Consider the following 60,183-nt stretch of genomic DNA (forward strand, 5'->3'; position numbering starts at 1 on the left):
TAACAGTGAATAGAGCCCAAGACTGTTAGTCTGAAGCACGGTCTGGTCCAATGGCTCTGGGTAAGTTACTTTCTCTCTCGCTTGGGAGATTCCGTGTCCTCCTCTAAGACACGACGCAGAGTACACATCCGCTTACGGATTTAACTGACGGGTATTAATCTTCACGGACTGCAAAGCCACAAAGATATGAGCGTACAAATCAAAAAGCGTGTAAGTCAAATCCTCGAACTTAATGAACGCGGAAGAATGACCACGCAACCCAAAAACCACCTCGCCGTACAACCGGCACCAACCAGCCATCCGCATCCCAGCAGCCTTTGCGAAACCAGCCCGCAGCCCCCAGAGCCCCGAGGCCAGGGGCGGGGCCGGGAACGCGCGCCACGTCCCCTTCTGCCCAAGCCCCTAGCCCCCTTCCGCCCGGACTCTGCGTAAGTACCACCCGCCTTACGCAGTCTCGAAATGGCTCCGGGTGGTGGACTAAGGCGACAAGCCTCCGCGGTTCGACCTCTCACCTGCTCGGCACAGGCCTCCGCCTCCAGCTAGTCCCGCCTCCTCCTGACACTCTGCCGGCCGCGAATGGAGGGCCCGGGGAAAGGGCCAGGTTGTGGCAGGAGAGAGAGTGTGTTTACATCTCACCTCACCCCGAGCGGGCTGGTTTCAGCCCCGCCTCCTCCTCTCCGCCGTTTAAAGCGGTGGGTCGCCCTCCTCCTCACTCAGAGAAGCGGCCCCACGGTTGGTGTCTCCGGCGTTGGTTTGGCTGGGTGACTTCGCATCAGCCTGCTGTCCACTGCGAGAGGGCCTCGAACTTCAGGTGGAAGATGTCGGAAAGTAACTTGGCAGAAAGCAGCGACGGACGCGAGACGCTGGTGTCTGGTGCTAAAGTCGTCGCCCAGGCCCTGAAAACACAGGTGTGCTGGACCTTCCTGATTGAAAGGCTCCTACGGCAGCCGACGGGGCCGAGGCGTTGTCTTGGAAACGGGAGAGCGGCGGGGGAGGGCAGGGGGGAGCTTTGCTGGAGGTTTTCCTTTTAGCGGCCTCATTTCTCTGTTCTTGGCCCCCAGGATGTGAATTACATGTTTGGCATCGTAGGCATCCCGGTGACCGAAATCGCCCTTGCTGCCCAGGAGGTGGGCATCAGATACATCGGGATGAGGAACGAGCAGGCGGTAAGTATGGACTTGGAGAGCCGAATGCAAGATTGGGGATGAGTAATAATAATGGCAAATTTTCACTGCGGACAGTCGCCGCTTATCTCGCCTCTAATACTTTACACGTATCAATCACAACAATCCTAGGAGGCAAGAACCATTGTTAATCCTAGTTACAAATGAGAAAAGTGAGACCCAGAGGGGTTAAGAAACTTGCTCAAGGAGGCAGCTGGTATTGGCAGAGCCAGGATTTGAACTTAGGTATTCTGGGTCTGGAGTCCATGCTCTTACAGTATACAGTATTGTACTCTGCCCAGTCTAGAGTGTCAGAATTGGAAGGGACATTTACCTGGTCTGAATCCTGTCCCCTGACCTTCACTCTGTAACTATTATTATGTGTCTGTGTATTATTTGTCCGGTCTGACTTCCCTAGTAGGCTCTGAGCTTCAGGGGGTCACGGATATTATTTTTTCTTGACACATCTGTATCCCCAGTGCGTAGGTAGAGCCTGCACTTGATAGGAGGTCCGGTAGTACCTGCAAGGTGAATGGGTGAAGGCCAAGTCTCATGTTGTATAGTAGGTGGCTCTGCAAAGTGACAGGTATCACAAATGGTAAAGCCGTGATTGGACTCCAGAGGTGTCCTAAGCCCCAGTCCAGTGCTCATTCCACCTCATTACCTTGCCACCCTTCTTGGAGGCTTATTTGGAAGCACAAGAAAGGAAGTTAGGACATTTTGCCAACCCAGTCTCATTTCTTCCTAAAGGGCATTTAGCATTTTTCCAGATTATCTTGTATTTAATTTAGCACCTTCCTTGTCTTCCTATAGTGAGCTGAAGTGCAGTTTAAAAATAAAAACTAACCATATGAAGGCCATGAAGGAAATTTCAACAAATCTCCAAGGATTGGAAACAAACAGTATATGTGACCTGACCATATGGAAATAAACTGGAATTCAATTACAGAAAGATAGAAAATCCCCAAACATTTGGAAATTCAGTACATTTGAATCCTTTATAAATATTTGAAAAGATTAATAAAATCAATAACCTTCACGGCAGACTGATTAAGAATAAAAGAGAAAAAATACAAATTACCAGTGTCAGGGGTGAAAAAGGGGATGTCACCATGGACCCTAAATAACCAGTGGGGTGAAGAAGAAATCACAATGGAAAATGGAAAACATTTTGAATTGAATGATGATGAGAAGATGAGATCTCAAACATGTAAGCTATAGCTAAAGCAGTTCTAAGAGGAAATAGTTTTAAATGAATCTATACTTAGTAAAGAAGATCAAAAAAAATCAATGCTCTAAGCGTACATATTAAGAAGCTAGAAAAAGACAACCAAGGTAAACCCAAACTGAAAATAATAAGTACAAACAAGTAAAATAATAAGTACAAAAGCAGGAATTGGGCTTCCCTGGTGGCACAGTGGTTAAGAATCTGCCTGCCAATGCAAGGGACACGGGTTTGAGCCCTGGCCCAGGAAGATCCCACATGCCGCAGAGCAAGTAAGCCCATGTGCCACAACTACTGAGCCTGAGCTCTAGAGCCCGCAAGCCACAGCTACTGAGCCCACGTGACACAACTACTGAAGCCTGTGTGCCTACAGCCCGTGCTCCGCAACAAGAGAAGCCACGACAATGAGAAGCCCACGCACTGCAAGGAAGAGTAGCCCCCGCTCACCGCAACTAGAGAAAGCCCACGCATGGCAATGAAGACCCAACACAGCCAAAAATAAATAAATTTATTTTTTTAAAAAAAGCAGAAATCAATGGAAGAGAAAACAAAGAAACAATAGAGAAAAATCAACAAATCTAAATATTGGTTCTTTGAAAAGATTAATAAATTTGGTAAATCCCTAGCAAGACTGATGAAGAATAAAAGAGAAAAAATACAAATTATCAATGTTAGGAATAAAAAAGAGGACATTCCTATTGATCCTGCAGACGTTTAAGCAATTATAAGATGATATTATGAATAACTAGATGATATGGACAAATTTCTTGAAAAACTAAAAATTAGATGCTTAAACCATTATTTAAAATTTACAGGTAGAACATTACTCGTTAGAATGAAAAATGTTCCAATTCCCCCTTACTTGAGAATGAATTATTATATACATACTTTATACATGTATAATACTTAATAATACTTATTACTTAATACAATTTAATACTATAAGAGTCCCAAAATGCTTAAGTCCCAGTGTTTTTTCTTTGTAGGCTTGTTATGCTGCCTCTGCAGTTGGATATCTGACCGGCAGGTAAACTCAAGTCTATGTTTTATCTCAACTTCTTTTTTTAAACTGAGTTATAATTAACATACAGTATTATATTAGTTTTAGGTGTACAGCATAGTGATTCAGTATTTTTATACATTATGAAATGGTCACCACCATAAGACCAGTTCCCATCTATCACCATATAAAGTTGTTAAAATATTATTAACTGTGTTCCTATGCTGTACATTTCATCCCGATGACTTACGTATTTTATAGCTGGCAGTCTGTACCTCTTAATCCCCTTCACCTATTTTATCCATTCCTCCACACACCTCCCATCTGGCAACCACCAGTTTTTTCTCTGTCTCTGAGTTTATTTTCTGTTCATTGTTTTGTTTTTAAGAGTCCACATATAAGTGAAATCATATGGTATTTGGTTTTCTCTATCTAATTTATTTCACTAAGCATAATATCCTCCGAGTCCATCCACGTCGACACAGATGGCAAGATTTCATTCATTTTTATGACTGAGTAATATTTCAGTGTGTGTGTGTATCAATCACATCTTCTCTATCCATTCATCCATGGATGGGCACTGAGGTTGCTTCCATATCTTGGCTGTTGTAAATAGTGCTGCATGAACATAGGGGTACATATATCTTTCGGAATTAGTGTTTTTGTTTTCCACCACCCAGAGTGGAATTGCTGGATTGTATGGTAGTTCTATTTTTAGTTTTTTGAGGAACCTCCATATTGTTTTTCACAGTGGCTGCACCAATTTAAAGGCTGTCTTAAATAGAGGTTCTTAAGAAATTACTGTATAAATTGAAAATGGCAAGTTGAATTATATGGAGATACCTTTTTTTCGGTGCTTTAAGCTTAGAAATTCATCTAGGGTAAAGCTTTCAAGTTCAATTTAAAAAATTGGGGAAGAGCACTACATTTCAGAATTACTTCCTGGCAAAGACCAATTTACATTATATATTTGTTAAGAAAATTTTTAAAAACACTTTTTTTCCATATAGAAATGTACTCAGTAGTCAAAAATTTGCTTCTGTATGCAGTCAACTTGATTTAGCCCAAATATAATAGGAGCAAAGTATAAAGAGGTTAGTGAAATAACAGTGTGAGGATGGTAGGTACCTTATTTCTTACAGGAAGACTGATATAACCTTTTTTATTCTAATTAAAAAAATATTCTAATAATAGTTTTACAATTGTAGTAAAGATCTATATATCCTGCCTTTGAAGTTCAAGAAGGTGACATTTCACCCTAAAGTGATATGAATCAAGTGTTGCATTTGACCTGCTTTTAATAAAATTAATTCTGTTTTGCTTTTAGGCCGGGAGTTTGCCTTGTTGTTTCTGGCCCAGGTCTCATCCATGCTTTGGGTGGTATGGCAAATGCAAACATGAACTGTTGGTAATTACTTAAAACATTTTCTTAAAAATCTCAATGCATGATTTTACCTAGTGGAGCAACCACTGATATGTGGTGGGAAGACCAGGGGTCAGGTGCTTAAGGAAATGGCTTAGTGAAAAATTAAGAGAGTTAGGAAGAAAATAAGAAAAAAAAATCAACAGCTCTTTTACCTAGAAAAAAAGACTATTAATATTTTGGAATAAATATGTGTATATTCCATATCTATCTATCTATCTATATATATGTGTGAATGTGTGTATAAGTCTCTTTAAGTGAAGAACTGTTTATCAAAGATCCCAGTTCAGTATGCAAGAATGTATTTAATTTTTCACCTTGTCTTGCATAACTAGCAGGACAATTGAAATCTTATATTTATTGAGTTGGCTTTATAAGCAGATTAGTTGCTCTTGCCCTTAATCCCATCTCTGGTTCTTTACTCATAAGATCATGTTAAAGGGGGATATGTTTTGATCAGTTCATAAAATGTTTAAATTTCCTGTGGGAAGGACATTGTTTTCTTTCTTGCCATGTGTTTCCTACTTTTTAGGGTTTGACTTCTTTTCTTTCGTTCTTCCTACACTTTCTCTTTCTTATCTACTTTAGTATCTGATAATTTTTGAGTAACTTTAACTTTGCTGTATCTTTTTTTTTTTCTCCCCAAAGCATAAGAATTTTATTGCTGAGGAATTTTTTTCATTCTGCCATTTCCAAATAGACTCATTTAGGAAAGTGTGACAAAAGTTTTTTTCTTCTCTTAATTTCAAGAATAATAGGAAGGGCATAACAATTCATTTTACATCATCACACCCAGAGGTTTAGAATCAGTATCCAAAAGAAGCAGGGGAGAGAGGGGCATGGAGGAAAAATATTTACCGCAAATTACAGATTTTTCCAAAATTGAGGAAGTGTTCTCTCACACCAAGTTGTTTCCTAAATCTTTCTAAATTGGCAGTTTTTAAGGGAAAATGTAATTCTCTCTCTTTCTCTCTTTTTTAACATTCATTGAGTGTTTATTATTTATTGGGTACTTGCTGAGTACTTTACATGTTGATCTCATTTGTAATTCTCTTTTAAAAAAATTAATATTTCAGGCCCTTGATTGTGATTGGTGGTTCCTCTGAAAGAAGTCAGGAAACAATGGGGGCCTTCCAGGAGTTTCCTCAGGTACCCAACTCTAAGATCTTCCCTCTATCATTTTAGTAACGTAAGTATACTCCATTAAGATTTATGGAGAAGAAATTAAAACTCCTGTCTGCAAAATAAACAATTAAAATAAAAGTACCTGAGATATTTTAAAGGTAATTTTCCTCAACTACAAGAAACTCTCAGTGTGGTTATTAAGAAAGCTTAGGCTCTGTTTAGGAGCAATCTTCCAAGAAATACACCTTTTTGACAGAAATTTAAACTCTGAAAATAATCTCTTCAAAGAGTCAAGAAAATGCAGGAATAAAAATGGCTTGGGACTATCAGACTTTGAGGAAGAGAAAAGTTGAGAGGAAAACTCCTACTCATACCTGTGGGACTAAGACTACCAACTGTTAAGTAGATTTTATATCAAAAAGTATTAAGAGAAACAGTTTCTATTGAATATACAATGCTTCAAAGTACATTAAACAGTGAAAAATTAACACTACTGAATTTATGTCAAACAGCATAACAACAAAATATATAACAGGAAAACTGGCAGAAATGTAAAAATAGATTATTATTGTAATGAGATATAATAGATGAAGTTGTGTATTCCTGGCTTTAGAATTTCTGGGTCCAAGGATATACTTACTTACATTTTTAGGAGACATTGTCAGCTTCCCTTCCTATTTATATTCTCACCAGAGTTTATGGGAGTGCCTGTTTTCTTGTATTATGATAGATGCTGGGTATTATCTAACTTTTTTATTTTTGCCAATCTAAGAAATGAAAATTGTGTCTTGTTTTGATTTTCTTCCTGAATCACACCAAGGCAGAGATTTGGTTGTACTTTGAACAGGCTTTTTTTTTTTTTAAGAAGATGTTGGGGGTAGGAGTTTATTAATTTATTTATTTATTTTTGGCTGTGTTGGGTCTTCGTTTCTGTGCAAGGGCTTTCTCTAGTTGTGGTGAGCGGGGGCCACTTTTCATCGCGGTGCGTGGGCCTCTCACTATCGCGGCCTCTCTTGTTGCGGAGCACAGGCTCCAGACGCGCAGGCTCAGTAGTTGTGGCTCACAGGCCTAGATGCTCTGCGGCATGTGGGATCCTCCCAGATTAGGATTCGAACCCGTGTCCCCTGCATTAGCAGGCAGATTCTCAACCACTGCACCACCAGGGAAGCCCCTGAATAGGCTTTTAAGAAGCAATCTAGGTAATGCATTTTTCTCCATCTTGCCTCTAAACATAATAGAAAGTAATGGCTTAACATTTTGTCATCTTTCAGAAGAGTAATATGATACATGAGCTGAATTTTAAGTGATTTTCTTTTCGCATATAGGTTGAAGCTTGTAGATTATATAGCAAGTTCTCTGCCCGGCCAAGTAGCATAGAAGCTATTCCCTCTATTATCGAAAAGGTACAGTATTTAATTACAAGCTCTCCAAGTCAGCTGGTTTTTCTTAATTGCTTATTACCTGTGTTACTTTTATTCTCCATAGAATGAGTAGCAATTTGGAATATATTCAGGCAATTAGCAATGATATTGATAAATAGCTATGTACATTTTAATATTCACTGTCATTAACTTAATTAAAGAAACCGATAAAATAAATTATTTTGGAAAAAATTTCCCCTCTACTTTAGTTTTTAAAATTTTTTTAAACTATGGAAAAATAAAAAGAAGGATATAATGAAACCCTGGGTACCCTTTCTCTTATACTTTTGCAAGATTATTTTTGAAAATAATACTTATATTATTAAGTATTATTACTTAAATTTTTGAAAATTAGTACTTATTACTTAAATTATTTAAGTATTATTACTTAAATTTACTTTAAGTTTTTGAAAATTAGTACTTCTATTAGTATTAATGTAAGACCATCTCTTAGTTGATTAAACAACGTATTATAAGTTAGTTTTATATGTGAAGTTATATTTAAGCTGTTTCAAAAACCATGTGTTACAGAAACCATTTGATACATGTTACAACATCAGTTTCTGAAACCTTTGCTAAATCATTAGCATTAGGAAGCAGGTGAAAGTAATGTTATAAAGTAAAGACTTGGAAGGCAGAACCTAGTAGATAATTTCTAGGACTAAAGTGTAATAGAAAATGAATTTTAAAGCCCTAAGTGTGTATTTTTTTCTTATCTCTCCCCTTTTAAACAAAAATATCTTTTAAAATATATAGAATCAATAGAGGGCATTTCAATGTAATTAAAATTGGTTACTTCTAAGGATGTTGCATCAACTAGGGATGTTGAGAAAAATCAAAATAGTGTTCATTTCACAATTTTAAATTATCTTTGAGTGGAATGTGATAATAAGGATTGAGATTTTTAAAATATTTTCTTCCATTTGTAATGAACTTAGGCAGTGAGAAGCAGTATTTATGGTCGTCCAGGTGCTTGCTATGTTGACATACCTGCAGATTTTGTGAACCTCCAGGTGAATGTGAACTCTATAAGGTGAGTAATAGTTAACTGGAGTTCTTTCTTAATTGTGTTACCATAATGCTTACCTTTTAAAAAGAATTTACCTAGCAGTTTATAAGTTAATCTTCAATTTGTCTTAACTTTTGAAGATTTAGTAATTAAACTGAATCCTGGCCAAAGGGCTTAATTCTCTTAATTAAAATGGCATTATTTAGGAATTATTTTGGGGTTTAATTACTAAATCAAATACGTGGGGCTTCACAAACTCCTCATTTGAAATTATTCTTTCAGTAACCATAAAAAACTAATCCTCATGTAGTATGGTTACTTAGAGTCTTCATGGTATAAACCAAGAGATGAAGTGACTATTGAAAAATAGTAATTTTCAAATAGTTCTAGTAAGAACTCAGCATAAAAAATTTCAGTCTGTCTCTGTGATTTAAAAATATTTCAACACCAGATGTTACTATGATTTGCCAAGTTCCCCTATTCCATAAATAAACACTGAGTGAACAATAAGTACAACAAACTGGTATCTAAGTCACTCCTGGTAAGGATGGGTACTTGGGTTACTGCATCACCCTGAGTACCATTTAGCGCATTCCTGCTGTCATGGACCTAGTGACTACAGAGAGACAGTGGGCATTTCTGTTCACTCAGGATACCAAGTAGAGGTTTCCATTTGGGAGAGTCAGACAAAAAGGACATCTATTCTTCATAATACCTGAACATGACAATCAAAATAATATTATTGGGGTTGGGGGGAGATGTGCCTTAGGTAAGTTAACTCTGTAAGCCTTCTTTAAAATTTTTGTAAAGATTTGGATGTCCTTTTTTGGTATTATATGCCCAAGTTTTGTACAGTATGATGTTTATTAATTAGGATAAATGAACTAAAACACTGAGGAGTTGGTGTCTAGAAATACTTAACTATGACAGTTTTAATATTTCTTTCACTAATGCATATTGTGATACTAAAATATTGACTTACTCAATGAGTGGAAATATAGTGAGGTAGTTAAAAGCATGGACTTTGGAGACAGAAAAACCGATTTCAATCCAGTCTTTGCCACATGCCATCTGGGGACCCCAGGCAAGTTACCTACTTTTTGAGGTTTTTTTTTTCACAGTAGTGAAACAGAGATAATGGTAATACCTAATCTCATTATTTTGAAAATTAAATAAGGATAAATGGTACATAGTAGGTATGAAACATTAACTTTTAGTATTTTTTTTATTATTACTACAACAACAACTACTACCACAGTGTGAAGCCATTAATTCAGATTTCCTGTCAGTGAATTGCTCCTTTGGTTGTTAAATGATCTTAGGGAATAAATATTAATTTACCAGGTATGATAAGGATATTATGGTTATATGGGAGAAAGTCCTTATCTTTTAATTTTTAAGTCTTGCTGTGGTAATCTACTGTCAAATGGTTTAGAAAGAAATGTGTATGTATATTTATGCATGTATGTGTGAGGCAAATGTGGTAAAATATTAGTAGTTGAATTTACAGGGTGGGCATATGGAGTTTATTATAGTATTTTTTCTACCTTTTTCTGTATTTGATATTTTCACAATAAAAAAGTTAAAAAGTTGGCCTCCTAATTAACAGAGCTCTTTATTTCCAGGTACATGGAGTGCTGCATGCCACCTCCTGTTAGTATGGCAGAAAGCTCTGCTGTATGTATGGCAGCATCTGTTATTAGGAATGCCAAACAGCCCCTTCTTATCATCGGGAAAGGTAGCATTGAATGGAACTCTAAATCTTGCTAGGCTTTCAAAAGAATGCTGATTCTGTTTAGAAGTTGTCTTCATTATTTATTAGCATTGGCTCTAATGTTTGAAATTGGAATAAAAATTCTCTTTATTCATTTAGCATTATTTATTAGTTTTGAAATCAGAATTATTCTAGAATGCCTGGAATATCACCTATTACATTTCTTTCTTTTTTTGTAAATTTATTTAGTTTATTTATTTTTGGCTGCGTTGGGTCTTCGTTGCTGAATGTGGGCTTTCTCTAGTTGTGTCGAGCGGGGGCTACTCTTCGTTGTGGTGTACAGGCTTCTCATTGTGGTGGCTTCTCTAGTTGCAGATCATGGGCTCTTGGTGCATGGGCTTCAGTAGTTCTGGCACATGGGCTCAGTAGTTGTGGCTCGTGGGCTCTAGGCACACAGGCTTAAGTGGTTGTGGCACACGGGCTTAGTTGCTCCTTGGCATGTGGGATCTTCCCAGACCAGGGATCGAACCCGTGTCCCCTGCATTGGCAGGCGGATTCTTAACCACTGCACCACCAGGGAAGTCCCTATTACATTTCTTATGAATAAAATGTGTTTCTTTCCATTATGAAGATTACACATGAATATTATTAAAAATTTGGAAAATCCAGTAGATTAGAAAGAAGAAATCCCTTCATCCAAAGAAGATCATTTTAACATGTAGTACTTTTGTATTCCTTTTTGCATGTATATTTTATACCTTGTGATCATACTGTATAGACAGTTTTTTATTTATTTTTTTTTTGTGGTATACGGGCCTCTCACTGTTGTGGGCTCTCCCGTTGTGGAGCACAGGCTCCGGACGCGCAGGCTCAGCGGCCATGGCTCACAGGCCTAGCCGCTCCGCGGCATGTGGGATCTTCCTGGACCGGGACACGAACCCGTGTCCCCTGCATCGGCAGATGGACTCTCAACCACTGTGCCACCAGGGAAGCCCTAGACAGTTTTTTTTAAGTATACAATCTAATATCTTTTGGTATATTTACAAAGTTGTGCATCCATCACCACAATCAATTTTAGAATATCGTTATTACCCTCTCCCAAATCCCACATCCCTTAGCTGTCACCCCAAACCTCCTTAGCCCTCTGCCCCAGGCGACCATGAATCTATTTTCTGTCTCTATAGATTTGCCTATTTGGACACTTCTTTTAAATAGAATCATATAATGTATGGTCCTTTGTGACTGACGTTTTTGATTTAGCGTAATGTTTTCAAGGTTCATCCACGTTGTAGCATGTATCAGTACATCATTTCTTTTTATTGCTGAATAATAATGATAATATATTTACTATAATTATATATAATATAATAAATATAATTCATAGTTACTATTGTTATTATTCCATTGTATGGACATGCCACATTTAATTTAATCCATTCATAGTTGATGGACATTCGGGATGTTTCCACTTTTGAACTACTGTGAAAAATGTTGCTATGAACATTCATGTACAAATGTTTGTGTGGATGTATGTTTTCAGTTCTCTTCAGTACGTACCTAGGAGTGGGATTGCTGGGTCAAATGGCCACTCTATTAGACAGTTTCGTATTATAGTTAATTCATTTAATGTTAGAATAACATGTTCTCATGGTGTTACATTTTCTTCCCAAATATAATTTTTAATGTCCATTCATGTATATACTAATACTTTGCTGGCAAATATTTAAATCTTTGCCAGTTTTTGTTTGTGTTTAGAATAGCTGCAACAGACTCGTTTGTACTTAAAGCTTTTTCCATATTTAGGATATAAGATAGATTCCCAGAAAGAAAATTAATTAAATTAAAATGTATTCATATTTTAAGGCCTTTGGAACATATTGTCCAATTGCTTTCTCCCAAGGTATTGTACCAGTTTATACACATGTCAGCAATTTATTATAGTATCCATTATATGTTCTAGACCTAAAGGGGCTATGAATCTTCTATGACCATGCTAGTCATTTATCAACTACAGGAGGTAACTACATAGAAATTAAAAACAGTTTTAGTAAAAATGGTGGACAACAGAAAAAAATTGAAGTCAGAGCTGAGTTTTGTACAGCTATGTGATATATTAGCTCTGTGACCTTGGCAAAAACTGCTTTGAGTCTCAGTTACCTCACTTGTAAAATAGAGATTAGCTACCTCAACAGTACTGTTAAAATTAAACAACAAAATAATAGAAAGAGCTCAGTGGATGCTAGTTTTTGTACTTCCTTCAACCACCATTTAATGAGTCCTTATGATAAGGCAGGGATTATAGAAAACATTTGTGGGATATATAGAGAAATAATGGTTCCTACTTATAAGTAGACAGACCTGGTCACAAATAAGTGGGGTGTGTGTAGAGAGCTGAGGTGGATTCCCAGGGGAAGCAGCAACAATGTTCTTGTGTAGGTGGTGTGGAAAGACCGTTCAGAAGAGATGATGCTGTAGCCACCCCTTGAAATAATGGGTGACCGGTCACTGATTGGACACAGAGAACCCACGCATTCCAGGAAGAGGGAACTGAATGGACAAATATTGAGGCAAGAAGGAGAATATAAGGAAACTTTCTGGATTAAAAAAAAGGGATTATTTTTCATCCTACATGGGTGACAAAAGATTCTAAGGTAGTTTTATAGTGGGGAGCATTAAATTGAATCTGAACATACTATACTATTTACTGAGACTCAGTAGAGAATTATAACTTCTGGATATGGAGTAATATTCTACTAACCCTGAGAAAGAGGATAAAGTTAAATAGCTAAAACGATGGCCTTGATGACATTAGAAATGAAATCATTTCTTTTTTTTAAAACATATTTATTGGAGTATAATTGCTTTACAATGGTGTGTTAGTTTCTGCTTTATAACAAAGTGAATCAGTTATACATATACATATGTTCCCATATCTCTTCCCTCTTGCATCTCCCTCGAAATCATTTCTATATTCAAACAGTAAGTTGTTTTCAGTGCCATTGAGGGCATAAAGCATGTGGTTATTCTGCAGGCACACAACTGTAAAAACAAATGATGTGACCCATTCGAGTTAGTCCAGTTGTGATCACAGGATTATAGAGCCTATGAAGCGATCTACAGAGCTTTAGAAACGTAGACCCCCTTGTTAGAATTTCCATACACAGACTAGATGACGGTGCAGTCCTGGTTAGCTGGTGGTGGGGAGCAAAGTGTGAGGTTGCTCTTCCCTGTCAGGGCAGAGTCCTTCCTCTCCTACCTGCACCTACCAGTAGATGTGTGTCCAGGGAATTGTGAGTAATAATCCAGTAGGAAGGTAGCATAGAACTGACAATTAAGAGCAGCAAGAGAAGTGAAGTGCAACTTTTGTTTAGGGGTAGACATCTTTCAGAATAATTGATAATATCACTTGGGGGGGAAATTAGAACTATTGCCTTCTTAAACGTTTTAAAATACCAAAGATAAAAACCATAGTCACAGGACTTCCCTGGTGGTCCAGTGGTTAAGACTCTGTGCTTCCACTGCAGGGGCACAGGTTTGATCCCTGGTCGGGGAACTAAGATCCCACATGCCGTGCGGCATGGCCAAAAAACAAACAAAAACCATAGTCACGATTTGTTTTGAGTTTAAGCCCTGAGCAGGAGAATGTTTGAGAAGTTCTAAAAGCAATTTCACATGAACTACTTTAAGGGTCACAGTGTCTGGAGCTTAACTGACTTGTCCAATACATTTCAATTTCTTGTAGGTGCTGCTTATGCCCGTGCAGAGGAGAGTATCAGGAAGTTGGTGGAGCAATGTAAATTGCCATTTCTGCCCACTCCCATGGGAAAGGGTGTTATCCCTGACAACCATCCAAACTGTGTAGGTGCTGCCAGATCCAGGTACGTGGCGCTCGAGATTTTAAATACAATGGCTTGGCAGATTCCAGGCTAATTTAAATTGTTTTGTGACTTTAATGAATCTAGGAGAAGTTCTGAAAGAATCACGTAATTTTAAGCACATCTGTTTCTTTTCAGACTTTTCAACACTTTAAAGATGTTGTCCTCTATCTCCTGACTCTCATGGTTTCAGATGAGAAATCTGTAGTCATGAGAATCTCTGTCCACCGATGTAGTTGTCTTTCTGTGGCTCCTTCCAGAATTTTTTTTTATCTTTGTTTCTCAGCAGTTTGATTATGATGTGTCTGGACACGGTTTACTTTTAGTTTATCCTGTTTGGGATTCTCTAATCTTCTTGAATCTGTACATTGATACCTTTCACCAAATTTGGAAAGTTTCTGGCCATTATTTCTTCAAATATTTTTTTCTACACCAATCTCTTTCTCCTTTCTGGAGTAACACAAATATTAGGCATGTTGATATTCTCCCATAGGTCCTTGAATAACTGTTTAATTCTTTTTACTCCTTTTGTCTACTTTATATGTTCTATTTCTCTGCTGAGAACGTTTATCTTCCCATTTATTTCAAGAGTATTTTTGTTTACCTTATGGAACATAGTTATAATAGCTGATTTAAAGTATGTGTTTACTGATTCTAACATCTGGGTCATCAGTACAATTGGCATCTATTCATTATATTCTCTTTTGAAATTAGAATTTTTCTGGTTCTTTGTGTTTTGAGTAGTTTTGGATTGTATCCTAGAATTTTGAATACTGTGTTGTGAGATTCTAGGTCATACCAAAATCCTCTGTAGAATGCTGATTTTGTTTGTTTGTTTTAAGCAAACAGTTAGCTTGGTTAGATTCAGAGTGCAGGTTCTGACTCACTCACTGTGAGCATGGTTCCAGGGTCAGTTGATTTCCAAAGCCTTTGCTATGCTCCTTTGGGTCTGTCCACACATGCCCAGCCCAGGGGTGAGCCCCAGCCCCAGTTCTGGATACAAACATGCTGGTTCATATCCAGAACTAGGGATTCCTTTTCTCTCTTAAGACATAGCCCACCCATTTCCCAGAGTCCCTTTTCCTGGCCCTTGCTGCTACCTTATCGTACCACACAACAGGTGCTGCCTTTGACGCAAAGTGGCAGGAAAAAAAAGAAAGATGAAAGATAAGGGAGATGCCCCCATACTCTCCAGACCACAGGGGCCCCTTTTCCCAGTTCCTCTTGCCTGAAAAATGAAGTTTCTCTTGGGATTTTAGCTGCTTAGGACTTACCACAATGCCGCTGTGCTGCCCTCAGAGCACAGCTGTGAGAGAGAAATAGAGAAAAAGAAAATTTTGGAGCTTTCCCCCCATGCTCTCAGGCGTGTGATCTTCTGGCCAAAAAGACACGGTTTCTCTCCAAGTTTTTGCTTTCCTTTAGTTCTGCAACTAGGACTGCTCTGAATCAAAGCGAAGAGATAAAAGAGGGGAAAACCTTAAAAACTCACCGCCTACATGGGTCACTTCTTTGATCTCTTCCCAGTCCACCTACTGTTGTTTACTTTTCAGAAGCCTCAGGTAGTTGCTTTTTATACTTGGTTCAGAGTTTCCACTGTATCAGTGGGAGAGCTCGGCTGGAGTGGGATTACCCAGCCTTGGCTGGCACTGGAAGTCTCTTCTTAGATTTTTTTTTTTCTAATTGACTTCACCTCATTCTTTTTACTGTTTTTTTTTTTTTTTTGCCCTGCCACATGCGGCATCTTAGTCCCCAGGCAGGGATCAAACCCACACCCCCTGCAGTGGGAGCTTGGAGTCTTATCCACTGGACTGCCAGGGAAGCCCCTCTTCTTTTTAAATTTTTAAAACACACTTTCTGATAAACCATGTATTTTTTTCTTTTAATTTCTTTATTATGAAATATTATAAATATACAAACGAGAGAGTAATTCAATGAGCACTATGTAACCACCACTCAACTTTCTCAAATATAATATTAAGTAGTATGTTGTTACTTTAAGGTTTTTTTTTAAGAAACAAAAAATTACAGATATGTTTTTAGTCCCTGCATACCTTACCTGATCCCACTTCCTCCCTCCCTCTCCACAGTTTACCACTGTTCTACATTTGGTAATTTTCATGTTGTCATGCACACACTAAATTAATTTTGAAGGGTTTTTAAATGTCATGTTTGCTGTTCAATCTTTAATGTTGCTCATTTAATGCTATTTTAATAAGATTATATGTTTACTTTTTTCATATTAGTATACATTGTACAGTAGCTAAATTATTACACTGTTTTTTTCTTTTAATATACTTTAACTTGGGTTGAGCTGAAGTTTATCTTCATTCCTATTGAATTTTAAGAAGATAATATTGATGACATTAATAATATAAAAAAGGTTGTAAGGGGCTGTAAATAATTGTATCAACAATTTCAAGGGTTTTGGAATATCTATAAGCAAATCTGTCCTTCCATTTTCAGGGTTTTTTTGTTTTTTTGGTTTTTTTTTTGTGGTACGCGGGCCTCTCACTGTTGTGGCCTCTCCCGTTGCGGAGCACAGGCTCCAGATGCACAGGCTCAGTGGCCATGGCTCACGGGCCCAGCCGCTCCGCAGCATGTAGGATCTTCCCAGACCAGGGCACGAACCCATGTCCCCTGCATTGGCAGGCGGACTCTCAACCACTGCCACCAGGGAAGCCCCCATTTTCAGTTTTTATCTGTTAGTTAAATTGGGTCCCACAGGACCAAAACAGTATATGAGGATAGCTTTTTTGACTATATAGTTGAAATAATAACTGAATTTCTCTGAAAAATAGCATAAACCACTGCAGAAGATAAAAGCAAAAAAAAAAAAAAAAAACCAAAACAGATCCTCTTTGGGCAAAAGATAAGAAAAATGGGAAATAGCCAAGAAGTAGAAAAAAGAAAACCCACGGCAGTTATTATAATAAAAATTATCCTGGAAAAAGGCATGACATTTCAATTGGATCAATAATAATGACAGTTGTATGCATCATTAGAGCCACATCTGAAACAAAATGATACAGTGTAAAAGCAAGCAAAGATGTATGAGGTAAACAAAAGGAAAGCAAGGGTTATTAATATCAGAGTAGATATCAAAGTAAATATCAAAAAATTGAAGTTATATTGACAAAAATACTAAGATATATAAAACTGTTAGAAATATACTTGGTGTAATATTTTTTTAAAGCAGTTGGGGAAAGTGAATCAATCATCATAAAAATACCTGCTTCAAGGAATCAATGTGAAGTATATATTAAGATTCAAATAAAGATGTGCAACCCAGTACTGTTAATAACAAAGAAAAATATCCAGCATTTGAGGAGAGGTGAAATAAATTTGTGTTCAACAAAATGTGTAGCCTTTAAAATTTGTATTTAAGAAGAACTTAATGATAAAGGAAAACATTTATGATAAGCAAAAGCGCATGAGACATTTAGTGTATAAGCTCAACTATATAAAAATACACATGCATAGAAAAAAAGACTAGATGAAATTATGCCAGGATATTAATAATAGTTTATAAGTTGATAGTATTATTGGGAAATTTTGGCTTTTTCTTTATACTTTTCTGCTTTTTCCAGATTATCTACAGTATACTTATATTAATTTTTCTAATGATAAAAAAGTAATAAATGCTATAGAGTATAGATAAAGTCTTATGGTAGTATTTTCTACTTATTTCATCTTTTGGATTACAATTTAAATAGAATGGCTTCATAAATTATTTCAGTTTGAAAGATCAAATTTACCGTATAAGCTGATTCTCAAGAACAGTGCAAGATCCAAATTATTTAGACTTTTCCAAATACTTTAGAATAATTCAAATAAGAATGTAGATATCCCTTTTGTTATATCAGATTTTTCTTTTTAATAGGGCTTTGCAATTTGCTGATGTAATTGTGTTACTTGGTGCCAGATTAAATTGGATTTTACATTTTGGACTGCCTCCAAGATATCAGCCAGATGTGAAGTTTATCCAGGTACTCAGAGGAGAGATTAATTGATTGATTGATTGATTTTTGGCTGCGTTGGGTCTTCATTGCTGCACTTGGGCTTTCTCTAGTTGCGGTGAGCAGGGGCTACTCTTCATTGCGGTGTGCGGGCTTCTCATTGCAGTGGCTTCTCTTGTCGTGGAGCACAGGTTCTAGGCGCACAGGCTTCAGGAGTTGTTGTACACAGCCTCAGTAGTTGTGGCTCGCAGGCTCTAGAGCTCAGGCTCATTAGTTGTGGCACATGGGCTTAGTTGCTCCTTGGCATGTGGGATCTTCCCGGACCAGGGCTCAAACCCACGTCCCCTGTATTGGCAGGCGGATTCTTAACCACTGTGCCACCAGGGAAGTCCTAAGAGGAGAGATTTAAAATCAGAGCTATGTGTAGTTTATTGTTCTCTCAGCCATTATCAGCTCCACTTTCTTCTCGGCTTTTGTAAAGAACTGTTTCTCTTTTTACAAAAGTAGAATTTTATAAATTGTCTGGCATAATTACAGGTACCAAAGTAAGCTGCCTTTTCAGGCCTATGAAACATAATATACCACTTTACTGCTAACCAGAAAACCTTTCAAAATCAAGTTTTCAATAGTTTGAAAAGCATAATTTGGCTCTTCTTTATAGTTCAAGTATATTTAAAGGTAGACAAAAGAGGTTCAAGTAGGAGGTAGATTAGAACAAAACATTCAGCATTGTTAGGGATCAAGTTATTCTTTTAGATTCCAAAACCGTCAAACACCCTTTGGATGGAAATATCTAAACAATGGTGCTAAAACTATGTGTTTGGAATAAGCTCTTGTATCTTTATGACCCCTCTTTATAAACCAGTTTCCTTACTGATGTGAAAGGTACTTCCCAGAAACCTGTTTGCCCTACACAGATTGTGTAAAGGTATTTTAATGGCCTCACTGCAATTGCTGTCTTCTCCCTGCTTACCTTTTACTTCCTAAGTCAACTTCTAATAGGGGCCATTGAAAACTAAAACCACAAACAAGCAAGACCTGGATTGTACTGGAAGATGCTGCCTCTTGATTACAGAATGAAGTGCATCCCCTTTGGGGTGCCTAAATTACTTTTCCTCAAGAAGCTGTTTTCACTTGCCCATGGCCATCCAGAAATGGAGCTTCTGAGTAAATAGGATGAAATCATGCCGTTCCCTGGGAGTGGGTCTCAAAATGTGGTTCCTGGACCAGCAGCATCAGCACCTCCTGGGAAACCTGTTAGAAATGTATATTTTTGGGCCCCACCCCAGACCTCTTGAGGTCAGAAACTCTGAGGTGGATTCTTGCAGTCTGTGGCTTAACAGGCCTACCGGGAGGTTCTGATATATGCTGAAATTTGAGAACTCCTGCTCTGAATAAGAATTCCAGGGTAATTAAGTAGAACCTTATTATTCATTACATTCAAAACTGTAATTGATCAAGTCAAATGCATTCCTGTGAGTATAGTGGAACAATAGTAAAGTTCTACAGAGTAGATTTTTTTTTTAATTTTTATTTATTTATTTTTGGCTGTGTTGGGTCTTCGTTGCTGCACACGGGCTTTCTCTAGTTGCGGCAAGTGGGGGCTACTCTTCGTTGCGGTGTGCGGGCTTCTCACTGCGGTGGCTTCTCATTGCAGAGCACGGGCTCTAGGCGCGCGGGCTTCAGTAGGTGTGGCACACAGGCTCAGTAGTTGTGGCACATGGGCTCAGTAGTTGTGCCCCACAGGCTTAGTTGCTCCTTGGCATGTGGGATCTTCCCAGACCAGGGCTCGAACCCACATCCCCCTGCATTGGCAGGTGGATTCTTAACCACTGCGCCACCAGGAAAGTCCCCGGAGTAGATTTTAAAATGAAGGAAGATAGTGAGGTTTCTTTTTTTTTAATGAACAATTACACGAGGTTTAATAAAATTTTAAATGTTCAAGCCTAACTGACACAGCAATTTTACTTCTTGAAGTGATGATAGTGAGGTTTCTATACTAGCTATGATACTCATATAGTTCCACGGATTTATACTTTTATCAAGGAACTTCTTGAATATCAAATCTTAATCATATGCTTATGTGTAACATGCACAGTCCATTTACTGTCTTAATTCTTAAAGATTTTTAAGAATAAACAGTTTGTTCTTTAGCCTTGCCTCTTTTTTAGGTTGATATCTGTGCAGAAGAGTTGGGGAATAATGTAAGACCTGCTGTGACCTTGCTAGGAGACATAAATGCTGTCACTAAACAGGTGAGAGCTTTTGCCTGGGTTTTAGTTTATGTGGCTTGGTCTTTAGGGAAGTCAGTTCTTGAAAATGTTTAAATCTTGATTCACTTGGTGACAGGTCTATTAATATCTATTTTAAATAAAATTTATGATGTAAAGCTATTCTTAAATATAACTATGGAACTTGGTAAATCCAATTCCTTATGTATAGATAATTTGTATGTGGGTAAGTTAAGCATTTTTGAAAGGTGATCGAAAATTTAAAGGCATTCAGTCGGCAAACTGATTTCAGCTATCTGAAAGATTATAATACAGCTCCCAGAGGAACTGAACTTACAGCCAAGAAATGGCTTTATGTACTGGAAAAAATCTAACTTAGTATTTCTTAAGGCAATAAAGAGATTTTTTACTCTTCAAACTGTAATCAGTGACTTATCCAGATTCTTATTATTTGTATATAATTTATACATTTCACTGTGACAGATAAAATATAGGCACATTTGTTACATGACTTTGGATACAAATTGGTATGATTGTCATGATTATACAAAATTAGGATGTAATCCCCAATATTAAAACACTCTGGAGCATTTGGTCTGTATCATGAGAATCCCTAGGTATTGGGGCTATGAGTCTTCTTGCAGGGGTTCTTTGGCAGGGTGATTTTCCTTCTGTTGTCAGAGGCAGAGGAAGGCTTACAAGCCCCCTTGCCTGTGAAGTATGGAGGGGGTTACAGTTCTGCTTTGTCTTGTGGGATCCCAATTTCTGGTAGAAGTCGTCACTGAACCAAGCAGAAGCTTTCCATGGTACCTATTTATCTTCTATCAGTTGTTTACTGCCCAGAGGAAAAACAGAGTATGAGTGATGTGAAAGGTAGGATACTGTAGCTGTGTTGTCTTTTTTAGAAGAGATTTTTATGCTAATATGATTTATTTTCAAAAAGGAAAGAAAAAGTTTCTGCTTTTTAGCTTTTAGAACAATTTGATAAAACACCATGGCAGTATCCTCCTGAGAGCAAGTGGTGGAAAATTCTGAGAGAAAAAATGAAGAGCAATGAAGCTTTATCCAAGGTAATATGGGACCCACTGAAACTCAAGAATACTTCAGGGCCATGGTTCAGTTAGTTCTGTCATAGCATGACATTTGCATTCCTAAAATCATAACGTGTAAGATACACACACACACATTCATATATGTATTACAATAAATATGGCACCTGAAGTTTCTTGTGGAAGTGGGCATTGGAAAGGTTATAGCTCGTGAGTTACCGTGAAGCAGTGGAAAGAGGGGATCTGACATTGGACAGAGAGTCGTAAGAGCCAATGTGGATGGGTGTGGCTCCTTGTCCTCAGTTTGACCTTGGCACCAAATCACAAGAGATCTTTTGGAACTTTAAATCCTGGGGCATGTTGGGGCATGTTTGTCCTGTAAGATATAAGTCCACCAAGGCATGCATTTATAATAGATGTTTCATCAAAACTGAAAATTTGATCTAATGGATACCACCTTTTTCATTTTTTTTTAATTTCCACTTTATTGAGGTATAATTTTTTAAATTTATTTATTTATTTATTTTTGGCCACGTTGGGTCTTTGTTGCTGTGCGTGGGGTTTCTCTAGTTGCGGTGAGTGGGGGCTACTCTTCGTTGTGGTGCACGGGCTTCTCATTGTGGTGGCTTCTCTTTGTTGCGGAGCAAGGGCTCTAGGTGCTTGGGCTTCAGTAGTTGTAGCACGTGGGCTCAGTAGTTGTGGCTCACGGACTCTAGAGCGCAGGCTCAGTAGTTGTGATGCACGGTCTTAGTTGCTCTGCGACATGTGGGATCTTCCCGGACCAGGGCTCAGAGCCGTGTTACCTGCATTGGCAGGCAGATTCTTAAGCACTGAGCCACCAGGGAAGTCCTTGTGGAGGTGTAATTGATGTATAAAATTGTAAGATATTTAAAGGTACATCATGGTGTTGACAAACACACTGTGAAAGAGTTCTCCCCATCTAGTTAATTAACACATCCATCCCCTCACATTTATTTCATTTCATTTAATTTCATTTTATGTTAGTGAGACCATTTGTAGCTTTCTTTTTCAATTAACTTTTGTATCACTGCTGGAAATTCTTTTGCAACTTCCTTATCTGCACTCATGGCTCTGCCTGATAGCTGAAGGCTTTGAAATTTATAGTAATGTATGAAACTACCAAACCATCCACTGTTAGCACTAAAATGAGCCACTTCTGCAGGATTTGGCAATTTTTGTTTAAAGTCTTTGTATATGGATAGTGTTTTCTCTTTGATTGTGAGAAAGTTGTTCCTGATTTTTTTTTTAACATCTTTATTGGAGTATAATTGCTTTACAGTGGTGTGTTAGTTTCTTCTTTATAACAAAGTGAATCAATTATACATATACATATATCTCTGTATCTCTTCCCTCTTGTGTCTCCCTCCCTCCCACCCTCCCTATCTCACCCCTCTAGGTGGTCACAAAGCACCGAGCTGATCTCCCCGTGCTATGCGGCTGCTTCCCACTAGCAATCTATTTTACGTTTGGTAGTATATATATGTCCATGCCACTCTCTCACTTTGTCCCAGCTTAACCTTCCCCCTCCTGTATCCTCAAGTCCATTCTTTAGTAGGTTTGTGTCTTTATTCCCGTCTTGCCCCTAGGTTCTTCATGACCATTTTTTTTTTTCTTTTTTAGATTCCATGTCTATGTGTTAGCATACGGTATTTGTCTTTCTCTTTCTGACTTACTTCACTCTCTATGACAGACTCTAGGTCCAACCACCTCACTACAAATAACTCAATTTCGTTTCTTTTTATGGCTGAGTAATATTCCATTGTATATATGTGCCACATCTTCTTTATCCCTTCATCTGTTGATGGACGCTTAGGTTACTTCCATGTCATGGCTATTGTAAATAGAGCTGCAATGAACATTGTGGTACATGACTCTTTTTGAATTATGGTTTTCTCAGGGTATATGCCCAGTAGTGGATTGCTGGGTTGTATGGTAGTTCTATTTTTAGTTTTTTAAGGAACCTCCATACTGTTCTCCATAGTGGCTGCACCAATTTACATTCCCACCAACAGTGCAAGAGGGTTCCCTTTTCTCCACACCCTCTCCAGCATTTATTGTTTCTAGATTTTTGGATGGTGGCTATTCTGACCGGTGTGAGATGATATCTCACTGTAGTTTTGATTTGCATTTCTCTAATAATTCATGATGTTGAGCATTCTTTCATGTGTTTGTTGGCAATCTGTGTATCTTCTTTGGAGAAATGTCTGTTTAGGTCTTCTGCCCATTTTTGGATTGGGTTGTTTGTCTTTTTCATATTGAGCTGCATGAGCTGCTTGTAAATTTTGGAGATTAATCCTTTGTCAGTTGCTTCATATGCAAATATTTTCTCCCATTCTGAAGGTTGTCTTTTCATTCTTGTTTATGGTTTCCTTTGCTGTGCAAAAGCTTTTAAGTTTCATTAGGTCCCATTTGTTTATTTTTGCTTTTATTTCCGTTTCTTTAGGAGGTGGGTCAAAAAGGATCGTGCTGTGATTTATGTCATAGAGTGTTCTGCCTATGTTTTCCTCTAAGAGTTTGATAGTGTCTGGCATTACATTTCGGTCTTTAATCCATTTTGAGCTTATTTTTGTGTATGGTGTTAGGGAGTGTTCTAATTTCATTCTTTTACATGTAGCTGTCCAATTTTCCCAGCACCACTTATTGAAGAGGCTGTCTTTTCTCCACTGTACATTCCTGCCTCCTTTATCAAAGATAAGGTGACCATATGTGTGTGGGTTTATCTTTGGGCTTTCTATCCTGTTCCATTGATCTATATTTCTGTTATTGTGCCAGTACCATACTGTCTTGATTACTGTAGCTTTGTAGTATAGTCTGAAGTCAGGGAGCCTGATTCCTCCAGCTCCGTTTTTCATTCTCAAGATTGCTTTGGCTATTCGGGGTCTTTTGTGTTTCCATACAAATTGTGAAATTTTTTGTTCTAGTTCTGTGAAAAATGCCAGTGGTAGTTTGATAGGGATTGCACTGAATCTGTAGTTTGCTTTGGGTAATATAGTCATTTTCACAATGTTGATTCTTCCAATCCAAGAATGTGGTATATCTCTCCATCTCTTTGTATCATATTTAATTTATTTAATCAGTGTCTTATGATTTTCTGCATACAGATCTTTTGTCTCCTTAGGTAGGTTTATTCCTAGATATTTTATTCTTTTTGTTGCAATGGTAAATGGGAGTGTTTTCTTAATTTCACTTTCAGATTTTTCATCATTAGTGTATAGGAATGCCAGAGATTTCTGTGCATTAATTTTGTATCCTGCTACTTTGCCAAATTCATTGATTAGCTGTAGTAGTTTTCTGGTAGCATCTGTAGGATTCTCTATGTATAGTATCATTTCATCTGCAGACAGTGACAGCTTTACTTCTTCTTTTCTGATTTGGATTCCTTTTGTTTCTTTTTCTTCTCTGATTGCTGTGGCTAAAACTTCCAAAATATGTTGAATAATAGTGGTGAGAGTGGGCAACCTTGTCTTGTTCCTGATCTTAGTGGAAATGCTTTCAGTTTTTCACCGTTGAGGATGATGTTGGCTGTGGGTTTGTCATATATGGCCTTTATTATGTTGAGGAAAGTTCCCTCTATGCCTGCTTTCTGAAGGGTTTTTATCATAAATGGGCGTTGAATTTTGTCACAAGCTTTTTCTGCATCTATTGAGATGATCATATGTTTTTTCTCCTTCAATTTGTTAATATGGTGTATCACATTGATTGATTTGCATATATTGAAGAATCCTGGGATAAACCCCACTTGATCATGGTGTATGATCCTTTTAATGTGCTGTTGGATTCTGTTTGCTAGTATTTTGTTGAGGATTTTGCATCTATGTTCATCAGTGATATTGGCCTGTAGTTTTCTTTATTTGTGAAATCTTTGTCTGGTTTTGATATCAAGGTGATGGTGGCCTCGTAGAATGAGTTTGGGAGTGTTCCTCCCTCTGCTATATTTGGAAGAGTTTGAGAAGAATAGGTGTTAGCTCTTCTCTAAATGTCTGATAGAATTCGCCTGTGAAGCCTTCTGGTCCTGGGCTTTTGTTTGTTGGAAGATTTTTAATCACAGTTTCAATTTCAGTGCTTGTGACTGGTCTGCTCATATTTTCTATTTCTTCCTGGTTCAGTCTCCACAGGTTGTGCATTTCTAAGAATTTGTCCATTTCTTGCAGTTTGTGCATTTTATTGGCATAGAGTTGCTTGTAGTAATCTCTCATGATCCTTTGTATTTCTGCAGTGTCCGTTGTTTCTTCCCCTTTTTCATTTCTAATTCTGTCGATTTGAGTCTTCTCCCTTTTTTTCTTCATGAGTCTGGCTAATGGCTTATCAATTTTGTTTATCTTCTCAAAGAACCAGCTTTTATTTTTATTGATCTTTGCTGTCATTTCCTTTATTTCTTTTTTCTTTGATTTCTGATCTGATCTTTATGATTTCTTTCCTTCTTCTAACTTTGGGGTTATTTGTTCTTCTGTCTCTAATTGCTTTAGGTGTAAGGTTAGGTTGTTTATTTGAGATGTTTCTTGTTTCTTGAGGTAAGATTGTATTGCTATAAACTTCCCTCTTAAAACTGCTTTTGCTGCATCCCGTAGGTTTTGGGTGGTTGTGTTTTCATTGTCATTTGTCCCTAGGTATTTTTTTAATTTTCTCTCTGATTTTTTCAATGACCTCTTGGTTATTTAGTAGTGTATTGTTTACCCTCCATGTGTTTGTATTTTTTACAGATTTTTTCCTGGAATTGATAACATTGTGGTCAAAAAAGATACTTGATACGATTTCAATTTTCTTAAATTTACCAAGCTTGATTTGTGACCCAAGATATGATCTATCCTGGAGAATATTCCATGAGCACTTGAGAAGAAAGTGTATTCTGTTGTTTTTGGATGGAATGTCCTATAAATATCAATTAAGTCCATCATGTTTAATGTATCATTTAAAGCTTGTGTTTCCTTATTTATTTTCATTTTGGATGATCTGTCCATTAGTGAAAGTGGGGTGTTTATGTCCGCTACTATTATTGTGTTACTGTCGATTTCCCCTGTTATGGCTGTTAACATTTGCCTTGTGTATTGAGGTGCTCCTATGTTGGTTGCATAAATATTTACAATTGTTATATCTTCTTCTTGGATAGATCCCTTCATCATTATGTAGTGTCCTTCTTTGTCTCTTGTAATAGTCTTTATTTTAAAGTCTATTTTGTCTGATATGAGAATTGCTCCTCCAGCTTTCTTTTGATTTCCATTTTCATGGAATATCTTTTTCCATCCCCTCACTTTCAGTCTGTATGTGTCCCTACGTCTGAAGTGGGTCTCTTGTAGACAGCGTATATACAGGTCTTGTTTTTGTATCCATTCAGCCAGTCTGTTTCTTTTGGTTGGATCATTTAATCCATTTACACTTAAGGTAATTATCGATATGTATGTTCCTATTACCATTTTCTTAATTGTTTTGGGTTTGTTGTTGTAGGTCATTTCCTTCTCTTGTGTTTCCTGCTGAGAGAAGTTCCTTTAGCATTTGTTGTAAGGCTGGTTTGGTGGTGCTGAATTCTCTTAGCTTTTGCTTGTCTGTAAAGGTTTTAATTTTTCCATCAAATCTGAATGAGATCCTTGCTGGGTAATCTTGGTTGCAGGTTTTTCTCCTTCATCACTTTAAATATGTCCTGCCACTCCCTTCTGGCTTGCAGAGTTTCTGCTGAAAGATCTGCTGTTAACCTTATGGGGATTCCCTTGTGTGTTATTTGTTGTTTTTCCCTTGCTGCTTTTAATATTTTTTCTTTGTATTTAGTTTTTGATAGTTTGATTAATATGTGTCTTGGCATGTTTCTCCTTGGATTTATGGGACTCTCTGTGCTTCCTGGACTTGATTAACTATTTCCTTTCCCATATTAGGGAAGTCTTCAATTATAATCTCTTCAAATATTTTCTCAGTCCTTTTCTTTTTCTCTTCTTCTTCTGGAACCCCTATAATTCGAATGTTGGTACGTTTAATGTTGTCCCAGAGGTCTCTGAGACTGTCCTCAATTCTTTTCATTCTTTTTTCTTTATTCTGCTCTGCAGTAGTTATTTCCACTATTTTATCTTCCAGGTCACTTATCCGTTCTTCTGCCTCAGTTATTCTGCTATTGATCCCTTCTAGAGAATTTTTAATTTCATTTATTGTGTTCATCACTGTTGTTTGCTCTTTAGTTCTTCTAGGTCCTTGTTAAACGTTTCTTGTATCTTCTTCATTCTATTTCCAAGATTTTGGATTATCATTACTCTGAATTCTTTTTCAGGTAGACTGCCTATTTCCTCTTCATTTGTTAGGTCGAGTGGGTTTTTATCTTGCTCCTTCATCAGCTGTGAGTTTCTCTGTCTTCTCATTTTGCTTAACTTACTGTGTTTGGGGGTCTCCTTTTCACAGGCTGTATGTTCATAGTTCCTGTTGTTTTTGGTGTCTGTCCCCAGTGGCTAAGGTTGGTTCAGTGGGTTGTGTAGGCTTCCTGGTGGAGGGGACTAGTGCCTGTGTTCTGGTGGATGAGGCTGGATCTTGTCTTTCTGGTGGGCAGGTCCACATCTGGTGGTGTGTTTTGGGGTGTCTGTGGCCTTATTATGATTTTAAGCAGCCTCTCTGCTAATGGATGGGGTTGTGTTCCTGTCTTGCAGTTGTTTGGCATAGAGTGTCCAGTAGTGTAGCTTGCTAGTCATTAAGTGGAACTGGGTCTTGTTGTTGAGATGGACATCTCTGGGAGATTTTTGCCGTTTGATATTACATGCAGCTGGGAGGTCTCTTGTGGACCAGTGTCCTGAACTTGGCTCTCCTACCTCAGAGGCACAGCCTTGATGCCTGGCTGGAGCACCAAGAGCCTGTCATCCACACAGCTCAGAATAAAAGGGAGGAAAAAAAAGAAAGAAGAAGATAAAATAAAATAAAGTAAAATTATTAAAATAAAAAATAATTATTAAAAAAATTTTTTTAAGTAATTAAAAAAAAGAGAGAAAGAAGAGAGCAACGAAACCAAAAAACAAATGCACCAATGATAACAAGTACTAAAAACGATGCTAAAAAAAAGAAAAAAAGAAAACAGACAGACAGAACTCTAGGACAAATGGTAAAAGCAAAGGTATACAGACAAAATCACACACAGAAGCATACACATACACACTCACGAAAAGAGAAAAAGGGAAAAAAGTATGTATATCATTGCTCCCAAAGTCCACCTCCTCAATTTGGGATGATTCATTATCTCTTCAGGTATTCCACAGATGCAGGGTACATCAAGTTGCTTGTAGAGATTTGATCTGCGGCTCCTGAGGCTGCCTGTAGAGATTTCCCTTTCTCTTCTTTGTTCGCACAGCTCCTGGGGTTCCGCTTTGGATTTAAACCCACCTCTGCGTGCAGGTTGCCTGAGGGCATCTGTTCTTCACTCAGGCAGGACGGGGTTAAAGGAGCCGCTGATTCGGGGGCTCTGGCTCACTCAGGCCGGGGGGAGGGAGGGGCACGGAGTGCGGGGCGAGCCTGCGGCAGCAGAGACCGGCATGACGTTGCACCAGCCTGAGGCGCCCCGTGCATTCTCCCAGGGAAGTTGTCCCTGGATCCCGGGACTCTTGCAGTGGCTGGCTGCACAGGCTCCCCGGAAGGAGGGTGTGGATAGTGACCTGTGCTCGCACAGTTTTCTTGGTGGTGGCAGCGGCAGCCTTAGCCTCTCATGCCCAGCTCTGGGGTCCGCGCTTTTAGCCGCGGCTCGCGCCCGTCTCTGGCGCTCTTAATTTAATTTAATTTAAGCAGCACTCTTAATCCCCTCTCCTTACGCACCAGGAAACAAAGAGGCAAGAAAAAGTCTCTTGCCTCTTTGGCAGCTCCAGACATTTTCCTGGACTCCCTCCCAGCTAGCTGTGGCGCACTAGCCCCCTTCAGGCTGTGTTCATGCAGCCAACCCCAGTCCTCTCCCTGTGATCCGACCGAAGCCCAAGCTTCAGCTCCCAGCCCCGCCCATCCCAGCGGGTGAGCAGACAAGCCTCTCAGGCTGGTGAGTGCTGGTCGGCACCGATCCTCTGTGCGGGAATTGCCCTCCGCACCCCTGTTGCTGTGCTTTCCTCCGTGGCTCCGAAGCTTCCCCCTCTGCCACTCGCAGTCTCCGCCCGCGAAGGGGCTTCCTAGTATGTGGAAACCTTTCCTCCTTCACAGCTCCCTCCCCAAGGTTCAGGTTCCATCCCCATTCTTTTGTCTGTTTTTTCTTTTTTCTTTTGTCCTGCCCAGGTATGTGGGGAGTTTCTTGCCTTTTGGGAGGTCTGAGGTCTTCTGCCAGCGTTCAGTAGGTGTTCTGTAGGGGTTGATCCACATGTAGATGTATTTCTGATGTATTTGTGGGGAGGAAGGTGATCTCCACGTCTTACTCTTCTGCCATCTTGAAGTTCCTCTCCAGCTGTTCTGATTTTTTTTTTTTTTTGGCTGTTTTGTGTATTCCTCTGCATCTTGGTTCAGCTGGGTGTAGTTTTCTCTGTTCATGTAGTGTTTCTAACTGATGGAATCATGCATAAGCAAATACAAAATTCCAGCTATATTCATATTGTTCCCTAATATATCAGTCGTCTTGGAATAAATTTGCATTTTCCAAACAAGTAGAGTTGTCTCTATATGATTCTTTCTTTTTTGGAAGTTTAATCAATGACTTTCTCCTATCAGGAGCCAGTCTCAGTTTTCTTTCCTGAATGGTATAGTGATTAATTCCTTCTTTTCCATAGGAATCACCTTAGTTTAAGATGGAAGGATCTTGCCTCTCTTCTCTGGTGCATGAGTATAGGAGAGTCCCTCATCCATCTTGGGTATAATCTCTAGCAGACCAAAGTAGTACAGGTGAAGAGGCAGTGGGGCTTTGCTGCTGAAGCTCTAAAAGGCATTTGGCTAGACAAGGACAATAACCTTTCTGTTTCCCCTCCATTTAGAGACCCTCCAGAGTAGTGGGTAAAGCATATCCCCTTTCCAGTACATGTGGGGAAAGATTAGATTTTCTAAAACCCCAACTTCACTTTTAATTTTAAATATAGAGTCATATTTTAGATGAAAATATTCTAGAATAAAATTTTCACTTTTTCTAAGGCAGTGTTTCCCTGAAAGTGCTCAAATAAGACTGTTTAGTTTTGCTTAACCCAGTGTCTTCAGCTATCTTTACTATAGGACGTCTTAGTCTTTAATATGCTAGTGTGTGTCGTGGATCTCCAGGAAGAGGGATATTTCCTGCCTTATTTGATTGTGTCCCAAATTGGGACTGGGACCCGTTTTTCTTAGCCTGTCCCCTAGGACGGTTGACAGATCAATTAGCTTCTCAGAGTCGTCATCTAGTGGCCATTTGGGAATTTCATAGCCTTTGGCTATTGCAAGTAAGTTTGAAAGTAGCTTATTGATGCTGTTTATTTTCACTGTATATTAATTTAATTTGATTCTATTTCCCTCTGATACTTTAGGAATTAGCTTTCAAAAAATCCCTGCCTATGAATTATTACACAGTATTCTACCACATTCAAGAACAACTGCCCAGAGACTGTTTTGTGGTGAGCGAAGGAGCAAATACTATGGATATTGGGCGCACTGTGCTTCAAAACTACCTTCCTCGTCACAGGTAAAGGCAATTATAATGAATTGGAATGTGTTAAATTAGAAACTACAAAAAGCAGATTGAGAAAACATTTGAAAATTATACGCAGCCAGTGTAAGGACATACTTCATAAAAGTATTCGTAGGTGACGTTTTGTAGTGTTTCTATGCTTGGTATGTCCTGAGATCATGTGGTAATTTGTATACTCAGTGTTCGGAGGATATATTCACAGTCTTCCAAGAAATCATGAGTGATTTCTCCCGTTCATTTGCTTATCCTTAACAAATTAGTTCCTCACAGTCTAAAAACTTAATATTAAGGAGAATGTTTTATTGTTCTTTATTTTTCCATGAGCCATGTAAAAATGACTAGATTTTTTGCCAACTCCACCATCTGTGATATGCCCCAGAGGGTTTCATTTTAGCTCTGTTCCCCAACAGGCTTGATGCTGGTACTTTTGGAACAATGGGAGTCGGTTTGGGTTTTGCCATTGCATCTGCTCTAGTGGCTAAAGATAGAAACCCAGGGCAGCAGGTCATCTGTGTGGAAGGAGACAGTGCATTTGGATTTTCTGGCATGGAAGTGGAAACCATCTGCAGGTAAGACAGCATCTTGAGTCAGCATTTCTTTCTCCAAAATATGAAAAATTATACCCAAGACCCACTTGCCTAACAAATAGTTACCAAGCGTTCACCATGTGCCAGGTGCCCCATGCATGGCACTGTGCTGTGTCCTGAGAATACTAGTATAAATACCCTGGGGTCTGTCTCATCCAGGACAGCATGTTCATGATCTCTCTACCATATGCCCAAAACCTGCAAAACTGGGGAGTAGTTTTTAGGTCACTGAAAAAAAAGTTCTGGTCTGATAAAAGCTTGTTTTCTGCAGGGAGATAGCAGAGCTTGGTGGTTAAAAGAACGGCCTCTGGGTCAGTTGGCCTGGATTTAAATACTGGCTTGACCACATCAGACCCAGGTGACTAGGGTTAAGTCTCTTAACCAAACTTAAGTCTCCTCTAAGGTAGGAATAGGAGTCGTACTAATTCCTACCTTATAGGACAGTTGTGAGGAACAAGTGCTTCAGAGGGAATTAAGTATGGAAGGTGTCATTCTTATTGACTCCCAGATCTGTGAAAACCAAGGGTCAGAAAAGCTCAGTCATTTGCCTGAGGTCCGTAGCTGCATAGTGGTGGGACCAGGTCTGCCAACCACTAACCTTGCATTCTTTCTACTGCTCCATGATGTTTCTGTTAATAATTTGATAGTGTTTATTAGGATAGCAAATGCTTAATTTTTGGTCTTACTGTAATATTACAGAAAAGCTTATAGAAAACTATCCATTTTCAAGTTAAAATTTCAATCCAATGAAAAGAAATTGCTTCAGAATGAAAAATGATTTCCTTTATATTTTGCTCTCAATTTTAGGTACAACTTGCCAATCATACTTTTGGTGGTGAATAATAATGGAATTTACCAAGGTTTTGATACAGATACTTGGAAGGAAATGTTAAAATTTGGAGATGCTACTACAGTGTAAGTAACCCAGAACAGTGTATATTTATGTTTTCTCAACTATTTTAATCTCTCTTTAAAAAGTCTGCTATACCGGAAACCTGCTTCTGTGGTGTCAGTATTGCTTGTTTTCATGGTCAGCTGCTCTAAAGGACAGGAACCCTGTCTGCATGGTTCCTTTTTGCACAACCATCCTTGACTGGCACTTCAATGAATAGTTTATGATCAGGGAGCCACTGAAGGCTCAGGTGAATGAGTTTCATGTCTAAGCCTTGTTAATGAAAAGGCTTATTGCAAATGCTACCAGTCCTACTATTCCTACTACACCATGTAGGAATATAGATGCTTACATATTGTTTAGGATATAGAGGTCTTCCTTCCTTTTACCACTTAGCTAAATCTTGGTCATTTGATGACAGAGCCAAACTGAGACAGTATTGTGGCTGGCTGTGGGATGAGGAGGTTGTGAATCTGTTAGTCAGCCCCAGGGGAGCAGGCTGTGGGTATGTTTGCTATGCCTCGCTGACTGTTGTTTTGTTGTTATTTGCTGTTTTGTAGTAACCATTCCTTTTCTCCTCTTTTTTTTGGAGCGGGGATTCATAATAGTTGATGGTGTAGCCTTCACTGCCCAGTATAGTAGCCACTAGCCACATGTGGCTGTTTAAGTTAAAAATTCACTTCCTCTTTTTAACTAGTCACATTTCAAGTGCTCACTGCAACAGGTCACTAGTAACTACTATACTGGGCAGCACAGATATAAAAATTTCCATCATCACAGAAAGTTCTGTTGCACATTGCTATACATACAATAAAAAATGTATGGAAAGTTTAATATACTGGCATCTCAGTTTACGTAAAAGCATGCCTTTCATTTTAGATGAAATTTTTCCACAAATTATTTTAGAGAATTTTTTCTATTGACTTGTGACCTTCTTTTTCAGGGCCCCTCCAATGTGTCTTCTGCCACACTCACATTACGAGCATGTCATGATTGCATTTGGAGGCAAAGGGTATTTTGTACAAACACCAGAAGAACTCCAGAAATCCCTGAGGCAGAGCCTGGCAGACACAACTAAACCCTCTCTTATCAACATCATGATTGAGCCGCAAGCCATGCGGAAAGCCCAGGTAAAGATGATTGCTAAGCAGAAAGCAGAAATGCATCTCCCCTCCCACCCCCAAAAGTATCTACCAAATAGAACACCCTGTCATTTACTGAGTTCTGTCTAAACTGTTTCTGAGCTTGTCACTTTCATCTGTTTGTTCAATGAATATTTGTTGAGGTATGTGTTAGTTGTGCTGTGTCAGGTGCCAAGAATAGCATAGTGAGCAAACCAGGCTCAGACCTCACTTCATGGAGTTTACTGTCCAGTAGGAGAGTGCAGTCCAGTTACCTCTCAACTGAATGTATCACAATAGAGTGAGGCAATTCCTCTGAAGAAAAGAAACCCAGTTCTGAATGAACATAAAACAAAGGAACCCAAGAGGTGTGTGGAGAAAGGGAACCCTCCTACACTGTTGATGGGAAAGTAAATTTCCGTACTGTGGAAAACAGTATGGAGGTTCCTCAAAAAACTAAAGACAGATTTGCCACATGATCTAGCAATCCTGCTGCTGGGCATATATCTGGAGAAAACCATAATTTGAAAAGATACACACACCTCAGTGTTCACTGCAGCACTATTTACAGCAGCCAAGACATGGAATCAACCTAAATGTCCAATGACATATATATATATATATATACACACACACACACACACACATACATACATACAATGGAATACTACTCAGCCATAAAAAAGGATGAAATAATGCCATTTGCAGCAACATGGATGGACCTAGATGGTATACTAAGTGAAGTAAGAAAGTAAAAGACAAATACCATATGATATCACTTGTATGTGGAATCTAAAATATGACAAATGAACTTATCTACGAAACAGAAACAGACAGATATAGAGAACAGACTTATGGTTGCCAAGGTGGAGAGGGAGTTGGGAAGGGATGGATTGGAAGTTTAAGATTAGCAGGTGCAAACTATTATATATAAAATGGGTAAACAACAAGGTCCTACTGTATAACACAGGAAACTATATTCAAAATTCTATTATAAACCATAATGGAAAAGAATATGAAAAAGAATGTGTTTGCGTATACACACACACACACATATATAATTGAATCACTTTGCTGTATAGCAGAAATTAACACAACATTGTAAATCAACTATACTTCAATAAAATAAATTTAAACAAACAAACGAAAAACCCCACAAAGGAATTCAATTTATATTGGAGTCACAAGGAAGACTTCTCAGAAGTGATGCTTAAACCGAGAGCTGAAGGATAAGTAGGGACAAATTCAGCAAAGAAGTGAGGGAAAAGATGTGCAAAGGCTCTTTGGCAGGAGGGAGCATGGCAAGTCCAAGGAATTGAAAGAAAGCCAAAGTGGCTGGAAGACAGAGAGTGGAGGAGGAAGCACAATGGGATATGAGACTATAATAGGGTAACTTATGCAATTATATTCAGAGTTAGTTACTTTGGCCTCTAAAGCAAAACTACGGTGTAGACTATAGCAGTAAAATAAATGACAAAGTGTGTAGTATGTTCCTCTCCCATCCCAGATTAAGTTGCTTTTCATACTTTGTACTCTGATTCTGATCCAGCTACTTTTGCTTTCTCTTATATACCTGGCCTCCATGCCTGCACCTTACATATCAGCTGTTGTTTTCAGTGTTTTACTTTTTTTCAAGTATTTTCTGTCCTGGTTCTTTATACATGTATCTGCTGTTAGATTTTTTTTTTCTTTTTTGAACAAGGCAGTGGACAAATGGGCAGAACAGATACCTGGACAATCAATGAAATATAAATTAATTTGGAAACTATGAAATATATAGAATTCTACTGAAATTCTGTTTCTATAAGACAGATATCAAGGACGTTGGTGAAAGGGTAACTACAGAACAGCCAGAAAACAGCAAAATGGCAATAAGTACATACCTATCAATAATAACGTTAAGTATTAATGGATTAGATTCTTGAATCAAAATAAATAGAGTGGCTGAATGCATAAAAATAAGGCATATCTATATACTGCCTATAAGAGACTCACTTCAGATATAAGGACACAAAGAGACTGAAAGTGAAGAGATGGAAAAAGATAATTCATACAAATAGAAACCAAAAGAAAGCTGGGGTAGCTATACTTATATCAGATAAAATAGACTCTAAAACAAAGACTGTAATAAGGGACAAAGAAGGGCATTGCACAATGATAAAGGGGTCAGTCCAACAATAGGACATAACATTTGTAAATATTTATGCACACAACATAGGAGTGCCTATATATGCAAATATTAACAGATCTAAAAGGAGAAATAGACAGCAATACAATAATAGTAGGAGACTTTAATACCCACTTACATCAATGGATAGCTCATCCAGACAGAAAATCAGTTAGGAAACATTTGCCTTAAATGACACATTAGAACAGATGGCCTTAACAGATATACTCAGAACATTCCATCCCAAAGCAGCAGAATACACATTCTTCAAGTGCACATGGAATGTTCTGCAAGATAGATCATATGTTAGGCCACAAAACAAATCTTTATATATTTAAGAAGATTAAAAGCATCTTTTCCAACCACAGTGGTGTGAAACTAGAAATGTGTTACAAGAAGAAAACTAGAAAATTCACAAATATGTGGAGATAAAACAGCATGCCACTGAACAACTGAGGGGTCGAAGAAGAAATCAAAAGAAAAAATTTTAAATGTCTTTGAGACAAATGAAAATGGAAATACAACATATCAAAATTTATGGGACACAGCAGAAGCAATTCTAAGAAGGAGGTTCATAGCAGTAAAAGCCTACCTCAAAAAACAACAACAAAAATCAAACAACCTAACTTTACACCTGAGGGAACTAGGGAAAAAACAAAGCCCAAAGTTAGTAGAAGGAAGGAAATAACAAAGATCAGAGCACAAATAAATGACATAGAGCCTAAAAAGACAATAGAAAAGACCACTGGACCTAAGAGCTGATTCTTTAAAAAGATAAAATTGACAAAGCTTTAGCTAGACTCACCAAGAAAAAAAGAGAGAGGACTCAAATAAATAAAATCAGAAATGAAAGATGAGCTATTACAACTGATACCATGGAAATACAAAATTTCATACAGACTACTATGAATAATTATATACCAATAAATTTGACAGCCTAGAATAAATGGATAAATTCCCGGAAACATATAACCTACCAAGACTGAGTCATGAAGAAATAGAAAATATGAACAGACCGATTACAAGTTAGGAGATTGAATCAGTAATCAGAACCTCTCAAACAAAAGTTCAGGACCAGATGGCTTCATTGGTGAATTCTACCAAACATTAAAAGCAGAATTAATATCAATTCCTCTCAAATTCTTCCAAAAATTAAAGGAGGAAGGGACACTTCCAAACTCATTTTTACAAGGCCAGCCTTACCCTGATAACCAAGACCAGACAAAGATACCACAAGAAAAGAAAATTACAGGCCAGTATCCCTGATGAATGTAGATGTAAAAATCCTTAATAAAACATTAGCGAACCAAATTCAACAATACATTAAAAGGATTATATACTGTGATCAAGTGAGATTTATTCCAGGTATGCAAAGATGGTTCGATAACTACAAATCAATCAAAGTGGTACACTTCGTTAACAAAATGAAGGATAAAAATCATATGATCATCTCAACAGATACAGAAAAAAACATTTGACAAAATTCAACATTTGTGATAAAAAAATCTCAACAAAGTGGTTATAGAGGGAACATACCTCAACATAATCAAGGTCATGTGTCACAAGCCCACAGCTAAGATCATATTTAACAGGGAAAAGCTAGAGCTTCCTCTAAGATCAGGACCAAGACAAGGATGCTCAGTCTTACCACTTTTATTCAACATGGTATTGGAGGTCCTATCCAGAGCAATTAGGCAAGAAAAGATATGAAAGGCATCCAAATTGGAAGCAAAGAAGTAGAAGTGTTACTATTTGCAGATGGTGTGACATTATATATAGAAAACCCTAAAAACTCCACTGAAAAACTATTATAATAAATTCAGTAAAGTTGTAGGATACAAAATTAACACACAGAGTTCTGTTGTGTTTCTATACAGTAACAACAAACTATCAGAGAAATTAAGAAAACGACTTCATTTACAACTGCATCACAAAGAATAGAGCTTCCCTGGTGGCACAGTGGTTGAGAGTCCCCTGCCGATGCAGGGGACACGGATTCGTGCCCCAGTCCGGGAAGATCCCACATGCCGCGGAGCGGCTGGGCCCGTGAGTGATGGCCGCTGAGCCTGTGCGTCCGGAGCCTGTGCTCCGCAACGGGAGAGACCACAACAGTGAGAGGCCCACGTACCGCAAAAAAAAAAAAAAAGAATAAAATACCTAGGAATAAATTTAACCAAGGAGATGAAAGATCTGTACACTGAAAACTATAAGACATTAATGAAAAAAACTGAAGAAGGCACAAAGAAATGGAAACTATTCCATGCTCTCGGATTGGAAGAATTCATATTGTTAAGCTGTCCATACTACCCAAAACAATATGCAGATTCAGTGCAATCTCTTATCAGAATTTTAATGGCATTTTTCACAGAAATAGAACAAACAATCCTAAAATTTGTGTGGAACCACAAAAGTCCTCAAATAGAGCAATCTTAGAAAGAACAAAGCTGGAGGCATTAAATTACTTGATTTCAAAATATATAATACAAAATTTTATTAATCAAAACAATATGGTATTGGCATTAAAACAGATATATAGATCAATAGAACAGAATAGAGACCCCAAAAGTAAAGCCATGCATATATGATCAGTTAATTTATGACAAAGGAGAAAAGAATATACAGTGGGGTAAGGACAATCTCTTCATTAAATGGTGTTGAGAAAACTAGGTAGCCACATGCAAAAGAATGAAACTGGACCACGATCTTACACTATACACAATAATTAACTTAAAATGGATGAAAGATTTGAATATAAGACCTGAAACAATAAAATTCCTAGAGGAAAACTGACAGTAAGCTCCTTGACGCTGATCTTGGAGATAATTTTTTGAATTTGACATAAAAGCTAAGGCAACAAAAGCAAAAATAAAGCGGGACTACCTCAAACTAAAAAGCTTCTGCATAGTAAAGGGAATCATCAACAAAACAAAAAGGCAACCTATTGAATGGGAGAAAATATTTGAAATCATATTGTCTGATAAGGAGTTAATATCCAAAAAATATAAAGAACTCATTTAGCTCAATAGCAAAGAACAATCCAATTAAAAACTGGGCAGAAAATATGAATTGACATTTTTCCAAAGAAGACATACAGATAGTCAACAGGTACATGAAAAGATGCTCAGCATCACTAATCATCAGGGAAATGCAAATCAAAACTACAATGAGGTATCACCTCATACATGTTAGAATGGCTGTTATCAAAAGACAAGAAATAAGTGTTGGCAAGGATGTAGAGAAAAAGGGAATCCTTGTGCCCTCTTGGTGGCAATATAAATACATGCAGCCACTATGGAAAGCAATATGGAGTTTCCTCAAAAAATTAAATGCAAAACTACCATGTTATCCAGCAATTCCACTTCTGTGTATTTATGGGAAGAAAATTAAAACACTAACTCTAAAAGATACATGCACTTCCTTGTTTATTGCAGCATTATTTACAGTAGCCAAGATATGAAACAGTCTACAGTGGATGACTGGATAAAGAAAATGTGGTGTATATATACGCAATGGATTATTATTTAGCCATAAAAAATAATGAAATCTTAGCATTACAACAACGTGGATGGGCCTTGAGGGCGTTATGCTGTATGACTTAAGTCAGACAGAGAAAGACAAGTATCATATAATCTCTCTTATGGAACCTAGAACAAACAAAAAAACCAAGCTCATAGATACAGAAAACAGATTGGTGGTTGCCAGAGTTGGGGGGTGGGGAGTGGGCAAAATGGGTGATGGGGGTCAAAATGTATAAGCTTCCAGTTATAAAGTCATTGGAGATGTAATGCACAGCATAGTGACTTTAGTTAATAATACTGTGTTGCATATTTGAAAGTTACTAAGACAATAGATATTAAAAGTTCTCATTACAAGAAAAATTTCTGTGACTATATATGGTGATGGATGTTAACTAGGTTTATTGTAATGATCATTTCTCGATGTGTACAAATATCAAATCATTATGTTGTATACCTGAAACTAATATAAGGTTGTATGTCTATTATACTTCAATTAAAATTTAGAAAGAGAGAAAGAGAGAGGCTCTGGCATAGCCTCTCAGGCTCTTTTCATAGCAGAGAGAAGAGCTACTTAAGAAGAAGCATGGTGATGGGGATGGTGAGCACAGAAAGGCTAGGCCAGAAAGGTGATGGCGTAGGTGGCATTAGCAGGGATTTATGTGGAGCAAGCAGGCAGGCTGTTTTCAGGTAGGATTAACAACTTTCAGAACCTACTCAGTACCTTTGTGGGTTTACTGATTGCCTTGAAAAAAAAAAAAAACTATTTGTTGAAATGATTTCTGCAAGCTAGACACCCAATAGGTAGGTTTTAAAATCGCATGTCATTTTATCTGTAGCTGAGTATATGCTTTTCAGTAGCTGGGATGTCAGTTTTGCAACCAGAATGCCCTCCTTCTGGCATCAGGGCATCAGAGCACTAAGGAAACTAAAGCCACAAGGGGCTTGGTAAGCACATTCAGAACACACAGACAAAATAGACTTGAGACCTGTGTTAGTCACGGAAGGGTCCTAATTGATTGTCCCTTCTCTGCTAATGCCTGTCTAAATGATCTGCTTCTAATGGTCTATTCTCTGAATTCTCTATGAATTTGGGGGCTATTGCTGGAGAATACAAGTTCTTATTTCCTCTTGTATAATTCCATGAGGATTATCCTTGTATTTTTTGCATCTACCACTTCAACATTATTTATCTTCATTCCAGTAGAATTCCCCATATATTATAGTTTCTAAACTGTTTATTTTTCATTGATTGATTGTGTGTCCATTACCATTTGTCATTTTTTTAAAAATGAAGTATAGTTGATTTTGCAATATCATGTTTTAGGTGTACAGCATAGTGATTCAATATTTTTATAGATTATACTTTTATAAAATTATTCATAAAGTTATTATAAAATATTGGCTATATGCTCTGTGCTGTGCAATATATCCTTGTAGCTTATTTATTTTATACATAGTAATTTGCGTCTCTTAATCTCATACCCGTATCTTGTCCCTCTCCCCACTGGTGACCACTAATTTGTTGTCTGTATCTGTGAGTCTGAAAAGATACATGCACCCTAGTGTTCATAGCAACGTTATTTACGATAGCCAAGATATGGAAGCAACGTAAGTGTCCATCGACAGAGGAATGGATAAAGAAGATGTGGTATAGATATACAATGGAATACTACTCAGTCATAAAAAGAAGGAAATTCCATGATCTGCAACAACACGGATGGACCTAAAGGATATTATGCTTAGTGAAATAAGTCAGACAGAGAAAGAAAAACACTGTATATTATCACTTATATGTGGAATCTAAAATAAAACAAATGAATATAACAGAAGAGAAACAGACTCACAGATATAGAGAACAAACTATAAATGGTTACCATTTGTCATCAATTCATGGTGTAGCTGGCTGCTTCCTGCTATAAATACAGGGAAGACCTAATCTCTGCAGTTGCCTGTGTCCAGGCCACGTGGGTAGGATGGTTTTAGTCCTGGGCAAGGCTTCCATGCACTGCTTTTTCTCCTCAAGCTCTTCTTAGACATGGGAGCTTGTGGTCCTCTTTGGGCCTCCTTCATTCCCTCTCTCTCTTTTTTTTTTTTTTATTAATTTTTTTTGGAGTATAGTTGATTTACAATGTTGTGTTAGTTTCTACTGTACAGCAAAGTGAATCAGTTATACATTTACATATATCCACTCTTTTTTAAGATTCTATTCCCATATAGGACATTACAGAGTATTGAGTAGCGTTCCCTGTGCTATACAGTAGGTTCTTATTAGTTATCTATTTTATATATAATGGTGTATATATATGTCAATTCCAGTCTCCCAGTTTATCCCTCTCCCCCTTTTCCCCTTTGGTAACCATAAGTTTTTTTTCTACATCTGTGACTCTAATTTCTGTTTTGTAAATTCCTCTCTTCTTTTGCATGTACTTCTGGTTCTTTCAGACTCTAGTTTTTTTGTGCCCTGATTATTGTTAATGGGGGAAGATCCAGAAAGTGATGTTAGGTTGTTTTGTAGGACAAGACAGCAAGATTCATTAATGGATTTTTAGCTCCTTTTTGGGAAAAGCTCTAGACCAAAGACAAACTTCACTTTACCACCACTGTGGCTAGTGTGGTTATAATGGGACTTTTAGATTTTAGAGCAAGCAAAACAGGATATAGTTTGACACAGTTATTTCTTTTGACTGAATGTTTGTTGTCTTTTCTTTTTCTAGGATTTTCACTGGCTGACCCGCTCTAATATGTAAATAAAGATGCCAATGAGTGACTTGGCATCTCTTTCCTGTAAGATGGAATTTTATTTTCCACAGCAAAATTACTATAATGTTAAAATTGTTCTGCAAAGAAAAATAAAAAACATTTCTAAATGACATTTTATAGTGCAGGAATTGATTAAAACCATAAAAAGATACCAGTATTCTACGACAGAAATAACCATTTACAGTTGAAAGAGGGGTTTATTAAATAGCACCATAACTGGTTTATTGAATGACACATCAGTATTCTTTTAAGGAAATCCATTCTTAAAGTCACATATCTTTTAATAACATCTTCGAAGAAAAAAGCTTCAGAACTATGCAATGTAGAGGCATGTTCAGTAAGTTGGAGTACCTAGACTATCTTTCCTTCATAGTTTATCCATTGACCACTTCATACTTTAGTCTACCCAACCTTAGTCTACCCAGTATTTAATGGGGCTTGTTCTACATCTTATGAGTTGGGTTTTTGTTCTGTTTAGTTTTTCAGGAAAGAACTTACTAAGCCAAAGGAGAAGTCACACCACACCCAAACTAATAATTTCAGGGTATCTTTGGATTATCAACCTTAGTTTATGTGTACCACATTGAGACCAACAGAATCAACAGCCTTAATATGTAAAGAACTCTTATAAATAAGAAAAATATTAATGCACTAGCAGAAAAATGGGGAAAGGGCATGAATGCATAATTAACAGAAAAACACAAATGATCAATAAAAGTATGAGTATGAATACAAATGAGTAGGTAAGTTAAATAGAAAAACCTTTTTTTTTACCCCAGCCACTTAGCAAAGCACTTTTTAAATTATAATTTTCAGTGTTTGGTGAGGGTGAAGTGAGGAGAGGAGTGCTGTGCTGGGGCGGAAGATGAAATTGGTACAAATTCCATAGAGGAATTCTAGCGTTGCTTGTATTTGCAATCATAAAATGTTCATACCCCATAACTTTTGACCCAGTGGGCCTATTTCAAGAATGTATTTTAAAGAAATAATAAAACATTTGGTCAAATATTTATATATAAGGACATTCAGCATAGTTTTATTTAGGAACAACCACAATGTTTAATAATAAGACATTGGTTATGTAAATTATGATCTGTCAACATCATAAAATAAAAATTGTGTTAAAGAATGAATATTTATTAATGGAAAAATAATCACAGCTACAGAAATGGATGGGTCCAGGTCAGGATATACATCTTTACTCATACACACATACATAGAGAAAAAAGGTGGGCACAAAATAAACCAAAATTTTAATATAACTTGGTGATGGGATTTAAGTAATTTTTATTTCCCTCATGTTTTTCCTACTTTTATAAGATTTTAAAGTAAAAATAATTATGTAATTGTATTACCAGAAACAGACATTGTTTTAAGAAAATACTAGAAATGGAAAAGTATCACCTATTTTCAGGGTCATTCTTGTTTATTATCTGCAGTTTTATAGATGAGTTGGAGTATAGGACTTTATATCCAAGTTCAGCTAGTTTGACTGTACCGTACATATCAGACTTATATCCGTTGGCTAGTTAGGGGCCTGAGTGACCTCCACAATGTTGTGGACTCCAGCTTCGAGGTGGGAACCCAGGAGATACTTGCAGGGAGCTGTGGCTTTGCCTGACAGGCCCTTGAGATCAGGCCTCCTGGCAGGTCCTCTTATGTATTCTGAGATACAGACTAGAGAGCCTGGGCTGCGGAAGAGCATAGGGAATATCCAAGGAGGGCAGAGAGTGGGCGGCTTATGTAATCTCATCAGTGTCCTACTCTGCCCGTGGACACTGGCCTCTGGCAGCCAAGTGCTACATAAGATTTTGCTGAAAGGTTGAGGGCTTGGTGAACATTTGTGAGTTGAACTATATAAATCTGGATACTAGATGTAATTTGGGGAAAAGGCTCCTTCTCTAGTCATATTATCTCAAGAGAGAAAAAAAGTTGGCAGGTTAATAGACTGACCAGCAGAGGTCAGTCTGAACAAAGATCAGATTAGTCCAGGAGCACTGCCCACTGACTGCCTGCTTTATAAATGGGATCTTTCCTTAGAAGCATAAGATATTGAATAAGCCCCTCTAAAATGAATCTGTTGGTTGATAGTCAAAGTTTACTGGTAAATGTTTTGTATCCCCTAGTTTAATAAGGAACATTCTTACGGGATCCTAGTATGTTGAATACTCAAGTGCCTCATAAAAACTGAACTTTGAAAGATTATGGTTGTTTTCTTAATTTAGGAACGCTGAGAATTCAGGCTTGGAAATGACTTATCAGGTTAGTTCCTCTACTGATATTCTTTCCCAAACCTTTCATACTTCATGGGGTTGTCTAGGGGTTCAAAAAGTTATCCAGAAGCCCAGTGCCTGGTATATAGAAGGCACTCCATAAATGCCATTGTGTTTTAGGAAGATGCAACTTTAGAGAAGAGGAGAATGTTGGCTGGAATTGTGTCCTGTTTAGCAGTGTGGTTTCACTTTGCAAGTAAATGGGTCTTATTTCCCAAATAGAATGAGTCATTTCCTGGAAGACAGGGGCTGTGTGTTTTTATTTCCTTAAACAGCCACCTGCTCACTGGATAATAGCTGAATGAGAATTCATGATGTTTGGAAATAGCTCAGTGGATATTTTCTATGGTTATTTCACATATGCACTTCTGAAGTAGCTCAGCTTATTATGTCACTTGAGTATGTTTTCCTTAGGGAAAAGTTCTCAGATCTGTTACAAAGAAATAATAGGATTTCGAACACCAAAGGAAAATGAAAATAATATTGCTTCCAAAAATGTATTTATTCTTTTACTACTTTTAACTGAATTATAAGAAACATACAATATTGTGTTAGTTTCAGGTGTACAACATGGTGATTTGCTATTTTTATACATTATGAAATGGTCACCACAATAAGACCGGTTACCATCTGTCACCATACAAAGTTGTTACAATATTAGTGATTATGTTCCCTATGTGTACATTACATCCTCATGACTTATTTATTTTATAGCTGGAAGTTTTTACCTCTTAATCCTTGTCCCCTATTTCATCTATCCTTCCACCCTCCTTCCTTCTGGCAACCACCAGTTTATTCTCTGTATCTATGAGTCTGTTTTATTTTGTTTGTTCATTTGTTTTGTTTTTTAGATTCCACATGTAAGTGAAATCATACGGTATTTGTTTTTCTCTGTTTGACTTACTTAGCATACCACCCTCCAGATCTATCCATGTTGCTGCAAATGGCAAAATTTCATTCTTTGTATGGCTGAGTAGTAGTATATTGTATATATTAACACCATATCTTCTTTATCTAGTCATCTATGAATGGACATTGAGGTTGTTTCCATACCTTGGCTATTGTAAATAATTCTGCAATGAACATAGGGGTGCATATATCTTTTTGAATTAATGTTTTTATTTTCTTTGGATAAATACCCAGAAGTGGAATTGCTGGATTGTATGGTAGTTCTATTTTTAGTTTTTTGAGGAACCGCCATACTGTTTCCCATAGTGGCTGCACCAACATCCTTTACTGTTTTTAAGACACTTCTCTAGGCAGTGGGGAAGCAATGCACTGCCATGAAGAAGTGGCACATGATTATTAAAGTATTGATACATGCAAACTTAGAGTGACTAGGATGGAATTTCATATGAGTGTATTAAGAAAGTTGGAAACCAGTTAAATTCCAGATGGGAATTATGATTGAGAAACTCTGGTAAAACTGACTCTGCTGACTGCTGTGGAGAGTGAAATGTATACAGATGAAGTTTGAATCATCTGGTGTTTTCTGGTTGCATTTGCTGCTGCTCATCTGAATAATGGAGTAATGTGGATAAAGGAAATTGAAGATCCTGTGAAATCCTCCCAAAGATAAGGTGCAGATTAAAGTACACCTTGGGTTCAGATCTGACAGGCAAGGCTGCCTAAGCCTCTGGTTTTCACTGGATCATCTTGGATCGTCCCTCCCCTCCAAGGCCTTTTCTTCTAGGAGAGAGGCTAGCTGGTTAGTGAACCCATGGTGAATCCAGGTTGTGTGGTTAACCCTGCAGTTAGGGAGCAGAGAGAAAAGGCACAGCTAGAAACCCCTGGATCTCCAGTTTCAAAGTTTGAAGGGAACACTTTAAATTTTGACTCAGGCCTGGAAATATCCAGAGATGGCGTCACCCATGATCTTCTTCCCAGGGGTCACTGGAGCCAGCTCTGTGGAGTGCTTCATCTACGGCTACCTGGATCGTCCTGAGGCTCATTCCCTGGTCCCAGCGTGTTCCCAGGTACTGCCTCCTCACCCCAGTGATCAGGGAGGGCTCAGGAAATCAGACCTGCTTTCCCCCTAGCCTGAGCTCTGTGTGCTCCCCGCCGTTTGCCATGTGGTATCAGCCATGTTGTCACCTCTTCCGTGAAGCTATCCTCTCTCCCAGCCCTCCTACAGCACCCTGCGTGTACCTTCGTCACTACGCACGATATTCATGATGCATCGAATTCCCATCTCCCTTCCCGCCTTGACCTCGTGCCTGTGTACCCAGATGTCACCCACCCCTCATCTTCCAGGGCCTGCATCCTCCTGCTGTTTGGCAAGCTCCTCTGTGGGCTCCCCCTTGAAGAATCGTGATATATACATCACGGACATTTTCTTGCAGGGGTGGCGGCCCCGGGGGGGTTATATCACAAAAGCCGCAGCAAACAATTCTGAGGGTGCAGCGTGGAGAGGTGAGCCACGGAGGATCAAAGCCCAGCCCTGGTGCCTGGGTTAGACAAGCCCCACCGTCCTTAGAGCCGTGTAGGGGTGGGGTCTGGGCCTCGAGGCCCTGATGGAACTGGGCTAAGTTCCTCCTCCAAATGGAGGTCAAAAGTAAAGTTGAGTTACTGGAGATAAATACTTCTTTCACACTTTAGTGCTGTGCACTGATATTTACATCCACTATACTCCTAACTCCATTTCATAATTCACAGTGCCATTCTCGCCCCCTGCCCTTCGCCCACCGTCCAGCTGTGCCCTCTCCCCACCACTCTGCCTACGTCATTCTTCTTCAGAGCTTTCATGCTTATCTTCATTTGATTATTTTTCTGTATTAACTCTAGTAGCACAAAAAATCTAGTATTTTCATTGGAGTACATTTTAAAATTTAGTGTATTAATAGAAGGACTTCACATTCAGTAAGGCCAACAGATCAGGAGACGATTGCCAAGAAAAGATAGTTTCTTACTCACAGTTCTGGAGAGGAGAGGGTCCCACACCGTGCAGGGCTGCATGGGGAAAGGGTGAGGGTGGTCTCCGGGCACAGAGAAAGAGGCAACTTACAGCTGAAGTCTTTACCGTGCTTTCCTTGGAAAGAAACAGGTGAGGCAGATTAAGCTGGTTTAGGATTGGCTAGTTTGAACAACATCCATGGACTCCAGGGTGCAGGGGCTGCCCCAGGCATCTGGTACCTGACCCTGTGGTGATTAGGGCAGGGAGATAAGAGGCCTGGAACGTGAGAGCCCAATACAGAGCACTATAAAGAGGGAGGTTGGGATCACGGGCTCAGGGTTGATTTGCATATAAAAAGAGTTGTTTGCCAGCAGGGAACTAGCTAACCTGGGAGGGGCAGTCCCTGGGGTCAGCAAGGCCCAGGTGTCAAAGCATCAGCATTACAGAAAATAAGATGTGGTTAATACAGAGTGACGTTAAATGGATATGTATTAAATATTGTATTAAATATGAATATTTGGATGATTGGATCTTAAACTTTTATTTCTATTCAAGAATAAGGTATCTTTGAATTTATTAAAGGTGGAGTTTTAAAATTCTCATCCTATTGGCACTACACAACTTTTGTTAAACTTGTTCGTAGACATTATTCTGTTCTGTCACTATTGTAAATAAGTTCTTATCTTCCACTATATTTATATTTGGCTATTGTTTGCATATTTTGTATACTAATTCCGTACCTTAATGAATTCTCTCTAACCTCTTCTTCCTTTTTCTCATCTGGTGGCATTGGCTAGTACTTCCAGAACAATGCTAAATGATACTGATGACCGTGGACCACTTCCTTCTAGGTGTTTTAGAATCAGGATATCGTTTACGTGCTCTCTTCCTTCACGGGGAGAAAAGATGGCAAGAAAATCTCCCCACAAGGAGTTACTGAGGGTGCAGGGCTTGAATATCTTCCCCAAGGGACATAACAAGATGGGGAAAAAATCCAAACTGTTGTTTGTGCTTGTGGTCACCTGCAACAAAAAGTGACTTCTTGGCAATTGAATTAGGGCAAATGGGAGTGCTAGTCAATTACTTGCCACTTCGACTTCCTTCCTTCATTGGCACTGAGACCAGTGACGAAGGCAAACATATTGCCTCTGTCACCTGCACCTTCAGAATCTCAGGCCAGGGTCCCCAGGTGAATCAGCAGAAGGTGACCTCCTTTGCTCCCTCTTCCACCCACGGTGATGTGTGCATGGCTGGGGCACCAGTGGGGAGAGGCATTACTTCAGTCCAGGTCCTTTGAGAAGCAGATGCGAAGATGGGATTAAACGTGAGAATTTTATTAAGGGAAACATCTGTGTGAGAGGAAATGGGAGGGGCTGGGAAGGCTGGGAGGGCCATCAGACGCGATGAAGACGGGACCCCAGGAAAGGAGGACGGGGGGAAGTTTGGGTGGGAGCACCCTGGTTGCCACGCAGTCCAAGGAACTTTGGCAAGGCTTCTATCCGAGATCCATGTCTCCCGGGAAAGGGCCCCCCCGTTCATGCAGACATGGGAGGGGAGCCACATGGTGCCTGGGTGATGCAGGTTCAGCACAGGTGCCAGAGACAGGTTTCAGGGAGCCTCCACTGGGGCTCTCTGTCAGTTCTGCTGCCGCAGGGCACTTCTGGAGGTCTCTCTACTGCTGCCGTAAGACTGTTAGAGCTGAAAAATAAGGGGGCCAAAGTGCATTCACCAAGACTTAAAATCTAAGGATCTGACCCAGGTCCATCAACAGCTCATTTTTCAGCTTTGGGCCGGGACTCTTCTCTTGGGCAGAGGATGATAAGCCTGAATTTCCACCCTGCTCTGCTTTGGTGGTTATACCACTCCGAGCCTCAGTTTCCTCATCTCTGTAATGGGGGGAGGAAATAGAACACCTAACTCAGAGTTGCCTGGAGCATGTCTGTTTACAGAAATGCTTAGCAGGAAACCTTGTACAAAAGAGTGCTTTGATCACCATTAACCCCTCTCCCTTCACACCCTCTTCTGCCTCTGGCCCCCAACCCTCATGGAGTCACAGCTAGCTTTGTCCCACTGTGATAAGAGAAGTCCCCATGTCCCTGTAGTGACTGTGTACCTTTGACAGCTTGTCTGTTCCCATTGGGAAACTGGCCACAGCCAGCTTTTAATTTGGCCACCTTCCTTCCACAGCTCAGCACAGGCCTGGGCTGTCAGTGTAAAATCAGGAAAAGGCGCATTCATTTGAGCCAAACTGAATTAGCCAGGCCAGTCTGCGGCCGGGAAGTCACGTGCTGCTTTCCCAAACCAAACAAATTATTTTTAGATTATTCACTCTTTGGCATTATCCATGCCACAGCTCTCTCCTGTTAGGGCACATCAGAGAAAATTGGCTACGGCCAAATAATGCATATTTCACAGCCATTTGTCTGCACTGGACCTCCGTGTGCAAAGTGAAAAGTGGTTGAAATTGTGAAAAGTGGTTGAAATTGACCCCTAAGTTCTCAACCCTAGTGGTGAGTGCACTGCCATCACCGGGGGAGCTTCTATTTTATTTTTTTTAAGTTTTTTTTAAATTGAAGTAATTACAATGTTGTGTTACTTTCTGGTGTACAGCAAAGTGATTCAGCTATGTACATATATATATTCTTTTTCATATTCTTTTCCATTATGGTTTATTACAGGATATTGAATATAGTTCCCTGTGCCATACAGTAGGACCTTGGTTCATCTACTTTATATATAGTAGTTTGTATCTGCTAATCCCAAACTCCTAATTTATTCCTCCCCCACCTTCCCTTTTGGTAACCACAAGTTTGTTTTCTATGTCTGTGAGTCTGTTTCTGTTTTGTAAATAAATTCATTTGTATCATATTTTAGATTCCACATATAAGTGATATCATCTGATATTTGTCTTTCTCTTTCTGACTTACTTCACTTAGTATGATAATCTCTAGGTCCATCCATGTTACTGCAGATGGCATTATTCATTCTTTTTTATAGCTGAATAGTATTCCATTGTGTATGTGTGTGTGTGTGTGTATACGTCTTCTTTATCTATTCATCTGTCGATGGACATTTAGGTTGCTTCCATGTCTTGGCTATTGTAAATAGTGCTGCTATGAACATAGGGGTGCATGTATCTTTTGGAATTAGAGTTTTCTCTAGATATATGCCCAGGAGTAGGATTGCTGGATCGCATGGCAACACTAGTTTTAGTTTTTTGGGGAACCTCCATACTGTTCTCCATAGTGGCTGCACCAATTTACAATTCCCACCAACAGTGTAGGAGGGTTCTCTTTTCTCCACACCCTCTCCAGCATGTATTATTTGTAGACTTTTTAATGATAGCCATTCCGACCAGTGTGAGGTGATATCTTGTTGTTTTGACTTGTATTTCTATAGTTATTAACGATGTTGAGCATCTTTTCATGTGCCTGTTGGCCATCTGACCCCCAACCCTCTGCCTCTGGTCCCCAACCCTCATGGAGTCACAGAGCTAGCTTTGTCCCACTGTGATAAGAGAAGTCCCCATGTCCCTATAGTGACTGTGTGCCTAAAAAGACATTGGAGAAATGTCTATTTAGGTCTTCTGCTTATTTTTTGATTGGGTTGTTTGGTTTTCTGATAATTAAGCTGTATGAGCTGTTTGTGTATTTTGGAAATTCAGCCCTTGTCAGTCACATCATTTGCAACTACTTTCTCCCAGTCCGTAGGTTGTCTTTTCATTTTGTTTATGGTTTCCTTTGCTGTGCGAAATCTTATAAAGTTTGATTAGGTTCCATTTGTTTATTTTTGCTTTTACTTCTATTGCCTTGGGAGACTGGCCTAAGAAAACATTTGTACAACTTCTGTCAGAGAACATTTTGCCTATGTTCTCTTCTAGGAGTTTTATGGTGTCATGTCTTATATTTAAGTCTTTAAGCCATTTTGAGTTTATTTTTTGTGTATGGTGTGAGGGTGTGTTCTAACTTCATTGATTTACATGAGGCTGTCCAGCTTTCTTAACACCACTTGCTGAAGAGACTGTCTTTTTTCCATTGTATATTCCTGCCTCCTTTGTCAAAGATTAATTGACTGTAGGTGTGTGGGTCTATTTCTGGGCTCTTGATTCTGTACCATTGATCTATGTTTTTGATCTATGTTTTGATCTCTGTTTTTGTGCCAATACCACACTGTTTGGATTACTGTAGCTTTGTAGTATTGTCTGAAGTCTGGGAGGGTTATGCCTCCAGCTTTGTTCTTTTTCCTCAGGATTGCTTTGGCAATTCTGGGCCTTTTATGGTTCCATATAAATTTTAGGATTATTTGTTCTAGTTCTGTGAAACATGTTATGGGTAATTTGATAGGGATTGCATTAAATCTGTAGATTGCTTTGCGTAGTATGGCCATCTTAACAATGTTAATTTTTCCAATCCAAGAGCATATGGGATATCTTGCCATTTCTTTGAATAATCTTCAGTTTCCTTTATCAATGTTTTATAGTTCCTAGCATACAAGTCTTTCACTTCCTTTATTTATTCATATATTTTTTGATGTGATTTTAAAAGGGATCGTTTTTTACTTTACCTGGGGAGCTTTTAAAGATCCTGGTTCTCAGGCCACACCCCAGCCCAATTACATCAGAATCTCTAGGGTGGGACCCAGGCATCAGTGTCTTTTAAAGCTCCCCTGGTGATGCCAGTGTGCAGACCAGTTTGAGAACCAGTAAAAGACAATTTCAAAGCTTCCTTCCATCTCTAATTCCAGTGACAGTGATCTTGAAGAGGGTACAGCCTACTTCTAATTTAATTCATAAAATAGGAATTGTGTGAGTGAATATTCCAGCAATTTTGTAATTTTATATTCTTCTTAAATTCCCTGCTCTCAATCATGTTCCTCTTTGGCATCTTTTTCAGTCAGTGTTTAGACTCATAATTAATACCTTTTCCCTGCATAAATATTTATTTACTTCATGCATCTGTCATAATTCCTTGTGTTCACTTGTACAGTCTGTTTGTGGCAGGTATACATTTCACAGAACTAGTTAACTTTTCTTTGTTACTCTAATAGAAATTAGCTCCTGAGCTCCAGTTCTGCTCGCTGTCTTACGTGTACAGCTCAGTGAATTGTTATGTAGGTGTGCGTCCATGTAAGCCCTGCCCAGATTGAGATATTTAACACTTCCCCCCGGCAATCCAGAGGGCTCCCTCCTGCCCTTTCCACCCAACCCTACATCCCCCAGAGGTAACTGTGCTCTAACTTCTATCACCAGAGGGTCAGAGGTAACTGTGCTCTAACTTCTTTCACCAGAGGGTAACACTCAAGTCTCCTTTGACTAAGTGCTTCCTCTAATTGAGGTTCACGCCTCTCCCCGGGCTTCTTCTTCCCTGAGGGTGATCTAGGTCTCCCATCAGAGGAGAGGTCTGCTTCAGGCATGGCTGTTCAGTAATCTATTTATGTATCACAGACCATCCCCAAATGTAGTGAGTAAACACAAGACGTTCTCTCTCACAGTTTGGTGGGTTGATGGGGCTCAGCCCATTCTTCTCATCTCACCTGAGATCTCGAGCAGCTGCGGTCTGACAGCAGCTGCACCTGGGTCCCAGAGGCCCTGCTGAGCTGGAAGGTCTGGGTTGCCTTCTCTTTCTGAGAAAGTAAAAATTAGCTCTGGCTAAGAATGTAAAAATCTGCTCAGCCTTTCATTCGGCTGGAGTATGAGACATGGATTGAATGATATGCAGAATTGACAGAATATATTCCATCCAGGGACTCACTGCAAGGGGAAAGGCCTAACAACCATCTTTGTTATTCCTGAGTAACTTTGTTTTCTAAAATCATAGACTATCAGAAACTTTCATCAGTAAGAATGACACGCCCCGATTTTGCCCAGAGGAGCCAAGTCACTTGGACACAGAGAAAAAGCCTTGGTTTGTTTCTGGGCAAACCTCAGATGCACCTCCTCAGGTGCAGAGTTTCTGGACACGGCATTTTCCGTCTAACATAACCCTTTAGTGTCTGAGGAAACATGACCCTGGCGTCCATCTCGCAGTCCTGAGCAGATGTGGAATCCTTTACACGTAGCCTGCTTTGCTTTGAGCCTATCAAAACTTTGATTCAGTACCATAATCGCCGAATTGTATACTCTAAAATGGTGAATTTTATGGTATGTGAATTTTGCGTCTGTGGAATACGGCACCTCAGTTTTAAAAATGATAGACAAGCCCTTGGCATGGAAAATTGTTGGCTCTTAATGCCACCTTACACTGAGTTTCTTTGATGACCTCAGTTTAGTAAACTGGTTTTTCAATTAAAAACAAACAAAAATCTCAGCTTCATTTGTATTCCGCTAAACCCCACCCTTCCCCCAAACCTTATGCTAACTCTGCTTTACTTTTGTTGGTGAGTTGCCCCATGATTCCTCTGGGGTGTGGTCTGTCTTTGCAGTGGCTCAATACACCTGGCTTTGTCAGGCCAGTTTGTACCTGACAGTCGTAAGCTGTCAGGAGGACAACCCTGGTGCCTTGGCACTCCTCCACATGGCCTCTCTCCACCAGTGGTGTCTTCCCCTCTAGGGCCTCTCCACGGGCTGCTCTCTCCAGCAGGGGACCTGGGCTTCTCACACGGTGGCTGACTTCCACAAAAACTAGAGTAAAAGCTGCCAGGCTTTCTTAAGACTTAGGCCTGGAGCTGTTACAGCATTTCTTCTGCTGCACTCTGTCGGTTACAGGGAGTAAGAGGCCAACCCAGATTCAGTGTGGGAGGGGACGGCACAGGTGTGGTTCATTGGGGGCCATCTTCAGAGGCCAGCTGCCACCACTGTCCTCTCTTCTCATGGCGTTCCATCATTAGGCTTCATCTGCCTTGTGTTTCAGCCTCAGGCCCTGCTAATCTGCAGATAGCATCCACTCTCTACAGACAGCCAGAGCTCTTCCAGTTTGCCCTCTGCTCAGTCCCTTCGGCTTCCCTCCGGGACCATGGGGAGTTTCTGGCCGCATTCCCCACACTGTGCTGGGATGCCCGGGTCTCTGCAGGCCTCTCTCAGGCCCAGCTGCCTGGGCTTCTCCCTCAGACCTTGTAATGCTACCACCAGGTGCCATGCTGGATGTGGCTTCTCGTCGGGGTCCACACTCTGGGGGTTCAGGCCCCTTGTGCTGGGGATTCCCCAGACCTGGCAGACTTACCCATCCTCTGAGGTAGTGAATGCCACTGACTGAAGGAATGGGGGGCTTTCGGAAAACAAGAAAAAAATGCGCAAGAGAAAATAGATAAAATCTAAGTATTTAGTATAACTTTTCTAGGAAATCTGCAACAGTGAGGGCTGTTCTGTTTTAGGCAGCTATTAATAGGGGTTTTTTTTCTTTTTAATTCAATTTTTTTTTTTTTTTTTTGGCTGCAACCTGCAGCTTGTGGGATCTTAGTTCCCCAACCAGGGATTGAACCTGGGCCCCTTGCAGTGGAAGCTCTGAGTCCTAACCACTGGACCGCCAGGGGATTCCCAGGCGGCATTAATATTGATTATCGGTATTGTTTTGATCTGAATTTGAGGTAATGATAATCAAGTTTACATAACTCTTAAGAACTTTCACACATATAATTTATTTCATCTTCACAGCAATCTTTTGAAAGGAGGGATTATTATTATTCCCATATTACAGATTATCTGTAATTCCCATATTACGGATAAGGAAACAGACTCGGGGAAATCAAGGGACTTTTCCAAGGTCACATATTGTATGGTTTTATCTTGAAGGGACAATTTTAAAAGAAAAAAGATTTGAAAGAGAACCAATGGGCCTGTGAATTTAAATGAGAATGTTTTGATTTTTCCATTTTGATTATCTTGCAAAATACTGGGCTTTTAGCGGGGGGAACCTCAGGATTCCTAAAGAACAATAATGGCAAAGTATGGAGAACAGTTGTGATAAAGTGAGAAAGAAATAGATCACACAGTACCATTCACTTCGTAACCCTGCATGTGGAAAACCTGAGCCTCTGGATTCCTCATCTGAGAAAAGATATGAGACGCAGCTCGAGCCCTGGACCCGCTAATGGGGCCGCCAGGCTGACTTTGGGCTGAGGTTTGAGGGTTCAGGGCCCTGAGCGACAGGCACCTGAGGATAAATCCAGCTCCTCAGCGATAATCCGCGTGGCCGCGTGTTTGAGTGTGTGCAGCCGAGGCTGCTCCACAAATTCCTGTATAAAGGAACTCACCAGAACAGGACAGGGCGTTCATGAGACCTGCAGACGTGGGGGAGGAAGTGCTCCTCAAAGACCTTGGCTTTGGGGCCTTAACTTGGAAAATTGCCTCCCAGTAGGTCTTTTAATACATAGTGATCCTGCCTCTAAGTCATTATGTAATAAACACTTTACATTCATTATTCTTTAAAAGCTGGACTCCATTTTAAATAAAAATAGACTGGAGACAAGAGAGGTCACTGACAGAAAAATCGTATATATTGGTATGGCTTTATTTTCCTTTTTCTCTAAATGTGTTTATAATTGCACACCAGGACAAACAAGTTTGAGCTCTTTGAATAGAAACCATTTAAGCTTTCTTTGACAGTGTGACTCAACTTGGGCAAATAGGGTTGAGAACGATCCACAGAAAAATAAAACAAATTGGCTACTTATGGAGCCACCTACTAATGGAAATGGAAATGCTTTTAGCACAAGTTCTTTCCAGGAATCTCCCAGACTGACTGAAATAGGGCAGGAATAAAAATGGCAAATTGGGCTTCCCTGGTGGCGCAGTGGTTGAGAGTCTGCCTGCCAATGCAGGGGACACGGGTTCGTGCCCCGGTCCGGGAAGATCCCACATGCCGCGGAGCGGCTGGGCCCGTGAGCCATGGCCGCTGAGGCTGCACGTCCAGAGCCTGTGCTCCAGCAACGGGAGAGGCCACAACAGTGAGAGGCCCGCGTACCGCAAAAAAAAAAAAAAAAGGAAAATTACTTTAGAACGTCATTTGAATATTGGATGCTACCACTTATCAGTTGCCTTGAGTTTGTGAAGTTCCTAATTCAAGAGCTGTTCACTTTTATAAAGACAATTGAAACTGATATATAAGGCGGGGGGTGGGGGGATGGTAAAAGAAATTTGGAGCATGTAAGAAAGGCCAAAAAGAAGTAATGATATATATTTTAAATTGACCTCAGTTCAAAATATGTTTTTGAATTTGCAAACCACAGGCCTCTTCCAGAGTGCCTCAATTCTGAGAATCTGTACGCTGATGAACTGAAATATAGTTACAAACGGAAATCTTAAAATACGGTTATGTATGCTTTTAAGGTGGATGTGATGTTTAAAGGGAGGGCAGGAACGTAGGGAGAAGATAAGAGACCAGAAGAAGACTGTCACAAAGTAGAATTTTCCAAGGAAGTTGTAAGTTTATCCAAATTTCCCTGCAGAAAACGATCATTTGAGTAAGTGTACCCTAATAATTCAGTCACTGAAGATACACTTATTTTGCTAACTTTTAGACCAGTGGTTCTCAAAGTGTGGTCCATGGACCAGCAGCAGCACCTGGAAACATAAGAACTACAAATCCCCACCCAACTTCCAAGACTTCTGAGTCTTGGAAACTCAGAAATCTGTGTTTTAACAAGTCCTCTGGGTGATCTGACGCACGCTCAAGTTAGACCTGTTTACCCCAGATTCATAAGTTTTTAGTTCCAGGCATCCAAGAGAGGAAACTTGGCCCATTTTTCTGCTATTCAGGTGTGCCTCATTTCCAAAACACAGGGTGTCAGGAGGGGAAAGACGGGTGTGAATTGGTTCTGGGCGACAATGTCACATAGTTGGAGAAAGAGTGCTAAGCTCAAGAGAAGGACCAGCTGTGTGCCCCCTGCAGATTCAGGGCGGAGAGCTGGTGAGGATGCACAAGGAACCCAGAAGCCTTCTGAGAAGGAAAGAGCAGGTTGGAAAGCACAGGCTCGACTCAAGAAGAGCAGATAGTGGGGGAATGGCCACAGTTTTTTTGGTGCTCTGCCTTCAAGAGGTGGAGCTTAACTCTCCTTCCTTTGACTGTGGCCTGGACTCAGTGACTTGCTTCCAGTGACAGTGTGTCACTTCCAGGACTAGGTCACAAAAGGCTGTGGCCTTTTCCTTTTTCTCACTCTTGTATCACTCGTTCTTGGGGAAGCCTGCTGAGGTGTCACGAAGACACTCACAAAGCCTTGTGAAAAAGTCTGTGTGGCCAGGAACTGAGGTCTCTGAAGAGCTTCCAGCCCCAGCCAGGCCTTCAGATGACTGCAGAGACTGGGCCCCCTGCACCGCCCCGCCCTGCCCCACAGTGTGACTCAGATGGCCCTGGCTTCCGCCCTTTACCCCTCCCATCACCCACACTTGCACTCGAGCCCTCAGAATAGGAGGACCTTAAATCACTGGGGTCTCTGTGTGTTTCCCCCTCTTTCGACTACAGTCCACCCCTGCAGGGGCAGAGGGAGGAGCGGTGGGAATAGATACACGCGTGAGCATGACAGGGGACCTCTCCCTGTTGCCTGGCACTATGGCACCAAAAATGCCTGTACTCAGAGCTGGAAGGGCAGTGGTGAGCAGGAACACATCTCCAGCCCCGTGTGAGGATGCATCAGGATTAACAGGTTAGGGCCATCTGAATATAGACTTGAACAGGCGGGGGCGGTGGTGTGAGAACACTTAAGATCTACTCCCCTAGCAAATTTCAAAAAGTATACAATATAGTATTGATAATATTAGTCACCATGCTGTACATTAGGTCTTCGGAACTTATTCATCCTGCATAATGCTGCAGCTTTGTTCCCTTTGACCAACATCTCCCCATTTACCCCACCCACACCCCCTGGAAACCACCATTCTACTCCTTGCTTCTATGAATTTTGACTTTTTTAGGTTCCATATATAAGTGAGGTCCTGTAGTATTTGTCTTTCTGTGCCTGGCTTCTTTTATTTCATTTAGCGTAATGTCCTCCAGGTTCATCTGTTGCTGTGATCTGAATGTTTTTGTTTTCCACAATGGCTGTACATTACATTCTCACCAACAGAGCACAGGGGTTTTTTCTCGTCAGCACTTCATCTTTTATTATTTTGATAATAGCCATTCTGACAGGTGTGGTGTGATATCTCATTGTGATTTGATTTGCATTTCCCTGATGATTAGTGATGTTGAACACTTTTTCATATACCTGTTGACCATTTGGGTGTCTTTGGAAAAATATCTACTCAGGTTCTTGCCCTTTTTAAAATCAGGTTATTTGTATTCTTGCTTGAGTTGTTTGAGTTCCCTATATATTTTGGATATTAATCCCTTATCAGATGTATGGTTGGCAGATATTTTCCCCATCCCATAGGTTGTTCCTTCACTGTTTCTTGTTTCCTTTGCTATACAGAAGCTTTTTAGTTTAATACAACCTCATTTGACTATCTTTTTTTCATTGCCTGTGCTTTTTGCGGTCTTATCTAATAAAGGATTGCACGCACCAATGTCAAGAAGCCTTTCCCCTATGTTTTCTTCCAGTATTTTAATAGTTTCAGATCATATGTTTTAGACTTTAATCCATTTGAGTTGATTTTTGTATATGGTGTGAGATAAGGATCCAATTTTATTCTTCTGCTTGTGGCTATCAAGTTTTCCCAACACCATTTATGGAAGAGACTGTCCTTTCTCCATTGTGTGTTGTTGCACTTTTTTGAAATCAATAGACCATAAATGTGTGGATTTTATTTCTGGGCTCTCTGTTCTCTTTTATTTGTCTACATGTCTGTTTTTATGCTAATCTCATACTATTTTGATTAATATAGCTTTGTAATATATTTTGAAATCAGGTAATGTAATACCTCCAGCTTTGTTCTTCCTGTTCAAGATGACTTTGGTTATCAGGGTCTTTTGTGGTTCCATATAAATTTTAGGATTGTTTTTTCTACTTCTCTTAAAACTGCCATTGGAATCTTGATAGGGATTGCACTGAATCTTTAGATGGCCTTGGGTAGCATGGAAATTTTAACAATATTAATTCTTCCAATCAATGAACACAGGATATATTTCCATTTATATGTGTCTTCTTCAATTTCTTTCATCAGTGTTTTATAGTTTTCAGTGTACAGATCTCTCATTTCCTTGGTTAAATTTATTCCTAAGTATTTTATTTTATTTTATGCAATTGAAAATGTAATTGTTTTCTTAATTTCTTTTTCAGATATTTCATTGTTAATTCTAAAAAGACAACTGATTTTTCTATGTTGATTTTACATCCTGCAACTTTACTGAACGTGTTTATTGGTTTCAATAGCTTGTGTAGTCTTTAAGGTGTTCTCTATGTAATATCATGTAATCTGCAAACAGAGACAATTTTATTTCTTCTTTTCCAATTTAAATGCCTTCTATTACTTTTTCTTGCCTAATTGCTCTGGCTAGGACTTCTAGTGGTATATAGAATAGAAGTGATGACAGTGGGCACTCTTTTCTTTTTCCTGATAGTAGAGGGAAAACTTTCAGCTTTTCACCATTTAGTATGACGTTAACTGTCGGCTTGTCATATATGGTCTTTATTTTAACACGCTTTTTAAAAAGTGCTTTGTAAGAGGTTTTCTGTGGAAAATTGGTAAAATCAAGTGAGATATAATGTTTTATTCAAAGGGGAAAACTCAATTAAGAGAATGCTTTAAATTGACTCTTGTGTTGCGGGAAAAGTTGAAAGATCTGAATCTTTGGTACTTTGAGGGGTATTAAGGGACATAAGACAACAAAGATACAAGAAATAACAAGTACTACTAACCAGGTTTTTAAAATTTTTTTTAAATATTTATTTATTTATTTATTTGGTCGTACTAGGTCTAGGTTGCAGCAGGTGGGCTCCTTAGTTGAAGCTCATGGGCTCCTTAGTTGCGGCTCACCAGCTCCTTAGTTGTAGCACGCAGACTCCTTAGTTGTGGCATGCGAACTCTTGGTTGGGGCATGCATATGGGATCTAGTTCCCTGACCCCAGGGATCGAACCTGGGCCCCCTGCATTGGGAGTGTGGAGTCTTAGCCACTGCACCACCAGGGAAGCCCCTAACAAGTTTATTGAAAGATTTAAGTTCTTTTTTTTTTTTTTTTTAATATTTATTTATGTTTTTGGCTGTGCCAGGTCTTAGCTGCGGCATATGCGATCTTAGTTGTGGCATGCGGGATCTAGTTCCCTGACCAGGGATTGAACCCAGGCCCCCTGCTTTGGGAGTGCAGAGTCTTA

The 60,183-nt window shown here is 39.2% G+C and overlaps 1 protein-coding gene across 1 annotated transcript; it reads left to right on the forward strand.

Moving 5' to 3' along the window:
- The first annotated feature begins 781 nt into the window (after window positions 1-781).
- On the forward strand, window positions 782-41,947 carry HACL1 (2-hydroxyacyl-CoA lyase 1). The gene is made up of 17 exons (XM_082654067.1): window positions 782-908; window positions 1,062-1,166; window positions 3,375-3,415; window positions 4,716-4,796; window positions 5,888-5,960; window positions 7,262-7,339; window positions 8,296-8,390; window positions 9,992-10,104; window positions 13,823-13,958; window positions 17,836-17,941; window positions 20,083-20,166; window positions 21,111-21,212; window positions 30,632-30,786; window positions 31,203-31,361; window positions 32,187-32,294; window positions 33,215-33,401; window positions 41,792-41,947. Exons 1-17 carry the CDS (start codon window positions 819-821, stop codon window positions 41,822-41,824), a joined length of 1,746 nt encoding a protein of 581 aa, XP_082510193.1. The 5' UTR covers window positions 782-818; the 3' UTR covers window positions 41,825-41,947.
- The last annotated feature ends 18,236 nt before the right edge of the window (window positions 41,948-60,183 follow it).

The sequence above is a fragment of the Grampus griseus genome, assembly GCF_964374135.1.
Source record: "Grampus griseus genome assembly, chromosome: 5".
NCBI classification, from domain to species: Eukaryota; Metazoa; Chordata; class Mammalia; order Artiodactyla; family Delphinidae; genus Grampus; species Grampus griseus.

Bases quoted from the DNA above. Each gene is read 5' to 3' on its own strand.
- HACL1 (XM_082654067.1), top strand. From the start codon at position 819: ATGTCGGAAAGTAACTTGGCAGAAAGCAGCGACGGACGCGAGACGCTG. The intron at 7,340-8,295 runs GTACAGTATTTA...TAATGAACTTAG, and splicing joins TTCCCTCTATTATCGAAAAG to GCAGTGAGAAGCAGTATTTA. The intron at 32,295-33,214 runs GTAAGTAACCCA...CTTCTTTTTCAG, and splicing joins TTTGGAGATGCTACTACAGT to GGCCCCTCCAATGTGTCTTC.